The 63,320-nt window shown below is 41.2% G+C and overlaps 3 protein-coding genes across 3 annotated transcripts in view; all 3 read right to left on the bottom strand.

The window, feature by feature from the left end:
* Positions 1 to 3,508: 3,508 nt before the first annotated feature.
* LOC133257504 (olfactory receptor 1J4-like) lies at positions 3,509 to 4,475 on the bottom strand. Its single transcript, XM_061433441.1, has one exon. The coding sequence runs from the start codon at positions 4,448 to 4,450 to the stop codon at positions 3,509 to 3,511; it is 942 nt and encodes a 313-aa protein (XP_061289425.1). The 5' UTR covers positions 4,451 to 4,475.
* A 10,664-nt stretch (positions 4,476 to 15,139) lies between these two features.
* On the bottom strand, positions 15,140 to 42,768 carry LOC133256565 (olfactory receptor 1J4-like). The gene is made up of 2 exons (XM_061431355.1): positions 42,245 to 42,768; positions 15,140 to 16,082 (listed from the first exon to the last, which is right to left on the bottom strand). Exons 1-2 carry the CDS (start codon positions 42,739 to 42,741, stop codon positions 15,140 to 15,142), a joined length of 1,440 nt encoding a protein of 479 aa, XP_061287339.1. The 5' UTR covers positions 42,742 to 42,768.
* Positions 42,769 to 51,810: 9,042 nt separating this feature from the next.
* Positions 51,811 to 63,320, bottom strand: part of LOC133256564 (olfactory receptor 1J4-like) — a 24,514-nt gene continuing 13,004 nt past the window's right edge. Inside the window, exon 2 of the mRNA XM_061431354.1 lies at positions 51,811 to 52,750. Coding sequence (XP_061287338.1) covers positions 51,811 to 52,750 — 940 coding nt within the window. The remainder of the gene's footprint in view (positions 52,751 to 63,320) is intronic.

Raw genomic sequence — 63,320 nt, 5'->3', positions numbered from 1 at the left:
ATTATATGGTAGCTTCATTTTTAATTTTTTGAGGAACCTCCATACTTATTTCCACAGCAGTTGCACCAATTTATATTCCCACCAACAGTACACAATCATTTCCTTTTCTCCACATTCTTGCCAACACTTATTACTGTTGTCTTTTTTATAATAGCCATTCTAATAGGAGTGAGGTGATCTGTCATTATGGTTTGATTTGCATTTTCCCAATGTCCACCTGCGATGCAGGAGACCCAGTTTCTATCCCTGGGTCAGGAAGATCCCCTGGAGAAGGAAATGGCAACCCACTCCAGTATTCTTGCCTGGAGAATCCCATGGACAGAGGATCCTGGTGGGCTATAGTCCATGGGGTCACAAGAGTTGGACACAACTTAGCAACAAAACCAAGGATTAGTGATGTTGAGCATCATTTCATGTGCCTATTGGCCACCTATATGTCTTCTTTGGAAAAATATCCATTTCATATCCTCTGCTCATTTTTTTTTATTGGATTGCCTGATTGTCATCGAGTTGTAGAAATTGTTTATAATTTGGGGAGATTTTAACCCCTTATCAGATATATTATTTGCAAATATTTTCTCCCATTGTTAGGTTGCCTTTTCATTTTGTGGAGGTTTCCTTTGCTGGGCAGAAGCTTTATAAACTTATGCAGTACCACTTGTTTACTTTTGCTTTGGTTGCCTTTGCTTTTGGTGTCAACATTTTAAAAAATCACACCAAAAACAGTGTCTAGGAGATTGTTGCTTATGTCTTTTTCTAGGATTTTTATGGTTTCAAGGCTTTAATCCATTTTGAGCTAATTTTTGTACTTGTTTTAGGAGTATAAGATAGTAGTCCAGTTTCACTTTTTTATGTGGGTGTCCAGTTTTCCTAACACTATTTATTGAAGAGACTGTCCTTTCCCCATTGTATATTATTGGTACTTTTTTGGTAAATTTAATTGACCATATGCGTGTAGGTTTATAAATACTTCCAGTCTCTCTATTCTGTTCCACTAATCTATTCACCTGTTTTAAGCTAACGTCATACTGTTTTGATTACTATAACTTTGTAATATAGTTAGAAATCATGATATGTGCTGCTTCAAGTGCTTTTTTTTTCCCCTCAAGATTGCTTTGGCTATTCAGGGTCTTTTATGAATCCAAAACCCAAAGTAGGCAAAACAAAGAAAATGATAATAAAAAAGCAGGAATATGTGAAATAGAAAACAGAAAAGGCAATATACAATAACAATAAAAGCAAAAATTGGTTCTTTGAAGAAAATAATCAAATTTGTCAACGAAGCTGATTAAGAAAAAAGACACAAATTAAAATATTAGGTATAAATGAAGTGAGGGCAGGCTTACAAAAGCATATGAGGAAACTGTTCAAGGTGACCTTTGAGGATTATAGATATGATCGTTATGTTGATTATGATAATTGTTCCACATGTGGATGTCAAGATACCTTCAGTTGAACATTTAAAAACTATATGTCAATTACACCCTAATAACACTGTAAATGAAAATGAAGAAATAAGACATGCAGGAGTCTTATTTGGACAACAGAGAAATTTTCCATTGAGACCCCCTCCCCCATTATCTTAATTAACACAATTTTAATATCAGGGAAGACTTTCCACACAAATGTATTTCACAAAAAAATTAACACAGAAATATCTTTTTCTCCATATTCATTTTCCAAGACGATTCCTTTGGGAAAAATAAGCTTTTTTTCCATCCAGCTACTATCTAAAGGATGGGAGATCAGAGTTACATCTGCCATATTGTAACGTCTCATCAAGGGATGATTCTTTGTGTTTGGTTTTGGTCCACATTTCATTATCTACAAGGCTACCAAAGATAATTGCAAAACTTTGGCAAAATTTTACTCTCGTGTTCTACCATATACATTCTCTATAGCAATTCCCAGTATAGGTACAAAAGTGAAAGTGTTAGTTGCTGAGTCATGTCTGACTCTTTGTGACCCCATGAACTGTAGCCCACCAGGCTCCTCTCTCCATGGAATTCTCCAGGCAAGAATACTGGTTAGTCCAGGTTTGATGCATGATACAGAGTGCTCGGGGCTGGTGCACTGGGATAACCCAGAAGGATGGGATGGAGAGGGAGGTGGGAGGGGGGTTCAGGATGGGGAACACATGTACACCTGTGGCAGATTCATGTCAATGTATGGCAAAACCAATACAATATTGTAATTAGCCTCCAATTAAATAAATTTATATTAAAAAAAAAAAAAAGAATACTGGAGTGGGTTGCCATTTCCTTCCCAAGGAATCTTCCTGACACAGGGATCAAAACGAGATCTGTGGCATTGCAGGAAGATTCTTTACCATCTGAGCCACCAGAAAAGTCCAATGTAGATACAGGTGTATTTAAGACAAGAATCTTGACTCAGTTTTATGTGCTTCTCTTAATCATTTAGTCCAGTGTCCTCAACCTCGACTGTGCATTAGAATCAACTGCCAGAAGTTTGGTATTGTGTTTAGACTTTGGAAACCCATAAGAAGCATTTAATTGATCAGCTGATCCTTTAGCTAAACCAGCATTTTGAATGTTCTCAAACTTTGAAGTTAAGTTGAGACAGCTATAGGAAAAAATATGATAAAAATTGAAAGTGAAACTAAGGAGCTGGTTGTTAAAATATGGATTATTATTAATTTTATACAGCCATTTTAAGAGTGATCTAATTACTAACACTAAGTTTCACAAATATTGATACAAACACATATAAGAGGTTCACATAAACACTACAAAAGATAAACATTTCCAAACCACAGCACATTTGAGATTTTTAATATTCTCAACATAGGCATCAGAAAGTATTGGAGTGGGGTGCCATTGCCTTCTCCGAAAGAATGAGAAGACACAGCTATTTAAAATGCCTGCTGCTGCTAAGTTGCTTCGGTCGTGTCTGACTCTGTGCGACCCCATAGACAGCAGCCCACCAGGCTCCCCAATCCCTGGGATTCTCCAGGCAAGAACACTGGAGTGGGTTGCCATTTCCTTCTCCAATGCATGAAAGTGAAAAGTGAAAGTGAAGTCGCTCAGTCGTGTCCAACTCTTAGCGACCCCATGGACTGCAGCCTACCAGGCTCCTCCATCCATGGGATTTTCCAGTCAAGAGTAGTGGAGTGGGGTGCCATTGCCTTATCTGATGACATTTCCTACTCATGACTTAAAAGACATTTGGTGCTTTGAAGACAACTAAGATGATGGTGCTCTAGTGTTGCCAGATCCCAAGGCTTATGAAACAGAAAGAGACATAAAATAAAGCTAAAGCAAAAAGAAGTTGGTTCAAAGAACACAGATGGTTACAACAAATAGCACTTGGTGTGTCTATGCCTGGAATTCACTGCTTTCAGGAGGAGTAAACAGAAAAGCAAGTGGCTGGAAACAGGGAAATGGGGTGGGTACCAGCAACAGGGATGGTCTTCGGCATGGTTTTCCATGGAGGAATGTCTGACACTGGTGCCATTCGTTGAAGGAAGAACTGAAATGGTGAGGTATTACTACTTAGAAAAGAAGATCTCTCTCCTGGAAAGTCTCCGGAGAGCCCCCTTCATGTCTCTGTTCCTCAGGCTGTAGATGAAAGGGTTCAGCATGGGTGTGACCACTGTGTACATCACTGAAGCTATTATGTTTTTGTCATTAGAGGTGCTGGATGAGGGTAAAGTATACAGTCCGATAATTGTTCCATAAAATAGGAAAACCACAGAGAGGTGGGAGCCACATGTGGACAATGCTTTGCAGATCCCCTTGGTGGAGGGGACCTTCAGGATGGTGGCCCCAATGCGGCCATAAGAGATCAGGATGCATACTAGTGGGAGGACAATGACGGCCACTCCTACTGTGAAAATGGCCAGCTTGTTGAGGGATGTGTCTGAGCAGGAGAGCTTCAGCAGGGCATCAAGGTCACAGAAGAAATGGGGGATGCTGTGGTCAGCACAAAAAGACAGCCGGGTCAGGAGGAGGGTGTGACACAGGGCACTGGCACAGGAGAGAATCCAGGACGCAGTTACTAGTAAGGTGCACAGCCCCTGTCCCATGATGGTGGTGTAGTGGAGAGGGTGGCAGACGGCCACGTACCGATCATAGGCCATCGAGGTGAGCAGGAAATCATCCAGATCAGTAAAAAAGAGGAAGAAATACATCTGTGTTACACACCCTACATAGGAGATGGATTGATCCCGAGTCTGCATGTTTATCAGCATCTTAGGGACGGTGACAGATGAGAAGGAGACGTCAGTGAGGGCCAAGTGGCTGAGGAAGAAGTACATGGGAGTGTGGAGGCGAGGGTCCAGCCTGATGAGCAGGAGGATGAGCAGGTTGCCCAGCACCGTGGTCAGGTACACGCCCAGGAACAGGGCGAAGAACATGCCCTGCTGCTCTGGCCGGATGGGGAGCCCCAGGAGGAGGAACTCGGACACGCTGCTCTGGTTCTCCCTCCTCATGCTCCTTGTCTCTCTGCTTAGATTGGAAATGTCCCAGATGATAAATCATGATAGCGACAATCACTGTAGGGCTATCTACTTTCCACTGAGGAATTCCTCAGGATATTCCTCACATGCTATCACCTCAACCCCCACCCTCCCCCAGTGGAGCAGGAGGAAGTTATCAAAACTCCAATGAGCAAAAATTGTCCTTCAGTGTATACCAGGGGAAACTTATTTATTTGTTTAACAATATGAAAGACAAATAGTTCTATCAAGAGACTCTTTGCTGGAGAAAACAGACAGAGAAAGACCCTTCCTTCTGGGAACTCATATGCCCAGGAGTAGCCTCTTCAGAAACTTGCTCAGTTCATTGTATTTGTGATGAGACTTCTAGTGGGTTCTGACTCCAAGACTTTCTAGTTATTTGCATAAACTTACTCTCTCCCAGCTTCATTTTGAACCTCTACCAATACTCAAAGTAACACTTACACATAGGGATTGTAGAAGAATTAAATGATTCAGTGTGAGTAACGATATTAGAACAATGTTCACATAGTAAGGGCACAGATACATCATTTATTATCTTTACACCAGTGTAGGTATCCAGACGCATCCTGGATTAATCTTCAGAAACCCATTCATTACACCAGGAATGAGAGGAGACCAGGTAGCTTATCTCAAAGCTGTGTTACTCTACATGGGCTCCCAGTGCCCCACGGGAGATGCAGAGCCACACACACCCTAGACCCTGTGGTTAATTTCCTGATAGAACTTAACTTGATGCATTTTGTTTAATTTGGAGTGAAATAAATTGTATTTCACCATCTCCATTGTTGTTCAATTCTCTGCATCTACCTTTAGTGAATCAAATTGCCTCAATCTAGGTAGTCATATGCAGGGAGGCACTGGAACATTTGCCCTAGGATATGAGAGCTGGTAGGTGCTATATTATAAGTGATGCCTATTAGAATTAATATTTATCTGATTTCCATGGCTAGTCCCCACTATCAGTCTTAATGTAATTGACACTTACTGAGCATGGGGTCTACTATTCACCAGACAAAATAAATGGATTTTAGCATACACATCATTGTGTGTGTGATGCTCTAAAGCTAAGAGATGCTAAGAAACCAGCCCTTGATCACACAGCCAGTAACTGTGAGAGTCAGCACTCTTTACTCAAGTTTTTATTAAGTCTCTACTCTTATTTACATACTCTCCCTCCCCTTATTTAATTGATCAGAAGAGCCATGCCTTTGAGACATGTTATTTCAGTCTTTGAAAGAGGATTTTTATGCTCAATATGACCTCAACAACCAGCTCACCCATTTGCCATCATTCATACCTATATCCATTTAGATTCCCACAGCCTACACTGTACAAATGGCTTCCATATGCTTTCAATTATATGCAATCAGCATATATTTTGTGTTTGAGAAGGAGAGAAAACAGTGACTTATTTTCTTTCATTCTACTAATGTGAGAAGTGAGTCACTTACAAAATGTATTTGGTGGTAGAACTTGATCTCAGAGTCTGCTGATACTCTTTTAATTAAGGACAGACTTCCCATTTGGGGGTGGGAGGAGTGGGTAATGGAATTAAAATACCCATATTCCTAAAAGGGTCTTCCTAGGTGGTACTAGTGGTAAAGAACCCACCTGCCAATGCAGGAGACATAAGAGACATGGGTTCAATTTCTGTGTTAGAAGATCCCCCGGAGGAGGCAGGGCAACCCACTCCAGTATTCTGGCCTGGAGAATCCCAGGGACAGAGGAGCCTGGTGGGCTACAGTCCATGGGGTCTCAAAGAGATGGACACAACTGAAGCAACCTAGCACGCACGCATGCATGCATGCCTAGAAGAGGAAACTGACATTAACACACAGGACTGCATATCTGATAACCGTAGATTCTTATTCCAGATCAAGGTGATTCTCAGGAACACAAGGACACTAGGAGGAAGGAAGTGACCGCCCACCCTCTGGGGTCTGGATGCTTATTGACAATTCTTGGGTGAAACCTCAACCAAGAGCTCTGACTTCTCTGGAAGGGAGTGTGAGGGATGGGGTGACCAGGAAGCCTGAAGTAGGCACAGAGCTGAATCAAGAGGTGAACCAGAAGAAAGGAAGCATTCATCATGTGTTTAAATGGCAATGTGAGAGATACTCAGGACTGAAGATGTAACCTAATGTTTGGGAGAGAATCTGCATGAACTTTCTGTTCTAACTGCCATGACATATTCTCCCATGTTAGAGTTACCTGAAGAAGAGTCAGGGACATCAGCCTCCATTTGGGAAATAATATATAGCCTGGCTAGGTCTTACTACATGCCTGACATGCAGAGAATATCTCATAGCAGCTGTTATTACCTTATTTTACATTTAAGGCTGTGGACCTCAGAGAGATCAAATGTAAGCCCAGAAAGCTATTGCACGGCACCACCAGATTTCTAGGGCACCAGAACCTGGACATTGAACCAGGTTACCATGCTCCTAAAATGTCAATATGAACAATACCAAAGGCCAGAGTGGGACATGTTTAGGGCTCTGGGAAAAGTTGACTCACCAAGTCCAATGGCAGCAATAGGTCTTGAGGAGAATCCAATTTGAAAGTGCCTTGGTGGGTTCTGGTTTGAGTCAAGAGGAACACTGGAAAGACTGCCCTATACACAGGCGCACATATACACAAACATACCTACACACACACACACACACACACACACACACACACAGCTTTATTAGAACTTAAGCCCTCACATTTCCCCTATCACTTCTAGGTGAATTTAGTAGAGATGTGAGTTTGTTAAATATAGTACAGGCTGTAATTACTACACCTGTAATTTCTCTCTTTCTCCCACACATATACTTCACAACACACATACTGTTAAATGGTAATTTCCTATTCTCTCTCACATATGCATGCCATAGATAAAGATGATCAGGGTACAAATCTGTTTCACAGAAAGTTCATAAGCGTTCTCTCATAGAGGCACATAAATGTTTAAGCACACATAACATACAAAGAGTCCCACAAAGAACTGACAAAAAACATGTAATAGAAATGCATATGTACAGGCACTCCCAGACAATCACAAATATTCAAATCACAACAACACAGAGAGTCACACAAACACTACACAGGCAACATAGACTTAACCACTAAAGCACATATACGGCTCATAGATTTCTAGCCATGCCTGGTCAATGCACATGCCAGGTGGAGATTTTCCATTTATGAGTCAGCAACACACACATAGAAAACACAGAACATGCACACCCAGTCTCATAATCACATACACATATCAGTTTACACGAGCCCCTTCTGACCTATGTTTGTTATCAATATGCTAAAATACCTTCTGCTCTGGGATATTACCTTGGTCCTTGCTTTCTTTCCAACAGACCCAGGAGCCAAAGGACAAGATACAGTCTCTGTGGTTCAGGGGCTGTCACAGACTTGCATGTCTGTTTATCAGTAACAGAACAACTGGCAGGAGGCTTTTATTTTATAGCAGAAGGAAGAAACGAGGGAAAAACACCCAGGATCATCAATAAAGAAACAGTGAATGTGGGCTAATTGAACAACATTCCTGCTGGTCTCTAGGGGAGGAGCCTGTGCAGGGCCCAGAGGGGCTGAAACCCTGGAGTCCCTGGGGACAGTGTTTCTGACGCTAGTGATACCTTGATCTCTTTCTGTCTGATCTGCTTGTTTCAAATGGGTGGCAAAGGGACCAAAGTCAGTCTTGGGCCTCATAAGTATTCATGGAGATAAAGTAAGCCTGCTCCCATGTCAGAGCAAGGCTCCTGGACCTCTGGCACAAGCCATGCCTAGAGTTCACTGGTCTCTCCACTGCCTGGAGAGGCTCCTATAGAGCAGGGGCTGAGCCTAGATCAGAAGATTGAAGAACAGAAGAATGGACCCCATAGGTCATGACAAAGACACTTTTGGAATTGATTTTGGACTCTGCTACTACGCCCGAGGCCAGGGGAGGCGGCTGGGAGGACCAACCCCACATCCAAGGAGCAGTGGCTGCAAGGGCGCAGGAGGGCCTAGAGGAGCTATCCCACGGAGAAGGTCAGGAAGGACATCGGTGAGGAGATACCCCTCCTCCAAGGTAAGGAGCAGCGGCTGCGCTTTGCTGGAGCAGCCGTGAAGAGATACCCCATGCCCAAGGTAGGAGAAACTCAAGTAAGATGGTAGGTGTTGCAACAGGGCATCAGAGGGCAGACACACTGAAACCATATTCACAGAAAACTAGTCAATCTAATCACACTAGGACCACAGCCTTGTCTAACTCAATGAAGCTAAGCCATGCCCGTTGGGCAACCCAAGATGGGCGGGTCATGGTGGAGAGATCTGACAGAATGTGGTCCACTGGAGAAGGGACTGGCAAACCACTTCAGTATTCTTGCCTTGAGAACCCCACGAACAGTATGAAAACCCAAAATGATAGGATACTGAAAGACAAACTCCCCAGGTCAGTAGGGGCCCAATATGCTACTGGAGATCAGTGGAGAAATAACTCCACAAAGAATGAAGGGATGGAGCCAAAGCAAAAACAATACCCAGCTGTGGATGTGACTGGTGATAGAAGCAAGGTCCGATGCTGTAAAGAGCAATATTGCATAGGAACCTGGAATGTCAGGTCCATGAATCAAGGCAAATTGGAAGTTGTCAAACAAGAGATGGCAAGAGTGAATGTCGACATTCTAGGAATCAGCGAACTGAAATGGACTGGAATGGGTGAATTTAATTCAGATGACCATTATATCTACTACTGCGGACAGGAATCCCTCAGAAGAAATGGAGTAGCCATTATGGTCAATGAAAGAGTCCAAAATGCAGTACTTGGATGCAATCTCAAAAATGACAGAATGATCTCTGTTCGTTTCCAAGGCAAACCATTCAATATCACAGTAATCCAAGTCTATGCCCCAACCAGTAACGGTGAAGAAGCTGAAGTTGAAGGGTTCTATGAAGGCCTACAAGACCTTTTAGAACTAACACCCAAAAAAGATGTCCTTTTCATTATAGGGGACTAGAATGCAAAAGTAGGAAGTCAAGAAGTACCTGGGATAACAGGCAAATTTGGCCTTGGAATCCGGAGTGAAACAGGGAAAAGACTAATAGAGTTTTGCCAAGAAAATGCACTGGTCATAGCAAACACCCTCTTCCAACAACACAAGAGAAGATTCTATACATGGACATCACCAGATGGTCAACATCAAAATCAGATTGATTATATTCTTTGCAGCCAAAGATGGAGAAGCTGTATACAGTCAGCAAAAACAAGACCAGGAGCTGACTGTGGCTCAGATCATGAACCCCTTATCACCAAATGCAGACTCAAATTGAAGAAAGTAGGGAAAACCACGAGATCATTCAGGTATGACCTAAATCAAGTCCCTTATGATTATACAGTAGAAGTGAGAAATAGATTTAAGGGCCTAGATCTGATAGATAGAATGCCTGATGAACTATGGAATGAGGTTCGTGACATTGTACAGGAGACAGGGATCAAGACCATCCCCATGGAAAAGAAATGCAAAAAAGCAAAATGGCTGTCTGGGGAGGCCTTACAAATAGCTGTGAAAAGAAGAGAAGTGAAAAGCAAAGGAGAAAAGGAAAGATATAAGCATCTGAATGCCGAGTTCCAAAGAATAGCAAGAAGAGATAAGAAAGCCTTCCTCAGTGATCAGTGCAAAGAAATAGAGGACAACAACAGAATGGGAAAGACTAGAGATCTCTTCAAGAAAATTAGAGATACCAAGGGAACATTTCATGCAAAGATGGGCTCGATAAAGGACAGAAATGGAATGGACCTAACAGAAGCAGAAGATATTAAGAAGAGGTGGCAAGGATACACAGAAGAACTGTACAAAAAAGATCTTCACAACCAAGATAATCACGATGGTGTGATCACTCACATAAAGCCAGACATCCTGGAATGTGAAGTCAAGTGGGCCTTAGAAGCATCACTACGAACAAAGCTAGTGGAGGTGATGGAATTCCAGTTGAGCTCTTTCAAGTCCTGAAAGATGATGCTGTGAAAGTGCTGCACTCAATATGCCAGCAAATTTGGAAAACTCAGCAGTGGCCACAGGACTGGAAAAGGTCAGTTTTCATTCCAATCCCAAAGAAAGGCAATGCCAAAGAATGCTCAAACTACCACACAATTGCACTCATCTCACATGCTAGTAAAGTAATGCTCAAAATTCTCCAAGCCAGGCTTCAGCAATACGTGAACCGTGAACTTCCTGATGTTCAAGCTGGTTTTAGAAGAGGCAGAGGAACCATAGATCAAATTGCCAACATCCACTGGATCATGGAAAAAGCAAGAGAGTTCCAGAAAAGCATCTATTTCTGCTTTATTGACTATGCCAAAGCCTTTGACTGTGTGGATCACAAGAAACTGTGGAAAATTCTTCAAGAGATGGAAATACCAGACCACCTGACCTGCCACTTGAGAAACCTATATGCAGGTCAGGAAGCAACAGTTAGAACTGGACATGGAACAACAGACTGGTTCCAAATAGGAAAAGGAGTACGTCAAGGTTGTATATTATCACCCTGCTTATTTAACTTATATGCAGAGTACATCATGAGAAATGCTGGACTGGAAGAAACACAAGCTGGAATCAAGATTGCCAGGAGAAATATCAGTAACCTCAGATATGCAGGTGATGCCACCATTATGGTAGAAAGTGAGGAGTAACTAAAAAGCCTCTTGATAAAAGTGAAAGAGGAGAGTAAAAAAGTGGGCTTAAAGCTCAACATTCAGAAAACAAAGATCATGGCATCCAGTCCCATCACTTCATGGGAAATAGATAGGGAAACAGTGTCAGACTTTATTTTTTTGGGCTCCAAAATCACTGCAGATGGTGACTTCAGCCATGAAGTTAAAAGATGCTTACTCCTTGGAAGGAAAGTTATGACCAACCTAGATAGCATATTCAAAAGCAGAGACATTATTTTGCCATCAAAGGTCTGTCTAGTCAAGGCTATGATTTTTCCTGTGGTCATGTATGGGTGTGAGATTTGGACTGTGAAGAAGGCTGAGCACTGAAGAATTGATGCTTTTGAACTGTGGTGTTGGAGAAGACTCTCGAGAGTCCCTTGGACTGCAAGGAGATCCAACCAGGCCATTCTGAAGATCAGCCCTGGGATTTCTTTGGAGGGAATGATGCTGAAGCTGAAACTCCAGTTGACTCATTGGAAAGGACTCTGATGCTGGGAGGGATTGGGGGCAAGAGGAGCAGGGGACGATAGAGGATGAGATGGCTGGATGGCATCACTGACTCGATGGACATGAGTCTGAGTGAACTCTGGGAGTTGGTGATGGACAGGGACAGGGAGGCCTGGCGTGCTGGGATTCATGGGGTCGCAGAGTCGGACACAACTGAGCGACTGAACTGAACTTACTTGAGCTCCTAAACAAGAGCTCCTAAACGATATAATTCAGTTCTACAGTATTCAGTCTGAAATATAACTTGGGGTTATGAATCGTACCTTCCTCAAGAGGTTGTTGTGAACATAAATGAGATAATACACATTAGCATTCTTATCGCAGTGCCTGGTACATGAAAAAGTGCAGTAATTGTTAGGGGATATCAGCAATAATTTTTAAATCTTAGGACATTTAATTAACTTCCTGTATTCCTTTGTTCTTTCTGATATATATTGACTAAAGACTTTATAAAGGTGACAAGCTAGGCTGTGGAACACAGAGTGAATAAAATACAAACATACTGGAGTGGGTAGCCTTTCCCTTCTCCAGGGGATCTTACCAATCTAGGGACTGAACACAGGTCTCCTGCATTGCAGGCAGATTCTTTTTTTTTTTTTTTTTTAAATTTCAGGTATATACACATTGCAGGCAGATTCTTTACCAACTGAGCCACCAGGGAAGTCCGTGTTATCTGGTATAGCTTACAGTTTAAGGGGAGGAAACAAACAAAAGCCAGAAACAAAACAAGTCTACACAGTAAAACAAGAACACAAAAAAATCAAAATAATACACTTTATGAATTGGCAGTTGGTAAAAAGCATCATGGTGTTAACAGATCAGGATAGGGATATGAGAAGTGATTATAAATACACTTAAGCAAAGTGGTCAGAGTAGGCATCCTGAGAAAGTTAGATATGCATAAAAAATAGTTGATTCAAATGAGAATGTTTTCATAACCTTTAAGGAAAGGAAGAGGAAACTTCTTTCTGAGGAGGAAACTTCACACTACAACAAATAATTTATTAAATCTGTAGAGAATAGACTAATATACTAAATCTACATTTTGCCTTGCCATTCTCAATCAACCTACAGTCACAGTTGCCACCAACATAATCATTGGGATGGCTACCTCCAGTGTTCTCCATCTCTCAAAAATGCATGATTTTCTAGGTCCTGCTCAAGGCCGTGTATCAATTTAAAAAGCTTCCCAAATCATCAGCCTTGAGGCACACATATTTGCCTCCAAATACGATGAGGTTCATTTATTCTGACCATAAAAAGTTGTATTTATGCCAAAGACCCTTTGGTTGATGTTTTCCTTTGTCCAACTGCCTAACACAGGCCTGCCCACATAGAAGGGGCTCAGTAATTGTTATAATCAGTAGATCAGCTCCCTTTCTTCAGACAAAGGAGTAACAAAGCTAAGTCAAAATCCAAAACACTGACAATGCTAAACGCTGGTGAGGATGTGAAGCAACAAGAACCCTGGTTCAGTGCTAGTAAGAACACAAATTGGTACAGCCACTTTGGTAGACCCTCTTTGTCAGAGGTCTAGAGGCTAGGAAGTAAAAGATCAGGGTGCCATCTGTTCATGTGTATGTAAAAATATCTTCAATTGAACTTTTAAAAACTGTATGTCAATTACACCCCAATAAAACTGTAAATGAAAATGAAGAAATAAGAAATAAGCCAGAGTCCCCAAACAACAGAAATATTTTCCATTGAAACCTCCCCCTGCCATTATCTTAATTAACATAATTTTCACACTAGGGAATACTTTCCACACAAAGACATTTCACAAAAATATTAAACATGGAAATATATTTTTATCCATCTTCATTTTTCAAAGCAGATTCCTTTGGAAGCCTGTCTTTTGCACTCAGCCGTCTAGTCAAAGCTATGGTTTTCCCAGTAGTCGTGTATGGATGTGAGAGTTGGACCATAAAGAAAGTTGAGCGCTGAAGAATTGATGCTGTGGTGTTGGAGAAGACTCTTAAGAGTCCCTTGGACTGCAAGGAGATCCAACCAGTCCATCCTAAAGGAAATCAGTCCTGAATATTCATTGAAAGGACTGATGCTAAAGCTGAAACTCCAGTACTTTGGCCACCTGATGCAAAGAACTAACTCACTGGAAAAGACCCTGATGCTGGGAAAGATTGAAGGTGGGAAGAGAAGGGAACGACAGAGGATGAGATGGTTGGATGGCAACACTGACTCAATGGACATGAGTTTGAGTAAACTCTGGGAGTTGGTAATGGACAGGGAAGCCTGGTGTGCTGCAGTCCATGGGGTGGCAAAGAGTTGAACATGACTGAGTGACTGAACTGAACTGAACTATCTAAAGAGTTCAGAGTTATATCTGCTGTATTGTAATGCCTCATCAAGCAATGATTCTTTGTGTTTGGTTTTGGTCGACATTTCATTATCTACAAGGCTCCCAAGGACAAGATGTTCTTTCAGCTGTGGCAAAACTTTGGCAAAAATTTTCTCCTGGATTCTACCATATAAATTCTCTATAGAATTCCCAGTGTAATTATAGACATTTATTTTTAGAATATGCATCTTGATTCAGTTCCCTGTGCTTTTCTTAATCACTTTAGTCCAAGTGTCATCTTGGCTGTGCATTAGAATAAGCTGCCAAAAGTGTGTTATTGTTAAGATTTTGAAAAACCATAAGAAGCATTTCTCTGTCATCTTATCCATTAGATTGGCCAGCATTTCGAATATCCTTACCTTAAACTTTGAAGTTGAAATTTATAGCTCTAGAAAAAAATTATTATAAACATTGAGAGTGAAACTAAGGAGTGATGGCTAAAATATATATTATTACTAACTATAAAACCATTCTAGTACTTCTGTCTAGTTCTGACAATTCTAGTATTCTTGATATATGCATCAGAAACTTTGAGAAGATACAGCTTTAAAAAATGTTGTTTTAAAAAATAATATGAAAATTTAAAAATTGTTATTTGCTCTAACACATTCAAAGAACAAATAAATTTGCAGTCAAATTTTCCTTTTCTTTAAAGAATAAACATATGTATCAAAGTAAGGGATCTTTTTGCCTATTCATAACTGTAACTCAATAGTATAATTGTAAAAGATGACACTTCCTACTCATGACTTAAAAGACCTTTGGTGCTTTGAAGACAACTAAGATGATGGTGCTCTAGTGTATTGCCAAATTCCAAGGCTTATGAAACAGAAAGAGACATAAAATAAAGCTAAAGCAAAAAGAAGTTCGTTCAAAAAACACAGATGGTTACAACAAATAGCACTTGCTGTGTCCATGTCTGGAACTCACTGGTTTCAGGAAAAGCAAACAGAAAAAAAAACAAGCAAAGCAAGTGGCTGGAAACAGGGAAGTGTGGTGGGTACCAGCAACAGGCAAGGTCTTTGGCACAGATTTCCACAGGGGAATCTCTGACACTGGTGCCATTTGGTTCTTCGGAGTGAGAAACTGAGAAGGTGAGGTATTGTTACTTAGAGAAGAAGATCTCCCTCCTGGAAAATCTCCCAAGAGCCCCCTTCATGTCTCTGTTCCTCAGACTATAGATGAAAGGGTTCAGCATGGGCGTGACCACTGTGTACATCACTGAAGCAATTATGTCTTTGTCATTGGAGTTGTTTGATGATGGGAAAATGTACAGAACCATAATTGTCCCATAGAATAGGAAAACCACAGAGAGGTGGGAGCCACAGGTGGACAAGGCTTTGTAAATCCCTTTGGTGGAAGGGACTTTTAGGATGGAGACCCCGATGCGGACATAAGAGACTAGGATGCCAGTTAGTGGTATGATGATTCCCAGTGCCCCCACAGTGAAGATGACCAACTCATTGAGGGAGGTGTCTGAGCAGGAGAGCTTAAGCAGGGCAGCAAGATCACAAAAGAAATGAGGGATTGTGTTATCAGCACAGAAGGACAGCCGGGCCAGGCTGAGAGTGTGGGACATTGCACTGCTACAGGAGAAGATCCAGGACACAGCCACTAGTGAAATACACAGGTTTCCTCGCATGATAGTGGTGTAGTGGAGAGGGTGACAGATGGCCACATACCTATCATAGGCCATCACTGCAAGAAGAAGATTGTCAACACAACCAAAAAATATGAAAAAGTACATCTGTGTTACACACCCTGCATAGGGGATCGATTGATCCCGAGTCTGCATGTTTATCAGCATCTTAGGGACAGTGACAGATGAGAAGGAGACGTCAGTGAGGGCCAAGTGGCTGAGGAAGAAGTACATGGAGGTGTGGAGGCGAGGGTCCAGCCTGATGAGCAGGATGATGAGCAGGTTGCCCAGCACCGTGGTCAGGTACATGCCCAGGAACAGGGCGAAGAACATGCCCTGCTGCTCTGGCCGGATGGGGAGCCCCAGGAGGAGGAACTCGGACGCACTGCTCTGGTTCTCCCTCCTCATGCTCCTCTCCTGTCTGCTGCGGATGAAGGAGAGGAGGAAAATGTCAGAAGCTTTGACCACACTAGGGTCTCTAATTTATTCTTGGAGAAAAAGAATTTTCTCCTAAATTCCTTTTATCACCTAACGTTGCCAGAGCAAGCGACACATCCTCAATGATCAATATGATTCCTTTTGATGAAAACCAGAGCAAATTCATTCTTAAGTTTTCTTTTTAATTAACCGTGTTTCTGGCTTTAAGCTTTTGACTGGAGATATAGGAGTAAACAGGTCACACAGGACCTCTTCTCTTTGGATACTAACCCTCTAGGGAACACCTGCCAAAGGATTGACTAACATTATGGACCTGAAGCCAGATTCCTCATGTTGTGATCCTAGCTGCACCTCTTTTTAGCTATATGACTTGGGATACTAAATCTCTCTTGGCCTCACATGTGCCTCTATAATGCAAAGACACCAACATCACATATTCATAGAGTTAATAAGAGCATTCTGCTGTTGCTGCTGCTAAGTCGCTTCAGTCGTGTCCAACTCTGTGCAACCCCATAGACGGCAGCCCACCAAGCTACCCTGTCCCTGGGATTCTCCAGGCAAGAACACTGGAGTGGGTTGCCATTTCCTTCTCCAGTGCATGAAAATGGAAAGTGAAAGTGAAGTCGCTCAGTCGTGTCCGACTCTTTGTGACCCCATGGACTGCAGCCCACCAGGCTCCTCCATCCATGGGATTTTCCAGACAAGAGTACTGGAGTGGGGTGCCATTGCCTAAAAGAGCATTCTAATTCAAGGCATATTAATATCTAAGAACAATGTCCTACATAAAATACATACAAAATTTCCTCAATTATTTTTTATGACAGGACAAGTATCCAAAAAACTCAATATTAAATTCAAGGATTTAATAAAACAGTATTATGAGATGGTCGGCACAAAGGTCCAAGAAACTGGCCTAAAATTTGCATCTATCTGAGTGCTCACACAATAAGGTGAACTGAGTTCAGATATCACTGAGGTCAATTCTCTGGTAGAACTTGTCTTAATGCATGTTTATCTTCTGGCCAAGAAACAAACCTTCTTTCTATACATGTATTTCCATCCATTTCTGGTTTTTCATGTTGTCTCAGATCTGGATGTTCATAGGTAGGAAGACACCTGAGATCTGAGATCTGGGGTCTGAAAGCTGAGAGATACTGAAGGATGGAGGGTCTATTAGAATTCAGTTACCTGACTGACCGTTCACTATTTCCCAATATTGATCCTCACACTGGATAATTACTGACATTTAATGAACAATATGTCAGACTAATACATTTTTGGAAAATAGCCTCACTAAATTTTGTCAACAGTCCTAAGAAGTAGGTGTTATTAAACTTCATTGTAAACATACTGAGAAGCAGTAGGAAACTAGCATGATCATATAGTAACTTCTATAGTCACAATTCTCTCTTGTGTTTTTTAAAATTTATTGGAATCTCTGCTCTTGTGACTCTACTATGTCTCTTTCTCTCTAGTTAGAATAGGCAGGATCTTAAGAAATGTTATTTCAAGATTTGAAGGATTCTCTCTGCTTAGATAACTGTCAACACTCATATTCCTGCAGCCCTTTAGTTTGTAAATGGCTTTTATTTGCCTTCAATTTTGTTCAGTCCATCAATGTTTATTTGTATCTGGAAAATAGAGAAGACAGTAATTTTTTCCATCATTTTACTAACAAGAGTAGTGAAATAAATTAAATAATCTCACATAGATACTGTATAGTGGAGCCTGGTCTCAAAGGTTGATTTTCTGATAATCTTTTCACTAGAGCGAGAACCCACTCATTTATTTTTATGGGTGGTAGAGAGGCAACATTTAAATGTGAAATGTGAAAAGTTAAAGTAAAAAGGTAACATATGCTTGGGAGAGAAAGATAAACATTAACATCGTGTAAGAATCTCTCACTAGATGCTTGCTCCAGACCAGGAAGTTACTTGAGGTCATTAATTGATTCAGTTCATAGGGCAGAAGAAGGGTCCAGGCTCTGGACCATTCTGCCAAGGACTGCCTTTTCCCTGAAAGTTGCTAGGTCGGACTTAACCCAGGATCACAAAGATCTCCTGGAGGAGAACCAGAGCACATAATGAAAACAAGGAGCTGGGAACAATACAGAGGTGGTGCTATGATTCCATCAACACCACGTGGAAAGAGGTGGCCAGGGAATTGCTCAGTAATAAAGAGAGAAGTGGCAATCTGGGGGATTGCGGTCTGGAGAGGATTGGGAGAGAGCCTATGGATGGGTCTAATTTTCCTGTCTTCATACCAAATTTTTTTCCTGAGAAGTAGAGAAATGGAGGGTCAGCTGTCTCAGCCTCCATGAGTCTACAACTTACTATTGAAAAAGAGCTTGCAATGTGTCTAGAATGTCTGAAGCACCTTACACACAAGATGTTTCAGCAATCATCAAGATTCCATTGACAGTAGAGGATGCTGAGCATCACCAAGGCCAAATCCAAAGCTATTAAGTGGGGAAAAGACAAAGATTTGAGTGTATACATATGTGACACCAGAAATGAGCATTTTGTTTCTAAAATGTATTACCAAAATTGAAGAAGTGTGTCCAAAGTATTTGATTTCCAGTACTGTTGGAATATTTACATCACTGACAAATGGATGCCAGAAGTTCTTCAAAGTGGGCTTCCTTTGGAGCTGCTTGTGTGATTCTGGTCTCATCCAAATGGAGAGCTAAAATATGAGACCATTATGCACACACACACACACACATGCACACACCTGTATCTTCTGTGTGAAGTAAGTCAAGATGTGGGTGTTGTTGCTTTTTTTTTTTTTTTTGCACAAAGGCACTCACACAGTATCACAGACAAATACCTGCCAAATGGATTTTATTTTTCTCTAACTTGGGCTTCCCAGGTATCACAATGGTAAAGTATCTGCCTGCCAATTCAGGAGACCCGGGAGACCCAGGTTCAATCCCTGGGTTGGGAAAATCCCCTAAAGTAGGAAATGGCAACCCACTTCAGTATTCTTGCCTGGAAAATTCCATGGGCAGAAGAGCCTGGTGGGCTATAGTTCATAGGGTCACAAAACAGTAAAAAATGACTTTGCATACACATGCACACACACACGCTCAAACTGTTAATAGGTGAATACAGTCAGGATGTGAGTCAGCTTCAAATCTATGCAAAACTCACAAACTAAATGCACATGTACAGTACAGCTACACACAGAAAACTCTCAACCATCCTATACCACAGTCATTGTAGACCAAGAAGTCATACGTATTCAAATCATGAGTTATGCACAAGGCCTTACATTCAGCACACAAGCAACGAATGGAAGTAAAAGGAGCACACACTGATAGGAAATTTCCAGCTTCTCTGGAATTCCAATTACACATACACACATAGTCATACAACACAAAACACACACAGATACATGCAATGTCTCTCGTGGTCACATGTGCACACATTTACACACAGACACACATGCATGAATTGGAGATTTCTGAGCTTCTTCTGAGCTACAACGATGCTATAAGTTCAGATACCTTCTGCTTCTTTCTGTCACCTGAATCTTCACTTTCTGCTCAAAAGACCCAGCATCCAAAGAAAAAGAGCAAACCGTGGTGGCCCGAGGACCTTTACAGACTCTCATGTCTGTTCAGCAGCCTCAAAACAACAGGCAAGAAAGTCTCCTTTGACTCATCAGAAAGAAACCCCAGAGGGAAACAGCCACCAATACCTGACTAGAGAAGCAGTCAACTGGGGCTAATTGCCCAGCTTCCTCCTGGCTCCTTGATGGGGAGTATGTTTAGGATCCAGAGGGACTGAGCTATACCTGGGGCCACAGGAGATATTGTCCCTAAAGTCAGTGGTACTGGGCTTCTGGTCAAATCTATGGGTGGGAAGTGGAAGTTCCCTTATTGCCCACAGCTTCTGCGTCATGAGTTCAGGTTCTCTGTACAGCAGTGTATGGTACAGACAGTGTAAGGAACTCAGCAAGCTTCTGCAGGCTTCCCAACACCTACACAGGCTTCAATTAAAACACAAAGCCCCTTAAAATGTACAGGGCTTTTTGATAGCAGCCATTCTGACTGGAGTGAGATGGTACCTCATTGTGGTTTTAATTTGCATTTCTCTGATAACGAGTGATACTGAGCATAAATGCTGGAAAGGGTGCAGAGAAAAGGGAACCCTCTTACACTGCTGGTGGGAATGCAAACTAGTACAGTCACTATGGAGAACAGCATGGAGATTCCTTAAAAAACTGGAAATAGAACTGTCATATGACCCAGCAATCCCACTGCTAGGCATACACACTGAGGAAACCAGAATTGAAAGAAACACATGTACCTCAATGTTCATCACAGCACTGTTTACAATAGCTAGGACATGGAGGCAACCTAGATATCCATCAGCAGATGAATGGATAAGAAAGCCATGGTACATATACAGAGTGAAATATTACTCAGCTATTAAAAAGAATGCATTTGAATCAGTTTTAATGAGGTAGATGAAACTCGAGCCTATTATACAGTGCAAAGTAAGTCAGAAAGAAAAACACCAGTGCAGTATGTTAATGCATATATATGGAATTTAGAAAGATGGTAACAATGACCCTATATGAGAGACAGCAAAAGAGATGCAGATGTAAAGAACAGACTTTTGGACTCTGTGGGAGAAGGTGAGGGTGGGATGATTTGAGAGAATAGCATTGAAACATGTATATTACTGAAAGGTTGTTGCTGAACCATGAAAAGACACTGGGATTCTTGGCCTCCAGAGGAGAAGAATTCAATCCGGGGCCAGAGACGAGGCTTGATCACTCAGAGCTTTTGTATAATAAAGTTTTATTAAAGTATAAAGGAGATAGAGATAGCTTCTGACATAGGCATCAGAAGGGGGCAGAAAGAATACCCCCATGCTAGTGTTAGCAATGGAGTTATATACTCTCCAATGTATACCCCTCATCCAAGGTAAAGAGCAGCAGCTGTGCTTTGCTGGAGCAGCTGTGAAGAGATACCCCAAGCCCAAGGTAAGAGAAACCCAAGTAAGATGGTATGTGTTGCAACATGGCATCAGAGGGCAGACACAATGAAACCATACTCACAGAAAACTAGTCAATCTAATCACACTAGGACCACAGCCTTGTCTAACTCAATGAAACTAAGCCATGCCTGTGGGGCAACCCAAGATGGGTGGGTCATGGTGGAGAGATCTGACAGAATGTGGTCCACTGGAGAAGGGACTGGCAAACCACTTCAGTATTCTTGCCTTGAGAACCCCATGAACAGTATGAAAAGGCAAAATGACAGGATACTGAAAGAGAAACTCCCCAGGTCAGTAGGGGCCCAATATGCTACTGGAGATCAGTGGAAAAATAACTCCACAAAGAATGAAGGGATGGAGCCAAAGCAAAAACAATACCCAGCTGTGAATGTGACTGGTGATAGAAGCAAGGTCCGATGCTGTAAAGAGCAATATTGCATAGGAACCTGGAATGTCAGGTCCATGAATCAAGGCAAATTGGAAGTCGTCAAACAAGAGATGGCAAGAGTGAATGTTGACATTCTAGGAATCAGCGATCTGAAATGGACTGGAATGGGTGAATTTCACTCAGATGACCATTATATCTACTACTGCGGGCAGGAATCCCTCAGAAGAAATGGAGTGGCCATCGTGGTCAACAAAAGAGTCCGAAATGCAGTACTTGGATGCAATCTCAAAAATGACAGAATGATCTCTGTTCATTTCCAAGGCAAACCACTCAATATTACAGTAATCCAAGTCTATGACCCAACCAGTAACGCTGAAGAAGCTGAAGTTGAATGGTTCTATGAAGACCTACAAGACCTTTTAGAACTAACACCCAAAAAAGATGTCCTTTTCATTATAGGGGACTGGAATGCAAAAGTAGGAAGTCAAGAAACACCTGGAGTAACAGGCAAATTTGGCCTGGGAATACACAGTGAAGCAGGGCAAAGACTAATAGAGTTTTGCCAAGAAAACGCACTGGTCATAGCAAACACCCTCTTCCAACAACACAAGAGAAGACTCTATACATGGACATCACCAGATGGTTAACATCGAAATCAAATTGATTATGTTCTTTGCAGCCGAAGATGGAGAAGCTCTATACAGTCAGCAAAAGCAAGACCAGGAGCTGACTGTGGCTCAGATCATGAACTCCTTATTGCCAAATTCAGACTGAAATTGAAGAAAGTAGGGAAAACCACTAGATATTCAGATATGACCTAAATCAAATCCCTTATGATTATACAGTGGAAGTGAGAAATAGATTTAAGGGCCTAGATCTGATAGAGTGCCTGATGAACTATGGAATGAGGTTTGTGACATTGTACAGGAGACAGGGATCAAGACCATCCCCATGGAAAAGAAATGCAAAAAAGCAAAATGGCTGTCTGAGGAGGCCTTACAAGTAGCTGTGAAAAGAGAAGTGAAAAGCAAAGGAGAAAAGGAAAGATATAAGCATCTGAATGCCGAGTTCCAAAGAATAGCAAGAAGAGATAAGAAAGCCTTCTTCAGCGAGCAATGCAAAGAAATAGAGGAAAACAACAAAATGGGGAAAACTAGAGATCTCTTCAAGAAAATGAGAGATACCAAGGGAACATTTCATGCAAAGATGGGCTCGATAAAGGACCGAAATGATACGGACCTACCAGAAGCAGAAGATATTAAGAAGAGGTGGCAAGAATACACAGAAGAACTGTACAAAAAGATCTTCACGATCCAGATAATCACAATGGTGTGACCACTCACCTAGAGCCAGACATCCTGGACTGTGAAGTCAAGTGGGCCTTAGAAAGCATCACTATGGACAAAGCTAGTGGAGGTGATGGAATTCCAGTTGAGCTCTTCAAATCCTAAAAGATGATGCTGTGAAAGTGCTGCACTCAATATGCCAGCAAATTTGGAAAACTCAGCAGTGGCCACAAGACTGGAAAAGGTCAGTTTTCAGTCCAATCCCAAAGAAAGGCAATGCCAAAGAATGCTCAAACTACCTCACAATTGCACTCATCTCACACGCTAGTAAAGTAATGCTCAAAATTCTCCAAGCCAGGCTTCAGTAATACGTGAACCGTGAACTTCCTGATGTTCAAGCTGGTTTTAGAAAAGGCAGAGGAACCAGAAATCAAATTGCCAACATCCGCTGGATCATTGAAAAAGCAAGAGAGTTCCAGAAAAACATCTATTTCTGCTTTACTGACTATGCCAAAGCCTTTGACTATGTGGATCACAATAAACTGTGGACAATTCTGAAAGAGATCCTGCCTCTTGAGAAACCTATATACACGTCAGGAAGCAACAGTTAGAACTGGACATGGAACAACAGACTGGTTCCAAATAGGAAAAGGAGTACGTCAAGGCTGTATATTGTCACCCTGCTTATTTAACTTCTCTGCAGAGTACATCATGAGAAACTCTGGACTGGAAGAAACACAAGCTGTAATCAAGACTACCGGGAGAAATATCAATCATCTCAGATATGCAGATGACACCACCCTTATGGCAAAAAGTGCAGAGGAACTAAAAAGCCTCTTGATGAAAGTGAAAGAGGAGAGTGAAAAAGTTGGCTTAAAGCTCAACATTCAGAAAACGAAGATAATGGCATCCGGTCCCATCACTTCATGGGAAATAGATGGGGAAACAGTGGAAATAGATGGGGAAACAGTGGAAACAGTGTCAGACTTTATTTTTTTGGGGCTCCCAAATCACTGCAGATTGTGACTGCAGCCATGAAATTAAAAGACGCTTACTCCTTGGAAGGAAAGTTATGACAAACCTAGATAGCATATTCAAAAGCAGAGACATTACTTTGCCAATAAAGGTCCATTTAGTCAAGGCTATGGTTTTTCCTGTGGTCGTGTATGGATGTGAGAGTTGGACTGTGAAGAAGGCTGAGCACCGAAGAATTGATGCTTTTGAACTGTGGTGTTGGAGAAGACTCTTGAGAGTCCCTTGGACTGCAAGGAGATCCAACCAGTCCATTCTGAAGGAGATCAGCCCTGGGATTTCTTTGGAGGGAATGATGCTAAAGCTGAAACTCCAGTACTTTGGCCACCTCATGCGAAGAGTTGACTCATTGGAAAAGACTCTGATGCTGGGAGAGATTGCGGGCAGGAGGAGAAGGGGACCAAAGAGGATGAGATGGCTGGATGGCATCACTGACTCAATGGACGTGCGCCTCAGTGAACTCTGGGAGTTGGTGATGGACAGGGAGGCCTGGCGTGCTGCGATTCATGGGATCACAGAGTCGGACAGGATGAGGAACTGAACTGAACTGAACTGAATTAGTTATTACAGTGAATCAAAAGAATGTCTGGAGGTTGTAAAGACCTCACGAGACCTACTCCCATAATTTACATTTTAAGATAACAGGATTAGCCAGAATGTTTTTCCTAGAGACTGTCCTCAAGCAGAATACATTATTGTTATATAATCCTAAGGAATGTAGAGGGGAAAAAAAGTTTGTCCTTTCTTCCTCCTTGAGAATTCCACATCCTTCTCTCCTTAGGGACCCTTGGACTTCTTATCAACCTGCCTAGCAAATGACTCTCTCATTATCATATGTGAAATAGATTGTCAGTCCAGGTTTGATGCATGAGACAGTGCGCTCAGGGCTGGTGCACTGGGATGACCCTGAGGGATGGGATGGGGAGGGAGGTGGGAGTGGGGTTCAGGATGGGGAACACATGAGCACCTGTGGCTGATTCATGTCAATGTATGGCAAAAACCACTACAATATTGTAAAATAATTAGCCTGCAATTAAAGTTAATGAATTAATTTAAAAAATGTACAGGGCTCTGTACATACTTCAGTTGAAGTCGGGCTTCTCCTGTGGCTCAGCTGGTAAAGAATTAACCTGCAATGTGGGAGAGTGGGGCTTGATACCTGTGTTGGGAAGATTCCCTGGAGAAGGGAGAGGCTACAATCCTGTATTCTGGCCTGGAGAATTTCAAGGACTGTATGGTCCCTGGGGTTGCAAAGAGTCGGATACAACTGAGTGACTTTCACATTCACTTTCATTGAATCTATAACTTTGGGAAAAAAGACTCAGGGCTCTCCATCTAGTAAGAGAGCACACCTGAGCAAGTTATCAAAGAGCTCAGATTCAGTTTCTTCAACTTTGAAACAATGATCATATTCTTCATTTGAGTTTGAAGGATGCTTGCGTGAGCATATAATGAAAGCTTAACAAACGGTAGGGTTTGTTGTCAATGTCTTTGTATCACTAAGGATCAGCTATGGCTCACAATAGACAATTCTGATTTGTAATTGTTGAATGAATTCATCTGTCCATTTATTCATTCATTCCTTCACTTAAATAATCATTAAGACTCTCTTTGAAGAAAACACTGATTTATGCTCTGGAGACAAAACAGCAAATAATATCAGCAGAAATAAATCCCTTTTGTAGAACACATACTCAAGTGGGAGGAGGCATAGAAAAAAAATGTTAATGCAAAATGAATGGCAGGTAAATGGTGAAAAGTTCCGGGGTCTGATAAAAAATCAGGCACGGAGGTAGGGAGAATCAAGAAGCTCAGAAAATAGCCAGTGTTACAAGATTACTTTTTCTCAGAAACCCAGACATTTGTCCAATCAAGTGGCTCCAGGTCTGTAAACTGGTTTTACACCCATTAGAATGGCTAAAACGGAAAGGACTGCTGATATAAAGTGTTGTTGAAGCTATGACAAACTGGAACTCATATAAACTGCTTGCAGGACAATAAAACAGTTTGGAAATTTATTTATATATACCAAAATATATACCAACTTAAATATATACTAAAAAAGATAACTAATAAGGACCTACTGCATAGTACAGGGAACTCTACTCAACACTCTGTGCTGACCTATATGGGTAAAGAATCTTAAAAAGTGGATATGTGTATATGTATAACTGATTCACTTTGCTGAACAGCAGAAATTAACACAACATTGAACATAAACTATACTCCAATAAATATTTAAAAAATAGAAGTAGTGAAAAGAGGGGAAAGTTCAACATATACTACATAGCATGATTAGGTATCTGTCTAGAGAAAATGAATGTATATACCTATATATAGACTTACACAAGAATTTTCATAACAGCTTTATTTAATAGCCAGAAACTGGGAACAGCCCACATACCCATCAAAAAAATCTGTGGTATGTCCATACAATGGAATACTATTCACCAATTTTTAAAAATGAAGTACTGATGCACAGTACAACACGAATGAATCTCAAAGTGCTTATGCTGAGTGAAAGAAGGCAGCAAGAAGAGAACACACACTGTAATAAATGAAAATAAACTTCTTAAATTAACTTATAGAAGATGCAAACTAAACCATGCGACAGAAACAGATTAGTGTTTTCCCTGGGGACAGATGGAAGGAGCAAAGGGAGAGCAGTAGGGTAGGCATTATGAAAATTCATAATCGTTATGAGCTATACAAATGTCAAAACTAGGCAAGTAGTGTACTTTAGATATGCAAAGTTTATTGTATGCCATTTATAACCCTCCAAATCCAGGTGCTTTTAAAGAAACAATAACAAAATCAAGTATGACCATGTTTTTCCTCTATTGAATCCCTTTCGATGGGTTCCCAAATCCTCAGAATGAAAACCAAAAGGTCTACTAGAATGCTTAATTTTATGTGTCAACTTGGCTAGGCTGCAGGACTCAGCTATTTGGTCAAACACAACTCTAAATGTTTCCATGAAGGTATTTTTGTGTGTGTGTGTGTTTTTTTTGTTGTTGTTGTTGTTTAAATTTTATTTTATTTAACTTTACAATATTGTATTGGTTTTGCCATATATCAAAATGAATCTGCCACAGGTATACATGTGTTCCCCATCCTGAACCCTCTTCCCTCCTCCCTCCCCATATCATCCCACTGGGTCATCCCAGTGCACCAGCCCCAAGCATCCAGTATCGTGCAACGAACCTGGACTGGCGACTTGTTTCTTATATGATATTATACATACTTCAATGCCATTCTCCCAAATCATCCCACCCTCTCCCTCTCCCACAGAGTCCAAAAGACTGTTCTATACATCAGTGTCTATCTTGCTGTCTCATATACAGGGTTACTGTTACCATTTTTCTAAATTCCATATATATGCATTAGTGCACTGTATTGGTGTTTTTCTTTCTGGCTTACTTCACTCTGTATAATAGGTTCCAGTTTCATCCACCTCATTAGAACTGATTCAAATGTATTCTTTTTAATGGCTGAGTAATACTCCGTTGTGTGTATATACCACAGCTTTCTTATCCATCATCTGCTGATGGAAATCTAGGTTGCTTCCATGTCCTGGCTATTATAAACAGGGCTGTGATGAACATTGGGGTACACGTGTCTCTTTCAATTCTGGTTTCCTCAGTGTGTATGCCCAGCAGTGGGATTGCTGGATCATAAGGCAGTTCTATTTCCAGTTTTTTAAGGAATCTCCACACTGTTCTCCATAGTGGCTGTACTAGTTTGCATTCCCACCAACAGTGTAAGAGGGTTCCCTTTTCTCCACACCCTCTCCAGCATTTATTGCTTGTAGACTTTTGGATCGCTGTCATTCTGACTGGTGTGAAATAGTACCTCATAGTAGTTTTGATTTGCATTTCTCTGATAATGAGTGATGTTGAGCATCTTTTCATGTGTTTGTTAGCCATCTGTATGTCTTCTTTGGAGAAATGTCTATTTAGTTCTTTGGCCCATTTTAGTTGTAGGAGTTGTTTGTATATTTTTGAGATTAGTTGTTTGTCTGTTGCTTCATTTGCTATTATTTTCTCCCATTCTGAAGGCTGTCTTTTCACCTTGCTTACAGTTTCCTTTGTTGTGCAGAAGCTTTTAAGTTTAATTAGGTCCCATTTGTTTATTTTTGCTTTTATTTCCAATATTCTGGGAGGTGGGTCCTAGGGGATCCTGCTGTGATGTATGTCGGAGAGTTTTTGCCTATGTTCTCCTCTAGGAGTTTTATAGTTTCTGGTCTTACGTTTAGATCTTTAATCCATTTTGAGTTTATTTTTGTGTATGGTGTTAGAAAGTGCTCTAGTTTCATTCTTTTACAAGTGGTTGACCAGTTTTCCCAGTACCACTTGTTAAAGAGATTGTCTTTGATCCATTGTATATTCTTGCCTCCTTTGTCAAAGATAAGGTGTCCATATGTGCATGGATTTATCTCTGGGCTTTCTATTTTGTTCCATTGTTTTACTTCTTCTTTTCCAATTTGGATTCCTTTTATTTCTTTTTCTGCTCTGATTGCTGTGGCCAAAACTTTCAAAACTATGTTGAATAGTAATAGTGAAAGTGGGCACCCTTGTCTTGTTCCTGACTTTAGAGGAAGTGCTTTCAATTTTTCACCACTGAGGATGTTTGCTGTGGGTTTGTCATATATAGCTTATATTATGTTGAGGTATGTTCCTTCTATTCCTGCTTTCTGGAGAGTTTTTATCATAAATGGATGTTGAATTTTGTCAAAGGCTTTCTCTGCATCTATTTAGATAATCATATGGCTTTTATTTTTCAATTTGTTAATGTGGTGTATTACATTGATTGATTTGTGGATATTGAAGAATCCTTGCATCCCTGGGATAAAGCCCACTTGGTTATGGTGTTTGATCTTTTTAATGTGTTGTTGGATTCTGATTGCTAGAATTTTGCTAAGGATTTTTGCATCTATGTTCATCAGTGATATTGGCCTGTAGTTTTCTTTTTTTGTGGCATCCTTGTCAGGTTTTGGTATGAGGGTGATGGTGGCCTCATAGAATGAGTTTGGAAGTTTACCTTCCTCTGCAATTTTCTGGAAGAGTTTGAGCAGGATAGGTGTTAGCTCTTCTCTAAATTTTTGGTAGAATTCAGCTATGAAGCCGTCTGGACCTGGGCTTTTGTTTGCTGGAAGATTTCTGATTACAGTTTCAATTTCTGTGCTTGTGATGGGTCTGTTAAGATTTTGTATTTCTTCCTGGTCCAGTTTTGGAAAGTTGTACTTTTCTAAGAATTTGTCCATTTCTTCCACGTTGTCCATTTTATTGGCATATAATTGCTGATAGTAGTCTCTTATGATCCTTTGTATTTCTGTGTTGTGATCTGTCCATTTTCATTTCTAATTTTATTGATTTGATTTTTCTCACTTTGTTTCTTGATGAGTCTGGCTAATGGTTTGTCAATTTTGTTTATCCTTTCAAAGAACCAGCTTTTGGCTTTGTTGATTTATGCTATGGTCTCTTTTGTTTCTTTTGCATTTATTTCTGCCCTAATTTTTAAGATTTCTTTCCTTCTACTAACCCTGGAGTTCTTCATTTCTTCCTTTTCTAGTTGCTTTAGGTGTAGAGTTAGATTATTTATTTGACTTTTTTCTTGTTTCTTGAGGTATGCCTGTATTGCTACGAACTTTCCCCTTAGGACTGCTTTTACAGTGTCCCACAGGTTTTTGGGTTGTTGTGTTTTCATTTTCATTCATTTCTATGCAAATTTTGATTTCTTTTTTGATTTCTTCTGTGATTTGTTGGTTATTCTGCAGCGTGTTGTTCAGCCTCCATATGCTGGAATTTTTAATAGTTTTTCTCCTGTAATTGAGATCTAATCTTACTGCCTTGTGGTCAGAAAAGATGCTTGGAATGATTTTTATTTTTTTGAATTTATGAAGGCTAGATTTATGGCCCAGGATGTGATCTATCCTGGAGAAGGTTCCAAGTGCACTTGAGAAAAAGGTGAAATTCATTGTTTTGGGATGAAACGTCCTATAGATATCAATTAGGTCTAACTGGTCTATTGTATCATTTAAAGTTTGTGTTTCCTTGTTAATTTTCTGTTTAGTTGATCTATTCATAGGTGTGAGTGGGGTATTAAAGTCTCCCACTTTAATTGTGTTATTGTTAATTTCTCCTTTCATACTTGTTAGCATTTGTCTTACATATTGTGGTGCTCCTATGTTGGGTGCATATATATTTATAATGTTATATCTTCTTCTTGGATTGATCCTTTGATCATTATGTCGTGTCCTTCTTTGTCTCTTTTCACAGCCTTTGTTTTAAAGTCTATTTTATCTGATATGAGTATTGCTACTCCTGCTTTCTTTTGGTCCCTCTTTGCATGGAAAATCTTTTTCCAGCCCTTCACTTTCAGTCTGTATGTGTCCCCTGTTTTGAGGTGGGTCTCTTGTAGACAACATATGTAGGGGTCTTGTTTTTGTATCCATTCAGCCAGTCTTTGTCTTTTGGTTGGGGCATTCAACCCATTTACATTTAAGGTAATTACTGATAAGTATGATCCCGTTGCCATTTACTTTATTGTTTTGGGTTCGAATTTATACATCCTTTTTGTGTTTCCTGTCTAGAGAATATCCTTTAGTATTTGTTGGAGAGCTGGTTTGGTGGTGCTGAATTCTCTCAGCTTTTGCTTGTCTGTAAAGCTTTTGATTTCTCCTTCATATTTGAATGAGATCCTTGCTGGGTACAATAATCTGGGCTGTAGGTTATTTTCTCTCATCACTTTAAGTATGTCTTGCCATTCCCTCCTGGCTTGGAGAGTTTTTATTGAAAGATCAGCTGTTATCCTTATGGAAATTCTCTTGTGTGTTATTTGTTGTTTTTCCCTTGCTGTTTTAATATTTGTTCTTTGTGTTTGATCTTTGTTAATTTGATTAATATGTGTCTTGGGGTGTTTTGCCTTGGGTTTATCCTGTTTGGGACTCTCTGGGTTTCTTGGACTTGAGTGATTATTTCCTTCCCCATTTTAGGGAAGTTTTCAACTATTATTTCCTCAAGTATTTTCTCATGGTCTTTCTTTTTGTCTTCTTCTTCTGGGACCCCTATGATTCGAATGTTGTAGCATTTAATATTGTCCTGGAGGTCTCTGAGATTGTCCTCATTTCTTTTAATTTGTTTATCTTTTTTCCTCTGCCTCTGTTATTCTACTATTTGTTGCCTCCAGAGTGTTTTTCATCTCATTTATTGCATTATTCATTATATATTGACTCTTTTTTATTTCTTCTAGGTCCTTGTTAAACCTTTCTTGCATTTTCTCAATCCTTGTCTCCAGGCTATTTATCTGTGATTCCATTTTGATTTCAAGATTTTGGATCAATTTCACTATCATTATTTGGAATTCTTTATCAGGTAGATTCCCTGTCTCTTCCTCTTTTGTTTGGTTTGGTGGGCATTTATCCTGTTCCTTTATCTGCTGTGTATTCTTCTGTCTCTTCATCTTGTTTATATTGCTGAGTTTGGGGTGTCCTTTCTATATTCTGGCAGTTTGTGGAGTTCTCTTTATTGTGGTGTTTCCTCACTGTGTGTGGGTTTGTACAGGTGGCTTCTCAAGGTTTCTTGGTTAGGGAAGCTCGTGTTGGTGTTCTGGTGGGTGGAGCTGGATTTCTTCTCTCTGGAGTGCAATGAAGTGTCCAGTAATGAGTTATGAGATGTCTATGGTTTTGGGGTGACTTTGGGCAGCCTGTATATTGGAGCTCAGGGCTGTGTTCCTGTGTTGCTGGAGAATTTGCTTGGTATGTCTTGCCCTGGAACTTGTTGGCCCTTGTGTGGTGCTTGGTTTCAGTGTAGGTATGGAGGCATTTGATGAGCTCCTGTCAATTAATGTTCCCTGGAGTCAGGGTTTGGACTTAAGCCTCCTGTTTCCAGTTACCAGTCTTATTTTTACAGTAGTCTCAAAACTTCTCCTTCTATACAACACCATTGATAAAACATCTAGATTAAAGATGAAAAGTTTCTCCACCGTGAGGGTCACCCAGAGAGGTTCACAGCGTTACATGGAGAAGAGAAGAGGGAGGAGGGAGTTAGAGGTGACCCGAATGAGATGAGGTGGAATCAATAGAGAAGAGAGCGGGCTAACCAGTAATCACTTCCTTATGTGCACTCCACAACTGAACTGCTCAGAGATGTTCATGGAGTTATACAGAGAAGAGAAGAGGGAGGAAGGAGACAGAGGCGACCAGGAGGATAAAAGGAGGGAATGAAAAAGAGAGAGACAGATCCAGCCAATAATCAGGTCCCCAAGTGTTCTCCACCGTCTGGAACACACAGAAATTCACAGAGTTAGGGAGAGTAGAGAAGGGTTAGGGATGAGACACAGGCGACCTGGTGGAAAAAAAGGAGAGTCTGAATGGGGAGAGAGCAGTCAAGCCAGTAATCTCGCTGCCTAGTAAAAAATGGGTACTGAAGATTGGGTTCTTAAAGGTACAAAATTGATAACAAATACCTAAAAGCAAAAATTAAAAATCTAGAGTAGAGTTTGGAATTTCAAAAATACAATGTTAAAGAAAAGAAGAAGGAAAAGAAAGAGAGAAAAACAAAAACAAAGTCACAAAATTATAAAGAAGATATAGGTACAAAATAGATAACAACTATCAAAAAGCATAAATTAACAATCTAGAGTAGAGTTTGGAATTTCAGGAATACAATGTTAAATAAAAGATGAAGAGAAAGAAAAAGGAAAAAAAAGTCACAAAAGTTATAAAAAAAAATATAGGTACAACATTGATAACAAATACCAAAAAGCTAAAATAAAAATCTAGAGCAGAGTTTGTAATTTCAAAAATACAACGTTAAAGAAAAGAAGATGAAAAAAAAAAAAAACAAAGTCACAAAAGTTATAAAAAATATATATATGAAGCTTGCTTTTTTTTTTTTTTAAAAACGGTCTTTTTTTTTTTTTGCAAAGTAATAGTAGGTTATAAAAGTGAAAATTAAAGGAGTAATTGAGGACTTAAAATTTTTTTTTTAATTTAAAAAAAAAAGAAAGAAAGAATGATCATAAAAATATATATAGGACTTTCTCTGATATTGTTGTGGGCATTGTGGGTTCAGTTCATTTTTGGCTAGTTCCTTGTTCCGGCTTATATTTCTCAAGATCTATAGGCCACTTCCTATGTAGTCGGTACTAACCACGGGGTTTTAATCTATTGCCTGTTGCTTCCAAGGCGGTTCCCTCTGTTACAGCTTCTTCTGTTTGCTGGTCTCTTCAGTGTCTGATTTCCGCCCTGATACAAAGGGGGTGGTGGTGGACACCTTTTTTTTTTTTAAGGCTCACTTGTTCAGTCGTGCTGTGGGGAGGGAGGGACGCTGCAAATAAATAAGACTGGCGTGTGCTCGCAGTGCCTCAGCCACACTGGGCCTGCCCCCGCTCACGGTGCGTGTAGCCTCCCTGCCCACACTGCTCAGGCTCTAGATTGCTCCACCGGGAACCATCCGTGGCCAGCCCTGGGCTGCTTGCACCTCCCAGGTCTAAGCCGCTCAGGTTCAGACACTCAGGTAGTCCTCAGAGGCACAGACTCGATTGGGCCTGCATTTTGTGCCCTTCCCAGGTCCGAGCAGCTCAGACAAGAAAGACAAGACATATACTTGTCTTTCAGTGATGAGGTGTTTGGCGAGCGCGGTTGCTGCGACTTATCGCCTCCCTGCCACTCAGTTATCTGGGTGTACAACCGGCGCACCTTCTCAGGCGGATGTTGACTGTCCAGACCCCCAAGAAGTTTTAGTTAGCAAAGAAGCCTGCTTACAGTTTTGTAGATAATGTCTCTCTGGGGCTGTGATTGCCCCCTTCCAGCTCTGGCTGCCTGTCACCGGAGGGGGACGGTCTGCAGCCGGCTATCTCTGTACAGTCCTTTGTTCCGTGCGCAGGCCTGGCCGTGTCTTAGGTTAGGGCTGGCTTTTCACGTGGTAGATATCCCACAGTCTGGTTTGCTAGCCCAAATTATTTCACTCGGGTAGTGCTCGGGGTATTCAGGCCAGATCGTTACTCTAAGCGATGCAGCCCGCGCTGCCCAGCCCCCGCTTGCTAATGGTGGATGCAGGCGTCTGCGCTGCTTCTCCGCTGGGGGAATTACCATAGGGCTCGTAATCTGTGGGTTTTAATTGTTTATTTATCTTTCCCCCCTGTTATGTTGCCCTCTGTGCTTCCAAGGCTTGGCACAGACTCAGCAGTGAGAATATTTCCTGGTGTTTGGAAACTTCTCTATTTTTAAGACTCCCTTCCCGGAATGGAGCTCTGTCCCTCCCTCTTTTGTCTCTTTTTTGTTTGTTTGTTTTTTATATTTTTTCCTACCTCCTTTCGAAGACAATGGGTTGCTTTTCTGGGTTCCTGATGTCCTCTGCTGGCATTCAGAAGTTGTTTTGTGGAATTTACTTGGCGTTTAAATGTTCTTTTGATGAATTTGTGAGGGAGAAAGTGTTCTCCCCGTCCTATTCCTCTGCCATCTTAGCTCCTCCCTCCCATGAAGGTATTTTTGGATGAGATTAACATTGCAATCCGGAGAAGGCAATGGCACCCCACTCCAGTACTCTTGCCTGGAAAATCCCATGGATGGAGGAGCCTGGTGGGCTGCCATCTATGGGGTCGCACAGAGTTGGACACGACTGAAGCGACTTAGCAACAGCAGCAGCAGCAGCAACATTGCAATCTGGACTCTGATTAAAGCAGATTGTCCCCCATAATGTAGGTGGGCCTTATTCAATCAGTTGAAGGAAGTGTTAGTCACTCAGTCGTGTCCGATTCTGTGTGACCCTATGGACTGTAGCCCATCAAGCTCCTCTGCCCATGGAATTCTCTAGGCAAGAATGCTTGAGTGGGTTGCCATTCCCTTCTCCAGGGGATCTTCCCGATCGAGGAATTGAACCCAAATCTCCCACATTGCAGGCAGACTCTTTACTGACTGAGCCACCAGAAGAAGAATGATTCCCCTAAAGAAGGGGCACTTTTGTCCCCATACTACTTTCAGACTCAAACTGCAAATTGTCCATGGGTTCCAGGCTGCCAACCCACGCTGCCAAATTTGGATTTGCTAGTATCTACAATTACACAAGCCAATTCCAGTGAATCTCTCTCTCTCTCTTTCACACACACACACACACACACACACACACACTATTCGTTCTATTTCTCTAGAGAACCTTGACTAATACACCTGCTATGACCTTAAGTACCCTACAGATCTGGTTCTCTGATATCTCTAAACTTACCACCTGCCATCCCTTCCCTACTCGTCCCTGTCCAGCTATAGAGGACCCTCAGTGTCCCTGGAACAGGCCAGGCACCATCTCACCTCAGAGAAGTTCTAGGTACTAATTTCCATGCTTCAAATACTTTTGCCCAAATACCTCCATGGTTCACTTACCTGTCCTCACTAACAACTTTGGATGTTATCTTTTCAATAAACTCTACCTGGACCACATGGAATCAAATTATGCATCTCACCCCTAGCACTCTTGAATCCCCTTTTTGTGAAAGTTGGGCTTCCCTGGTGGCTTAGACCGTAAAACATCTGCCTGCAATGTGGGAGACCTGGGTTTGATTCCTGGGCTGGGGAGATTGTCTGGAGAAGAGATCAGCTACCCACTCTAGTATTCTGGCCTGGAGAATTCCATAGGCAGAGGATCCTGGAAGGCTATGGTCCATGGGGCTGCAAAGAGTCAGACCTCACCCCTGGCACTCTTGATCCCCCTTTTTCAGTTCAGTTCAGTTCAGTCACTCAATCGTGTCCGACTCTTTGTGACCCCATGAATCGCAGCACGCCAGGCCTCCCTGTCCATCACCAACTCCCGGAGTTTACTGAGAATCACGTCCATTGAGTCACTGATGCCATCCAGCCATCTCATCCTCTGTCGTCCCTTTCTCCTCCTGCCCCCAATCCCTCCCAGCATCAGAGTCTTTTTTCTGAGTCAACTCTTCGCATGAGGTGGCCAAAGTACTGGGGTTTCAGCTTTAGCATCATTCCTTCCAAAGAAATCCCAGGGCTGATCTCCTTCAGAATGGACTGGTTGGATCTCCTTGCAGTCCAAGGGACTCTCAAGAGTCTTCTCCAACACCACAGTTGAAAAGCATCAATTCATCTGTGCTCAGCCTTCTTCACAGTCCAACTCTCACATCCATACATGACTACAGGAAAAACCATAGCCTTGACTAGACGAACCTTTGTTGGCAAAGTAATGTCTCTGCTTTTGAATATGCTATCTAGGTTTGTCGTAACTTTCCTTCCAAGGAGTAAGCGTCTTTTAATTTCATGGCTGCAGTCACCATCTGCAGTGATTTTGGAGCCCCCCAAAATAAAGTCTGACACTGTTTCCACTGTTTCCCCATCTATTTCCCATGAAGTGATGGGACCGGATGCCATTATCTTCATTTTCTGAATGTTGAGCTTTAAGCCAACTTTTTCACTCTCCTCTTTAACTTTCATTAAGAGGCTTCTGAGTTCTTCACTTTCTGCCATAAGGGTGGTGTCATCTGCATATCTGAGGTTATTGATATTTCTCCTGGCAATCTTGATTCCAGCTTGTGCTTCTTCCAGCCCAGCGTTTCTCATGATGTACTCTGCATATAAGTTAAATAAACAGGGTAACAATATACAGCCTTGACGTATTCCTTTTCCTATTTGGAACCAGTCTGTTGTTCCATGTCCAGTTCTAACTGTTGCTTCCTGACCCACATATGGGTTTCTCAAAAGGCAGGTCAGGTGGTCTGGTATTCCCATCTCTTTCAGAATTTTCCACGGTTTATTGTGATCCACACAGCCAAAGGCTTTGGCATAGTCATTCATATAAGTTTTTACCTACCAACAAATCTAGAATTTATCTATATCAGACAAAAACCCATCTTCTGTAGAGCTTACTTTCCAGTAAAGTAACAATGACAAAAAATAAGTAAAAAGCTTATGGTGTGTTGGAAGGTTCAAAACTACTATCGAAAAAAAAGGAGCATAATGAGCAGGATCAGGCATGCTGGAATGTAAACTCTACAAGGGGATCAAAAATTTTTTTTAACTTGTGTTCCTAGAATGTAGAAAATTGCCTGACACATAGTAGTCATGCAGTAAATACTTTTGTGTGCATTAACTGTAAGTTCATACATTTAGTTTCTTCCTATTAAAAGTGTGATATCTGGGTAAAAGACAACCCTTATTTTCCCATACTAAAATTAATCAGACAGCAGAAGGCTGTTCTCAACACAAAAATCCAATTTATATGGAAAAATTTTAGTTTTCCTAGAATGGAGAAATTTGGTAATCAGATTGACTACTCTGTGGTCCGCTACTGTCACAGGTACAATCAAATTAGAGTCTATTTCAGTTTTAGCAAACCATCAAAAGTACTTTATTAGCTAGATTCTGCAGTGAGAAGCTAGCATTCTGGACTTCATTAAAAGTAAAAATTAGAAACTTAACTGAATATTTGTGTCTGGAAAACACTAGACAAGAAAGAAGAAATAAAAGACTTATTTCTAAAGGTTTATATCTAATTTATTTCAGCAGATAGAAACTCTAAGTTATAATGAAAAGTTATATCACCTATTACTAAGGAGGGTTCTTTAACTTAACAAAAGAATATTCCATAAAACTTAATTTGACTCTACTTGAGATTCCAAAATGCTCATTTCATTATAGAAAGTGAAGTGCTGAAACACATTGGAGAATTCTGACCATCTACCACCTGAGTGGTAGATGGTCAGAAACACCTGGAGTAACAGGCAAATTTGGCCTTGGAATACACAGTGAAGCAGGGCAAAGACTAATAGAGTTTTGCCAAGAAAATGCACTGGTCATAAAAAACACCCTCTTCCAACAACACAAGAGAAGACTCTATACATGGACATCACCAGATGGTCAACACCAAAATCAGATTGATTACGTTCTTTGCAGCCAAAGGTGGAGAAGCTCTATACAGTCAGCAAAAAGAAGACCAGGAGCTGACTGTGGCTCAGATCATGAACTCCTTATTGCCAAATTCAGACTTAAATTGAAGAAAGTAGGGAAAACCACTAGACCATTCAGGTATGACCTAAATCAAATCCCTTATGATTATACAGTGGAAGTGAGAAATAGATTTAAGGGAGTAGATCTGATAGAGTGCCTGATAAACTATGGACTGAGGTTTGTGACATTGTACAGGAGACAGGGATCAAGACCATCCCCATGGAAAAGAAATGCAAAAAAGCAAAATGGCTGTCTGGGGAGGCCTTACAAATAGCTGTGAAAAGAAGAGAAGTGAAAAGCAAGGAGAAAAGGAAAGATATAAGCATCTGAATGCAGAGTTCCAAAGAACAGCAAGAAGAGATAAGAAAGTCTTCTTCAGCAATCAATGCAAAGAAATAGAGGAAAACAACAGAATGGGAAAGACTAGAGATCTCTTCAAGAAAATTAGAGATACCAAGGGAGCATTTCATGCAAAGATGGGCTCGATAAAGGACAGAAATGGTTTGGACCTAACAGAAGCAGAAGATATTAAGAAGAGGTGGCAAGAATACACAGAAGAACTGTACAAAAAAGATCTTCACGACCCAGATAATCATGATGGTGTGATCACTGACCTAGAGCCAGACATCCTGGAATGTGAAAGTCAAGTGGGCCTTAGAAAGCGTCACTACAAACAAAGCTAGTGGAGGTGATAGAATTCCAGTTGAGCTATTCCAAATCCGGAAAGATGATGCTGTGAAAGTGCTGCACTCAATATGCCAGCAAATTTGGAAAACTCAGCAGTGGCCACAGGACTGGAAAAAGGGCAGTTTTCATTCCAATCCCAAAGAAAAGCAATGCCAAAGAATGCTCAAACTACTGCACAATTGCACTGATCTCACACACTAGTAAAGTAATGCTCAAAATTCTCCAAGCCAGGCTGCAGCAATATGTGAACTGTGAACTTCCTGATGTTCAAGCTGGTTTTAGAAAAGGCAGAGGAACCAGAGATCAAATTGCCAACATCCACTGGATCGTGGAAAAAGCAAGAGAGTTCCAGAAAAACATCTATTTCTGCTTTATTGACTATGCCTTTGATTGTGTGGATCACAAGAAACTGTGGAAAATTCTGAAAGAGATGGGAATACCAGACCACCTGATCTGCCTCTTGAGAAATTTGTATGCAGGTCAGCAAGCAACAGTTAGAACTGGACATGGAACAACAGACTGGTTCCAAATAGGAAAAGGAGTACGTCAAGGCTGTATATTGTCACCCTGTTTATTTAACTTGTATGCAGAGTACATCATGAGAAACTCTGGACTGGAAGAAACACAAGCTGAATCAAGATTGCTGGGAGAAATATCAATAACCTCAGATATGCAGATGACACCACCCTTATGGCAGAAATTGAAGAGGAACTCAAAAGCCTCTTGATGAAAGTAAAAGTGGAGAGTGAAAAAGTTGGCTTAAAGCTCAACATTCAGAAAACGAAGATCATGGCATCCGGTCCCATCACTTCATGGGAAATAGATGGGGAAACAGTGGAAACAGTGTCAGACTTTATTTTGGGGGGCTCCAAAATCACTGCAGATGGTGACTGCAGCCATGAAATTAAAAGATGCTAACTGCTTGGAAGGAAAGTTATGACCAACCTAGATAGCATATTCAAAAGCAGAGACATTACTTTGCCAACAAAGCTTCGTCTAGTCAAGGCTACGCGTTTTCCTGTGGTCATGTATGGATGTGAAAGTTGGACTGTGAAGAAGGATGAGCACCGAAGAATTGATGCTTTTGAACTGTGGTGTTGGAGAAGACTCTTGAGAGTCCCTTGGACTGCAAGGAGATCCAACCAGTCCATTCTGAAGGAGATCAACCCTGGGATTTCTTTGGAAGGAATGATGCTAAAGCTGAAACTCCAGTTCTTTGGCCACCTCATGCGAAGAGTTGATTCACTGGAAAAGACTCTGATGCTGGGAGGGACTGGGGGAAGGAGGAGCAGGGGACGACAGAGGATGAGATGGCTGGATGGCATCAGTGACTCAATGGACGTGATTCTCAGTAAACTCCGGGAGTTGGTGATGGACAGGGAGGCCTGGCGTGCTGTGACACATGGGGTTGCAAAGAGTCGTACACAACTGAGTGACTGATCTTATCTGACCACCTGAGTATCAGAAACCCAGGATATGAGAAGGTACATGCATGCATGCTGCTAAGTGGTTTCAGTCCGACTGTTTGTGACCCCATGGACTGTAGCCTGCCAGGCTCCTCTGTCCATGGAATTCTCCAGGCAAGAATACTGGAGTGGGTTGCCATGTTCTACTCCAGAGTATTTTCCTGACCCAGGGATCTAACCCTTATCTCCTGCATTGGCAGGCAGTTTCTTTACCACCAGGGAAGCCCATGAAGGTACAGCTTGTTCCAATATACAACCATATTTCACACCTCTAATCTTAGCCTAAATTTAAAACAAGCCTGGCTTCATCATTAAAAGGGAAGCACAAATGCCACTGTCATGTTTTCCTTTTAAGAGAGGTGGTTGATGTGTGGTGTTGTTTTAGCAAGTCTTTCTCTCTTCAGGAAGTTAAAACAATAGGGCAACATATTCATGAAACCTTCCTGGTGGTCCAGGGGTTAAGAATTTTCCTTGCAAGCAGGGGCCACAGGTTTGACCTCCAGTTGGGAAACTAAGATCCTACATGCCACGGAGCAGCTAAGCCTGCGTGCGGCAATTTCTGAGCCCCTGGTCCACAACCAGAGAGCCCATGTGCTGCAAGTAAAGATCCCACATGATGCGACAAAGATCCTGTGTACTGCAGCTAAAACACACTCAAATAAATAAATACTAAAAAAAAAAATAGCACAATGTATTTAGAATGATGAATCACATATCTCACTAAAATGGAGTTTGGTGCTTGGAAGACCACAAGTTGCATGTGTGTTGTGGGGCAATGGAAGAATGAATGGAAAACAGATATGACTAAAATGAAAGGAATTGGCCCAGTAACATAGTGACCATTTAAGTCTACAAGCAATAAATGCTGGAGAGGGTGTGGAGAAAAGGGAACCCTCTTACACTGTTAGTGGGAATGCAAACTAGTACAGCTACTATGGAGTACAGTGTGGAGATTCCTTAAAAAACTGGAAATAGAACTGCCTTATGACCCAGCAATCCCACTGCTGGGCATACACACCGAGGAAACCAGACTTGAAAGAGACACATGTACCCCAGTGTTCATCACAGCACTGTTTATAACAGTCAGGACATGGAAGCAACCTAGATGTCCATCAGCAGATGAATGGATAAAGAAAGCTGTGGTACATATACACAATGGAGTATTACTCAGCCATTAAAAAGAATACATTTGAATCAATTCTAATGAGGTGGATGAAACTGGAGCCTATTATACAGAGTGAAGTAAGCCAGAAAGAAAAACATCAATACAGTATACTAACACATATATATGGAATTTAGAAGGATGGTAATGATAACCCTGTATGGGAGACAGCAAAAGAGACACTGATGTATAGAACAGTCTTTTGGACTCTGTGGGAGAGGGAGAGGGTGGGATGAATTTGGGGGAATGGCATTGAAACATGTATAATATCATATAAGAAACGAATCACCAGACCAGGTTTGATACAGGATGCTTGGGGCTGGTGCACTGGGATGACCCAGAGGTATGGCACAGGGAGGGAGGTGGGAGGGGGGTTCAGGATGGGGAACACGTGTACACCCGTGGTGGATTCATGTTGATGTGTGGCAGAACCAATACAATATTGTACAGTAATTAGCCTCCAATTAAAATAAATAAATTTAAATAAACAGTTAAAAAATAGTAACCAATAATATATAATTCTCAGTAACAAAATTATTCATCTAATCAAGCTTCATAATGTTCTAAATAAATAAACAAATATAAAGTTAAAAAACTAAAGAATAACTGGGATGATGCTAGAGACATGGATGGTCAACATGCAACTTTTTAAGAGAGCGTTTCTGACAAAGTCAGTGGGTTTAAATAAGAGCATAGTTAGGTGATTCTCACTTGACGAGAAGATTATTGCTTTTGAAAAGAAATCCCAGAGCCAATTTCATGTCTCTGTTTCTTAGGCTGTAGATGAAGGGGTTCAGCATGGGGGTCACCAGTGTGTACATCAGTGAGGCAATCATGTCTTTGTCTTTGGACTTGCCTGATGAGGTGGAAAAGTACAGTGCCATAATGGTTCCATAGAATAAGGACACCACAGAGAGGTGGGAGCCACAGGTGGACAGGGCTTTGCGGATCCCCTTCGTAGAAGGGACCCTCAGGATGGAGGCCCCAATGAGACCATAAGAGACCAGGATGCCACTCAGTGAAAGAATGACAACTGCAGCTCCTGCAGTGAATATGACCAGCTCATTGACAGAGGTGTCTGAGCAGGAGAGCTTGAGCAGGGCAGCAAGGTCACAGAAGAAATGTGGGATGATGTTGTCTGCACAGAAGGACAGCTGAGCCAGGAGGATGGTGTGGGACAGGGCAATGACACAAGAGAGGAACCAGGATCCAGCCAGCAGAAACATACACAGCTCCTCCCTCATGATGGTGGTGTAGTGGAGAGGGTGACAGATGGCCATGTACCTGTCATAAGCCATCACTACAAGAAGAAGGTTATCAATGCAGCCAAAAAGTAGGAAAAAATACATCTGTGCTATGCACTCTGCATAGGGGATGGATTGATCCTGGGTTTGCATGTTTATCAGCATCTTAGGGACAGTGACAGATGAGAAGGAGACGTCAGTGAGGGCCAAGTGGCTGAGGAAGAAGTACATGGGGGTGTGGAGGCGAGGGTCCAGCCTGATGAGCAGGAGGATGAGCAGGTTGCCCAGCACTGTGGTCAGGTACACGCCCAGGAACAGGGCGAAAAACATGCTCTGCTGCCCTGGCTGGATGGGGAGTCCTAGGAGGAGGAACTCAGACATGTGGCTCTGATTCTCAGGCCTCATGCTCTTCTTATCTCTTCTGGGGATGAACGGAAATGGGAAATGTCAGGAACTTAGACATATTGAACATAGCAATTACCATACGGTTACATACTTTCTCCCAGTGGCTGTGTCATTGTACAGACAAATATCACTGAATTTCACTCACACATTGATGCCTCATCCAGTGTGGTGAGAACAATGAAAATGTGATCTGTCTGAACACTGACACAGTCACTTGGAGACACCAATAACACATTAATGAATGAACATCAGTCAAACTCTTCAATGGAAATCAGGAAGACCTCATTCTTTTTTAAACACAGTGGAGACACTACAATAGAAAAAATCACTGCAGATGGTGATTACAGCCATGAAATTAAAAGATGCTTACTCCTTGGAAGGAAAGTTATGACCAACCTAGATAGCATATTCAAAAGTAGAGACATTACTTTGCCAACAAAGGTCTGTCTAGTCAAGGCTATTGTTTTTCCAGTGGTCATGTATGGATGTGAAAGTTGGACTGTGAAGAAAGCTGAGCATCAAAGAATTGGTGCTTTTGAACTGTGGTGTTGGAGAAGACTCTTGAGAGTCCCTTGGACTGCAAGGAGATCCAACCAGTCCATTCTGAAGGAGATCAGCCCTGGCTGTTCATTGGAAGGACTTATGCTAAAGCTGAAACTCCAATACTTTGGCCACCTCATGCAAAGAGTTGACTCATTGGAAAAGACCCTGATGCTGGGAGGGATTGGGGGCAGGAGAAGGGGACGGCAGAGGATGAGATGGCTGGATGGCATCACCAACTCAACGGACATGAGTTTGAGTGAACTCCGAGAGTTGGTGATGGACAGGGAGGCCTGGCGTGCTGTGATTCATGGGGTCGCAAAGAGTCGGACATGACTGAGCAACTGAACTGAACTGAACTGAACTGAATAAATAAGATACGGTCCCTTTCATGGCTTTACAACCAGGCTGCTTATGTGCTTGTGTCTGTCTTGTGCGCGCACAGACACACACACAAACACACACACACACACACAGATACCACTTAAGGCATTATTGTAAAAGTAATACACCATGTACAAAATAAGCACTCAACCCATAAACTCACCTCTTATCATTAGAATGACTTAGAAAGGAAAGAATGGAGGGAGGGAGAGAGGAAGGGAGAAAGGAAGTAAGGAAACATTATGTCATTTCCTCAAAAAATTAAGCATAGAATTACCATATGATTCAGAAATTTCAGGACTTCCCTGGTGGCTCAGCGGTTAAGTATCTGCCTGCAATGCAGGACACTCAGGTTCAATCCCTGGGTTGGGAAGATTGCCTGGAGAAGGGAAAGGCAACCCACTCTAGTATTCCTGTCTGTAGAATTCCATGGACAGTGGAGCCTGGTGGGCTATAGTCCATGGGGTCACAAAAGAGTAGGACATAGCTAAGTGACTAACACCTCAGAATTTCACTTCTGATAATATATCCCAAAGAACTGAAAGCCAGGGCTTAAAAGATTTGCATAACCATGTTTGAAGTGAAGTGAAGTAAAAGTTGCTCAGTCGTGTCCAACTGTTTGCGACCCCATGGGCTATACAGTTCATGGAATTCTCTAGACCAGAATACTAGAGTGGGTAGCCTTTCCGTTCTCCAGGGGATCTTCCCAACCCAGGGATTGAACCCAGGTCTCCCACACTGCAGGTGGATTCTTTACACCAGCTGAGCCACAAGAGAATAGCCATGTTTAAAGCAGCATCGTTCGCGATAGCCAAAAGATGAAAAGAATCTGTATCCACAGACAAATGAATGGATAAACAAAATGTCTCTACATGCAATGGAATATTACTCATCCTTAAAAAGAAAAGAAATCCTGACACATGCTACAACATCAATAAACCTTGAGGACATTATGTTAAGTAAAATCAGCTAGTCACAAATATGTAAATACTGCATGATTCCACTTACATGAGATTCCTAGAATGGTCAAATTCATAGAGACAAAAAATAGAATGGTGGTTCCTGGGCCTTGCGTTGGGGAGGAAATTGAGAAGTTATTATTCAGTGGATGCAGCGTTTCAGTTTGGGAAGATAAAAATGTTCTGGAGTGGATGGTGGTGATGGCTGTACAACAATATGAATGTACTTAATGCCACAGAACTGTACACTTAAATATCATTGAAATGGTAACACTTATATGTATTTTAGCACAATAAAAATTTGTTAATTTAGAAATATGTCACAAGGGTTAATAAGCATTGACTAAAAAGAAGCAGTCAAAAGGAGAGTGACCCAAAAACTAAATAAATCAATTCATTATTTAGGCAGAGTGAGTGACCAAGATTCCAGATCATAAACTAAATATAACAAAGATATGAGGTGACCATCAAGCAAGATCAAGAAGCTTCCTGAAAATGTGTGTTGACTTATGGGGTCTCCCCTCACATCCAGGGCCCAGACTATGGTCCCTAAAGATGAGCACGCCATAGCCCTTGACTCACTGAACTTTTAATAAATTTGGAATAAATATTAGTAACTGCCTTCATAAATCTGCCTGACAATATAGGTGATGTAGGAGATGCCAGTTCCATTCCTGGCTCATGAAGATTCCCTGGAGGAGGAAAGGGCAACCCACTCCAGTGGGTTCTTGTCAGGAGAATCCCATGGACATAGGAGCCTGGCGGGCTACAGTCCATAGAGTCATAGAGCTCGGACATGACTGAGTGACTGACCATGACACATGTAATTGCCTTCTTGTATGCCACTGCCTCTCTCTTCCTTTCCATCTCTAGTGTTTTAAAATGGCTGAGTGAGTTCTGAGCATACTCGCAAAATGAGTGACATGAGAATTTACCCAATGATGTGTGTGGTCAGAGAGCCAGGACATTACAGATGCTGTAGGACCAAAAAGTTGTATCAGAATTAACAGTCATTGGATTAACTAGACAAGGTTTGCCAGAATTGACTCCACCATGTCCCCCAAAGTGTGGAAATAATTAAATGTTGATGAAAAAAATCCTAGAGAACTTCAGCAACCTTCAAGCCACCAGAACAAATTGCCACCAACTTGGCATATAGAGGACTTTGTTTAGAGCTTCCTTTTATGTCTAGAGCTGAGACAAGAGAAGAGTCAGGCTGCGAGGCTGTCTCCCAGGTCAAATGCATACACATGTTTCTAAGTCACTCACTTAGCCCACTCTGCTCTACACACACTCAAAGAGAGAATTAGATTGTGAGGGTGTTGTACACAAAAACAGACACAGAGAGTAACAAAGTGCTTCTTTTAGCTTTTTATGGATTCAGACCAACTTACGCACACCTTTAAAATGAAGTACTTTGTCATTACACAACTTAAAAATCATGCAAACAAAAACCCTTCTATACTGTTGATGTGGATGTAAATGGTGCAGCTGCTGTGAAAAGCAGTATGGAGTTTCCCCAAAACATTCGAAACAGAACTACCATCTGATCTGGCAATCCCATTTCTGGGTATATATCAGAAAGAATAGAAATCAGGATCTCAAAGATATATCTACTCTCAAGTGTATTGCAGTACTATTCACAATAGTTAAGTTATGGAAACAACCAAAATGTCCATTGTCAGATGAATGGATAAAAAAAATATGGCATAGATATACAGTGGAATATCATTTTGCCTTTAAAAAAAGGAAATTCTGACATATGTGACAGTGGGGATGAACCTGGAGGATATTATGCTAAGTGAAATAAACCAGTCCTTTAAGGAAAAATACTTTTTTTATTTCAGTTTTCAGTTTAAGAAATGGCTTCAGTTTAAGAAATTCATAAAAGCAGAGAATAAATGAAGATTATCAAGGGCTGGAGAGAAGAAGGGGGGAAAATATAGTGTTATTCAATCAATATAAAGTTTCAGTTATGCAAAATGAATTAATTCTAGAGTCCTGCTATACAGCATATTGCCTAGAGTCAAAAATTCTATATTGTGCATTTAAAATCTCCTTAAAAGAGTGAAGTCCTTGTTAAGTTTCCTACCACAATAAAGGGACACAAGGAAATTTTTAGAAGAGATAGACATGTCGATGAGTTGATTGTGGTGATGGCTTCACATGTGTGTGTCCAAACTCCTCAAACTGTATACATTAGATATGTAAAGTCTTTTATAATAATCACACTGCAAAAGCAAATTTAAAAAAATATGCCAAGACCACATCCATTCACCAAGACAGTTCACAAACAGTACACACACATAGAGAAACTCCACTACACACACTGAATCACACATAGTCAAACCCAACACATAAATAACTAACATACACTCACATAAGCACACATCCATGCAGCGCATGAGAATTCTGGCCCTCCATGGTCTGTATCACCCCATTATAGGACTGTCTACAAAGGTGGATATATTCTACATCTGCTTTGTCCAATACAGTAGCACTAACCTCATGTGACTACTAAAGATTTGAAATATAGCTAGTGCAAACAAGAAACCAAATTTTTAACTTTAGTTAATTTTAACTCATTTTAATTTTATGGCCACTTGTGTGGCTGGTAGCACCACTGAGTCAGTGTGTGCACCAGTGAACACATAGTTGTACAAGTAACATAAACACACTTTTTCTCTCTCTTTCTCCTAGTCAGTGCACACATCCAGGAAAAGAGAGGGTCTCCCACCTTGCTCAGATCATTGTTGATTCTTGCTGGTCCAGGCTGCTCCCTAAATACCCATCTCTTGGATCTCTATGACCTAAGAATCTTTAGCACCTTCCATGTCTGACTACAAGAACTAGAACAATGAGCAGAAAGATTCATTTTTACCAATAGGACTAAGGCCCCAGGGAACTCAGCCTCAAGCCTCTGATTAGAGAAGAAACCAACTGAGCTAATTGGCCAATTTCTTGCCTTCCTCTTGAGATGGATCCTTGCAGAGGCCAAAGGGCTGAACTACAGGAGTCCCGGGAAAAGGTGTCCCTAATGTCACTAACATGTTAGCCACCCCTCTGCCTGCTCATGAGGAGGAGGAGAGATGAATGCCTTTGACCTTTGAAGAATTCAGCAGTGAACTCAGCAATGCTTCCTCATGTATCACAGTAAGGTCCAGACAGAGCAGTATTAACCTTTGAGAGTCCCACACCACTGATCTCAAATTGTATTAGAGCACACATTCCACTGTTACCATTTATTCCATCCATATAAAACCACAAAGACCCACAAAATCCAGAACAACCTTGATAAAAGTGAACTAGGGTCTAATGAACTACAGGAATAGGAGATAGGTCAGGAGTGGGACAGAAAGAGTGTGGGATGGGAACCAATATTCTTATGGATTATAAAATTTCAGCATGTTTAGATATATTAAAACTCATGAGCTCAAGTTGATGTATATCCAGTTCTAGCTTGACACCAAAGAGTTCTTTCCAGCCTCTCCTTTTCCATGTACATGGCATCTTTCCCCAACTGATGAATTACTCCCTTTTCCAGAATAAGTTTATTTATTTGCTAAAGCTTTGAATATAAGTAATTTCAGAATCTTGAACTCAAACCACTGTTAATGACAAACTAACTTCCCCTCAAACACTTACTTAGTGTTTATATACAAAATTCTGTGTTTGATAATTACTTATTTTATTTTCCAATTTAGTCTGATTTTGGTATTAATTTGAAATATAGTTAAGCTCATTTTTTGGTTTATTCTACTTTGCTCTATTCTCCATTATCTTCTATTTAGTTTTTAGTAGGTAAAAGATAACATAGTCAAATTATACAAATGGATATACTCATCTCCCCATCTTTTTCTATCCCATTCCCACCCACATCCTGTAGGTAAACAGGCTCATTAGTTTCTGATTTATTCTTTGTGTGCTTCTTGCTCAGTGAGAAGTTACATGTATATATTGGGTTGGCCAAGAAATTCATTTGGTTTTTCCACACGATTTAATAGAAAAACACAAACAAATATTTTGGCCAACCCGATATTAGCTTCCCTTCATTTTCACATGAGAAGTAGCATTCTATAGATGCTCTTTTACATTTCTTTTTTCCATTTAATAATATAGCTTGGAAATCCCTCCACATTGATTCATAGGTATCTTTGTCATTACTTTTTCATAGCTGCGAAGTATTCAATTGCACTGATGTTCCACAGAGTTTTCTTTTGAAGCCCTAGAATGGGATAGCAGTGATAAATGTACCAAATGCTATCTAACTGTGTACTTCAAATGGTTAAAATGGTACATTTCATGTTGTGTTATTATACTACAATGGGATTTCCAGGTGGTTCAGTGGTAAAGAATCCACCTGCAAATAAATGCAGGACTCAGGGGCTGCAGGTTCAATCTGTGGCTCACAAAGATCCCCTGGAGAAGGAAACGGCACCCATTCCAATATTCTTGCCTAGGAAATCCCATGGACGGAGGAGTCTGGAAAGCTACAGTCCATGGGGTTGAAAAGAGTTGGATACAACTGAGTGACTGAGCACACACACACATATTATACTACAATGAAAAAAATTTAAGGGAAAAGTAAGACATAATTTCTACATAATGTAAAGCAGAGAAAAGGAATTGTAAAATAATAATAATATATGATTAATTGTTCAATAGAGGAGGGAATGAAATAAAATATATGTTTAATTAATCAAAAGGGAGTAAGAGAAGAGACAATAAATAGGAAATCAGATGTCTTAATTAGAAAGCTTGTAGAAATACAGAGACTTCCTTGGCAGTCCAGTGGTTAGGACTCTGCTCCCAATGTGGGGGACATGGGTTTGATCCCTGGTTGGGGAAATAGGATCCTACTTTGACACATGATGCAGCAAAAAAAAAAAAAAAAAAAAAAAAAAAAAGAAAAACATATAGAAATAACAGGCAATATAAATTCAAATACATTCTATCATTTATTATTAGATGTTAAGAGATAAATTTTTTCAGTAGTCATGTATGGATGTGAGAGTTGAACTGTAAAGAAAGCTGAGCACTGAAGAATTGATATTTTTGAACTGTGGTGTTAGAGAAGACTCTTGAGAGTCCCTTGGATTGCAAGGAGATCCAACCAGTCCATCCTAAAGGAGACCAGTCCTGGGTGTTCATTGGAGGGACTGATGGTGAAGCTGAAACTCCAATACTGTGGCCACCTGATGCAAAGAGCTGACTCATTTGAAAAGACCCTGATGATGGGAAAGATTGAAGGTGGGAGGAGAAGGGGATGACAGAAGATGAGATGGTTGGATGACATCACCTACTCAGATAGACATGAGTTTGGGTAGACTCTGGGAGTTGGCGATGGACAGGGAGGCCTGGTGTGCTGCAGTCCATGGGGTCACAAAGAGTCAGACACGACAGGCAACTGAACTGAAGAGATAAATTCTCCAGAAATACGATGATTGTCAATCCATGTAAAAAAAAGCAAAACTCAACTTTACACTACTAGCAACTAACACTTTACAGATAAAGACATAAAAAAAGAGGCAAAAGAACTAAACAGACATTTCTCCAAAGAAGACATACAGATGGCTAACAAACACATGGAAAAATGCTCAACATCACTCATTATCAGAGAAATGCAAATCAAAACCACTATGAGGTACCATCTCACATCAGTCAGAATGGCTGCTATCAAGAAGTCTACAAACAATAAATGCTGGAGAGGGTGCAGAGAAATGAGAACCCTCTTACACTGTTGGTGGGAATGCAAACTAGTACAGCCACTATGGAGAACAGTGTGGAGATTCCTTAAAAAACTGGAAATAGAACTGTCATATGACCCAGCAATCCCACTGCTGGGCATACACACCAAGGAAACCAGAATTGAAAGAGATAGGTGTACCCCAATGTTCATTGCAACACTGTTTACGATAGCTAGGACATGGAAGCAAACTAGACGTCCATCAGCAGATGAATGGATAAGAAAGCTGTGGTACATATACATGGTGGAATATTACTCAGCTATTAAAAAGAATGCATTTGATCCAGTTCTAATGAGGTGGAGGAAACTAGAGCCTATTATACAGAGTGAAGTAAGTCAGAAAGAAAAACACCAATATAGTACATTAATGCATATATATGGAATTTAGAAAGATGGTAATGATGACCCTATATGCGAGACAGTAAGAGACACAGATACAAAGAACAGACTTTTGGACTCTGGGAGAAGGTGAGGGTGGGATGATTTGAGAGAGTACCATTGAAACATGTATATTACCATATGCGAATTAGATTGCCAGTCCAGGTTTGATGCATGAGACAGGGCACTCAGGGCCGGTGCACTGGGATGACCCTGAGGAATGGGATGGGAAGGGAGGTGGAGGGGAGTTCAGGATGGGGTCACATGTACACCCATGGCTGATTCATGTGAATGTATGGCAAAAACCACTACAATATTGTAAAGTACTTAGCCTCCATTTAAAATAAATAAATTAATTTTTTTTAAAGTTTCAAGCAAAGTGATGGAAAAAAATACCATGTAAACACTAACCAAAAGAAAGCTGGGAGTGGTTTAGTCATTAAGTCGTATCTGACTCTTGCAACACCATGAACTATAGCCAGCCAGGGTCCTCTGTCCATGGGATTCTCTAGGCAAGAGTAGTGGAGTGGGGTAGTTTTTCCAGTAGTCACATATGGATGTGAGAGTTGGACTGTAAAGAATGAGTGCTGAAGAACTGATATTTTTGAACTGTGGTGTTAAAGAAGACTCTTGAGAGTCCCTTGGACAGCAAGGAGATCAAACCAGTCAATCCTAAAGGAAATCAACCCTAAATATTCACTGGAATGACTGATGCTGAAGCTCCAATAATTTGGCCACCTGATGCAAAGATCCAACTCATTGGAAAAGACTCCGATGCTAGGAAAGATTGAGGAGAAGGGACAACAGAGAATGAGATGGTAGGATGGCAGAACTGACTCAATGGACATGAGTTTGAGCAAACTCTGGGAGATAGTGAAGGACAGGGAAGCCTGGCATGCTGGTCTTCATGGGGTTGCAAAGACTGGACACAACTGAATGACTAAAAAACATGAAAGCAGAATGCATATTCATTTGAAGTTAAGCAGAGTTGCCAACCATAGAATAATTTTAGAAGATATGTATCACTGTGCTCAAGACTGCAAACAGAGGATTTAGTTATTCTCATCTGAAGAAGTTACCCCTAAAGACAAATATTTCTAGGGCTTGTTTTATATCTCTGTTTCTGAGGCTATAGATAAAGGGATTCAGCATGGGAGTAACCACTGTATACATGACTGAAGCAATTACATCTTTCTCATTGGAGTCCCATAATAAGGAGAAAAAGTAAGCACCAGCAAGTGTCCCATAGTACAAAGATACCACAAAGAGGTGGGAGCCACAGGTGGAGAAGGCTTTAAAGAGTCTCTTAATGGAGGGGACCCTCAGGATGATGGTCCCTATATGAACATATGAGCCCAAGATGATACTCAGAGGCAAGATGAACAGCATTCCTCCTTCAGTAAAGATGACCAGCTCATTGATGGAAATGTCTGAGCAGCTCATCTTCAGGAGTGAAGGGAGATCACAGAAGAAGTTGGGGATAGTATTTTCAGCACAGAAAGACAGTTGGACCAAGAGGAGGGTGTGCAACAGGGCATGGATACAACAAAAGAACCCGGACACAGCTACCAATGAGATACACAGCTCCTGTCTCATGACAGTGGTGTAGTGAAGTGGCTGACATATGGCCACGTACCTGTCATATGCCATCACTGCAAGAAGGAAGTTGTCAAAACAGCCAAAAAGTATGAAAAAATACATCTGGGAAATGCACTCCACATAGGGGATGGATTGTTGTCGAGTATGCATGTTCATCAGCATCTTTGGAACTGTGATAGTGGAAAGGGAAATGTCAGAGAAGGCCAAGTGGCTGAGGAAGAAGTACATGGCAGTGTGCAGGTGAGGGTCCAGCCTGATGAGCAGGATGATGAGCAGGTTTCCCAGCACCGTGGTCAGGTACATGCCCAGGAACAAGGCAAAGAACACACCCTGCTGCTCTGACCTGATGGGGAGCCCCAGAAGGAGGAACTCGGACATGCTGCTCTGGTTCTCCTTCCTCATGCTTCGCTCATGTCTCCTGGGGGTGAAGGAGAGGGGGAAATGTCAGAAGCTTTGATATTGTAATTAAGGCTGCCACACTAAGGTCTCTCTGGCTTCCCTGGTGGCTCAGACAATAAAGAGTCTGCCTGCAATGCAAGAGACCTGGGTTCAGTCTCCAGGTTGGAAAGATACCCTAGAAAAGGAAATGGCAATCCACTCCAGTATTCTTGCCTGGGAAATCCCATGGATGGAGGATCCTGGCAAGCTACAGTCCATGGCATTGCAAAGAGTCAGACACAACTGAGTGACTAACACACACACACACACACTAAGGTCTCTAACGTACTCATAGAGAAGAAGAATTTTCTCCTAAATTTCTTTTATCACCTAGTACTATTAGAGCAAGTGACAAATCCTCAATGCTCGATAGATTAATTTGGATAGAGACCACAGTACATTCATTCTTTGGTTTTCTTTTTAATTAACCATGTTTCTGGAACTAAGCTTTTGACTAGAAAGTGAAAATTTCTCAGTTGAGTCTGACTCTTTGTGGCCCCATGGACTATACAGTTCATGGAATGCTCCAGGCCAGAATACTGGAGTGGGTAGCTGTTCCCTTCTCCAAGTGATCTTTCCAACCCAGAGATCGAACCCAGGTCTCCCACTTGTCAGGTGGATTCTTTATCAGCTGACTCAAGATATAGGAATAAACAAGGTGCACAGGGCCTCTTCTGTCTGGATACTAACCTTCTAAGGAACACCTGCCAAAGGACTGACTAACGTTATGGATCTGAAGCCAGATTCCTCATGCTGCAATCCTGGCCCCACTGTTTTCTAGCTGTATGACTTGGGATGCTAAATCTCTCTTAGCCTCTTGTTGTGCCTCTGTAATGCTGAGATACCAATATCACACATCACACATTCATAGAGTTAATCAGAGGGTTCTAATTCAATGTTCATTAATTAGTTAATTAATTATCTAAGAGCAGAATCCTGCATAAAACACATACAAAATTTTATTGATTACTTTTATGATAGGATAAGTATCCAAAAACCCAGTATCAAATTCAGGGACTTAATAAAACAATATTATGAGATGATCAGCACAAGGACCAAGAAACTGGGCTAAAATTTGCATCTATCTGAGCTCTCACACTTTCAAGGTGAACTTCTGAGTTTGGATCCTATTAGTGGGATAAATTCCCTAGGGGAACATATCTTTGTTGTCGTTCAGTCACTCAGTCATGTCCGACTCTTTGTGACCCCATGGACTGCAGTACACAAGGCTTCCCTGTCCTTCACTATCTCCCAGAGTTTGCTCAAACTCATATCCACTGAGTTGGTGATGCCATCCAAATATCTCATCCTCTGTCACCCCCTTCACCTCCTGCCCTCAATCTTTTCCAGCATCAGAGTCTTTTCCAATGAGTTGGATCTTTGCATCAGGTGGCCAAAGTATTGGAGCTTCAACATCAGTCCTTCCAGTGAATATTCAGGGTTGATTTCTTTTAGGATTGACTGGTTTGATCTCCTTGCTGTCCAAGGGACTCTCAAGAGTCTTCTTAGGCACCACAGTTTGAAAGTTCAATTCTTTGGCACTCAGGCTTCTTTATGGGTCAACTCTTACATCCATACAAGACTACTGGAAAAATGATAGCTTTGACTATACATACCTTTGTCAGCAAAGTGATGCCTCTCCTTTTAATACATTGTCTAGGTTTGTCATAGCTTTTCTTCCAAGGAGCAAGTGTCTTATAATTTCATGGCTTCAGTCACTGTCCACAGTAATTTTGGAGCCCAAGAAAATAAAGTCATCACTGTTTCCATTGTTTCCCCATCTGTTTGCCATGAAGTGATGGGACCAGATGCCATGATCTTTGTTTTTTGAATGTTGAGTTTTAAGCCAGCTTTTTGTCACTCTCCTCTTTCACTTTCATCAAGAGGCTTTTTAGTTCCTTTTTGCTTTCTGCCATTAGGGTGGTGTCATCTGCCTATCTGTGGTTATTGATATTTCTTCTGCCAATCTTGATTCCAGCTTGTGCTTCATCCAGCCTGGCATTTCACATGATGTACTCTGCATAAAAGTTAAATAAGAAGAGTGACAATATACAGCCTTGACATACTCCTTTCCCAATTTGGAACCAGTCTGTTGTTCCATGTCTAGTTCTAACTGTTGCTTCTTGACCTGCATATAGGTTTCTCAGGAGGCAGGTAATATGGTCTGGTATTCCCACCTCTCTTAGAATTTTCCATAGCTTGTTGTGATCCACACAGTCAAAGGCTTAAGTGTAAACAATGAAGGAGCAGTAGATATTTTTGTGGAATTCTCTTGCTTTTTCTATGATCCAACGGATGTTGGCAATTTGATCTCTGGTTCCTCTGCCTTTTCTAAATCCAAATGAACATGTACTTGGTTCATGTACTGTTGAAACCTAGTTTGGAGGATTTTGAGCATGACTTTGCAAGCATATGAAATGAGTGCAATTGTGCAGTAGTTTGAATATTACTTGGCATTATCCTTCTTTGGTATTGGAATGAAAACTGGCCTTTTCTAGTGCCTTGACCACTGCTGAGTTTTGCAAATTTGTTCACATATTGAGTGCAGCATTTTAACAGCATCATCTTTTGGGATTTGAAATGTTCCAGCCAGAATTCTATCATCTCTGCTAGCTTTGTTCAGAGTAATGCTTCCTAAACCCCACTTGACTTCAACTCCAGGATGTCTGGCTCTAGGTGAGTGATCACACCATCATGGTTATCTGGGTTATTAAGACATTTTTTGTACAGTTCTTCTGTGTATTCTTTCCATCTCTTCTTAGTATCTTCTGCTTCTGTTTGGTCGATACTGTTTCTGTTATTTTTTGAGCCCATCTTTGCCTGAAATGTTCCTTTTATATCATTAATTGTCTTGTTTATCTTCTTGTCAAGAAATAAACCATCCTTCTGTAAATGTATCTCCAAACATTTCTGGTGCTTCATGTTGACTCAGATCTGGATGGTCATAGGTAGGAAGACACCTGAGATCTGGGATCTGAGAGCTAGGAGATACTGAAGGATTGGAAGGGTTTATTAGAATTTAGTTGGCTGATTGATCATTCATGATTCCCCAATATTGATCTTCACACTGGATAATTATTGACATGTAATGAACACTATGTCAGACTAATAAATTTTTGGATAATAGCTTCACTAATTTTTTTTCAACAGTCCTAAGAGGTAGGTGTTATTATTCACTGTCAACATACTCAGAAAGAGTAGGAAGCTAGCATGTTCATACAGTAGCTTCTATAGTCACATTCATCTCTTGTGTTTTTTTTAATTTATTGAAATGTCTATTCCTATGACTCTACTCTTTCTCTGTCTCTCTTTAGTTAGAGAAAATAGTCAGGACCTTAAGATGTGTTATTTCAAGATCTGATGGAGTCTTCTACTCAGATAACTGTCAACACTCATATTCCTGAAGTCCTTTAGTCTGTAAATGGCTTTTATTTGCCTTCAATTTTGTTCAGTCCATCAGTGTTTGTTTATATCTGGAAAGCAGAGAAAACTTTCTTGCCTTGAAAATCCTATGAACAGAGGAGCCTGGTAGGCTACAGTCCATGGGGTTGCAAACAGTCGGACATGACTGAGCACAATTGTACACACACACACACACATACACACATACTCAAACTATTAATAGGTGAATACAGTCAGGATGTGTGTCAGCAAAACTCACAAACAAAATGCACGTGTACAATTCAACTACACACAGAGAACGCTCAAGCATCCTCTACACAGATACTGCAGTCCAAGAGGTTATTCATATTTGAATCATGAGCCATGCAGAAGGTATTACACACAGCACGCAAGCAAAGAATGCAAGTCAAGTGAGCACACGCTGATAGGAAATTTCCAGCTTCTCTGGAAATCCAGTTACAAAAACACATATAGTTGTACAACACAATGCACACACAAATACATTCAATGTCCCTCATGGTCAGAGATGCACACGTTTACACACGACACACGTGCATGATTTCTGGGCTCCTCCTGAGCTATAACAGTGATATGAGTTCAGATACCTTCCTCTTCTTTCTGTTACCTGAATCCTCACTTTCTGCCCAAAAGACCCAGCATCCAAAGAAAAAAAGCAAACCTTGGTGGCCTGAGGACCTTTACAGACTCTCATGTCTGTTCAGCAACCTCAAAACAACAGGCAAGAAGGTCTCCTTTGACTCATGAGAAAGAAACCCCAGAGAGAAACAGCCCCCAGTCCCTGACTACAGAAGCAGTCAACTGGGGCTAATTGCCCAGCTTCCTCCTGGCCCCTCAGGAAGGAGTATACTTGGAGTGCAGTGGGGCTGAGCTATACCTGCAGCCACAGGAGAAATTGTCCCTAAAGTCAGTAGTACCTTGGGCTTCTGGTCAAGACTCAGCTGGGAGGCAGAGGTTCCCCCATTCCCTGTGGCCTCTGCATTGTGCGTTCAGCTTCTCTCTACTGATGTATGGTACACACAGTCCTTATGATCTCAGCAAGCTTCTTTCTGCAGGCTTCCTAACATCTACACAGGCTTCTGTTAGAACACAAAGTCCCTTAAAATGTACAGGTCTTCTCACTTTTCTGTGAAGTTCTCTAGGGTAAGGTCTGTGCCTTGTTCAGGAGTAGGGGAACTGAATCTATAACTTTGAAAAAGACTCAGGGCTCTCCCCCTAGTAAGAGAGCATGACTGAGCAAGTTATCAGAGAGCTCGGATTCAGTTTCTTCAAAGTAGAAGTAATAATCATTTCCTTCATGTCAATTTGAAGGATGTGTAAATGAGTTTTATTGAAAGCTTGACAAATGTTAAGGTTTATTGTCAATGTCTTTATCACTGAGTTCGTGCATACTAGGTCGTTTTAGTCATGTCCAATTATTTGCAACTCTATGGACCATAGCCCACCAGTCTCCTCTGTCCATGGTATTCTCAAGGCAAGAATGTTGGAGCAGATTGCATGCCCTCCTGCAGGGGATCTTCCCCACCGAGGGATCCAACCTACATTTCTTAAGTCTTCTGCATTGGCCGGCAGGTTCTTTATCACTAGTGCTACCTGTGAAATCCCTTTTTGTCACTAGGGATCAGCTATGGCTCACAATAGACACCTGGTCATCACTGAATTGGAGATATGAATGGCAACCCAAACCAGTGTTCTTGCCTGGAGAATCCCATGGACAGAGGAGCCTGGCGGACCACAGTCCATGAGGTAGCAATGAGTCCAGGACAAGACTGAGCGCCTGATACACACACACTCACACACAATCACTGAATGAATTCATCTTTTCATTCATGTGCTTAAATGATCATTAAGGTTCTCATAAAAGTAAACACTAATGTATGCTCTGGAGACATAACAGTGAATAATATCAACAGATATCCCTTTTGTGAAATACACACCCAAGTAGGAGTGGTGCAGAAAAAAAATTAATGCAAAATGAATAGCAGATAAATGGTCAAAAGTGCTGGGGCATGATAAAAACCAGGCACAGAGTTAGGGAGAATGAAGAAGTTCAGAAAAGACCTAGTGTTACAGGTCTTTTCAGTGTTACAGGGTTATTTTTCACAGAAACCCAGATATCCCTTCAATCAAGTGACTCCAGATCTGTAAACTCATTTACACCATTGCACACCTACTAGAATGGCTACAATGGAAATGGCTAAATGGAAAGGACCACTGCTATCAAGTGTCACTGAAGGTATGACAGAATTGTAACTCTCATACACTGCTCATGGGAGTATGAAACAGTTTGAAATTTTCTTTAAAAGCTAAACATAGGAGGAGGAGCCAAGATGGCAGAGGAGTAGGATGGGGAGAACATTTTCCCCCCTACAAATTCATCAAAAGAACATTTAAACGCTGAGTAAATTCCACAAAACAACTTCTGAAGGCCGGCAGAGGACATCAGGCACCCAGAAAAGCAACCCAAGTCTTCGAAAGGAGGTAGGAAAAAATATAAAAGACAAAAAAAAAAGAGACAAAAGAGGGAGGGACGGAGTTCCATCCCGGGTAGGGAGTCTTAAAAAGAGAGAAGTTTCCAAACACCAGGAAACCATCTCACTGCCGAATCTGTGCCGAGCTTTGGAAGCACAAAGGGCAACATAACAGGGAGAAAAAATAAATAAACAATTAAAACCCGCAGATTGCGAGCCCTATGGTAACTCCCCAGGCGGAGAAAGAGCGCAGACACCTGCACACGCCATTAGCAAGCAGGGGCTGGGCAGGGAGGCGCGGCGCGGGCTGCATCGCTTAGAGTGAGGACCTGGCCTGAATACCCTGAGCGCTATCTGACCGAAATAATTTGGGCTAGCAAACCAGACTGTGGGATATCTACCATGCGAAAAGCCAGCCCTAACCTAAGACACCGCCAGGCCCGTGCACGGAACAAAGGACTGAACAGAGATAGCTGGCTGCAGACCATCCCCCTCCAGTGACAGGCAGCCAGGACCAGAAGGGGGCAATCGCAGCCCCAGAGCAACACTATCTATAAAACTGTAAGCAGGCTTCTTTGCTAACTAAAACTTCTTGGGGGTCTGGACGGTCAACATCTGCCTGAGAAGGTGCGCCGGTTGTACACCTAGATAACCGAACGGCGGGGAGGCGATAAGTTGCAGCAATCGTGCTCACCAAACACCTCATCACCTGAGCTGCTCAGACCTGGGAAGGGCACAAAGCTCAGGCCCAACCGAGTCTGTGCCTCTGAGGACTACCCAAGTGCCTGAACCTGAGCGGCTTGGACCTGGGAGGTGCAGGCAGCCCAGGGCCGGCCACAGATGGTTCCCTGCAGAACAACCTAGAGCCTGAGCAGTGTGGGCAGGGAGGCTACAGGCGCCGTGAGCGGGGGAAGACCCAGTGTGGCTGAGGCACTGTGAGCACACGCCAGTGTTATTTGTTTGCAGCATCCCTCCCTCCCTTCCCACAGCGCAACTGAACAAGTGAGCCCAAAAAGAAAAAAAAAAAAAAGTGCCCTCCACCGTCCCCTTTGTGTCAGGGCGGAAATCAGACACTGAAGAGACCAGCAAAAAGAAGAAGCTATAACAGAGGGAACCGCCTTGGAAGCTACAGGCAATAGATTAAAACCCTACCTACTACCCTAGGTAGTAGGTAGTTACTACCGACTACCTAGGAAGGGGCCTATAGATCTTGAGAAATATAAGTCAGACCAAGGAACTAGCCAAAAATGAACTGAATCCACAATACTCACAAAAAAACCAGAGAAAGTCCTAGATATATTTTTACTATTTTTACGATCATTCTTTCTTTCTTTTTTTAAATTAAAAAAAAATCTAAGTCCTCTGTTATTCCTTTAATTTTCACTTTTATAACCTATTACTTTGCAAAAAAAAAAAAACAACTTTTTTTTACAGCAAACTTCATATATATATTTTTTTATAATTTTTTGACCTTGTTGTTTTTTTTTCTTTTTTTCTTCTTTTCTTTAACATTGTATTTTTGAATTCCAAACTCTACTCTAGATTTTTAATTTTAGCTTTTTGGTATTTGTTATCAATTTTGTACCTGTATTTTCTTTATAATTTTCACAACCTTGTTTGTTATTGTTTGTTCGTTTTTTCTCTCTTTCTTTTCCTTCTTCTTTTCTTTAACATCTTATTTTTGAAATTCCAAGTACTCTAGATTTTTAATTTTTGCTTTTATGTATTTGTTACCAATTTTGTATCTTTAAGAATCCAATCTTCAGTACCCATTTTTCACTACGGAGCGAGATTACTGGCTTGACTGCTCTCTCTCCCTTTAGACCCTCCTTTTTCTCCACCAGGTTGCCTGTGTCTCCTCCCTAACCCCTCTCTACTCTACCCAACTCTGTGAATTTCTGTGAGTTCCAGACGGTAGAGAAAACTTAGGGAACTGATTACTGGCTGGATCTGTCTCCCTCCTTTTCATTCCCCCTTTTATCCTCCTGGCCACCTCTGTCTCCTTCCTCCTTCTTCTCTTCTCTGTATAACTCCGTGAACATCTCTGAGCGGTCCAGTTGTGGTGTGCACATGAGGAAGTGATTACTGGCTAGCCCACTCTCTGCTCTATTGATTCCACCTCATCTCATTCGGGTCACCTCTAACTCCCTCCTCCCTCTTCTCTTCTCCATGTAATGCTGTGAACCTCTCTGGGTGACCCTCACAGTAAAGAAACTTTTCATCTTTAACGTAGATGTTTTATCAACAGTGCTGTATAGAAGGAGAAGTTTTGAAACTACTGTAAAAATAAGACCAATAACTGGAAGCAGGAGGCTTAAGACCAAACCCTGTCTCCAGGGAACTCCTGACTCCAAGGAACATTAATTGACAGGAGCTCATCAAATGCCTCCATACCTACACTGAAACCAAGCACCACACAAGGGCCAACAAGTTCCAGGGCAAGACATACCAAGCAAATTCTCCAGCAACAAAGGAACACAGCCCTGAGCTCCAATATACAGGCTGCCCAAAGTCACCCCAAAACCATAGACATCTCATAACTCATTACTGGACACTTCATTGCACTCCAGAGAGAAGAAATACAGCTCCACCCACCAGAACACCGACACAAGCTTCCCTAACCAGGAAATCTTGACAAGCCACCTGTACAAACCCACACACAACGAGGAAACGCCACAATAAAAAGAATTCCACAAACTGCCAGAATACAGAAAGGACACCCCGAACTCAGCAATTTAAACAAGATGAAGAGACAGAGGAATACCGAGCAGATAAAGGAACAGGATAAATGGCCCACCAAACCAAACAAAAGAGGAAGAATAGGGAATCTACCTGATAAAGAATTCTGAATAATGATAGTGAAATTGATCCAAAATCTTGAAATCAAAATGGAATCACAGATAAATAGCCTGGAGACAAGGATTGAGAAAATGCAAGAAAGGTTTAACAAGGACCTAGAAGAAATAAAAAAGAGTCAATATATAATGAATAATGCAATAAATGAGATGAAAAACACTCTGGAGGCAACAAATAGTAGAATAACAGAGGCAGAAGATAGGATTAGTGAATTAGAAGATAGAATGGTAGAAATAAATGAATCAGACAGAATAAAAGAAAAACAAATTAAAAGAAATGAGGACAATCTCAGAGACCTCCAGGACAATATTAAACACTACAACATTCGAATCATAGGGGTCCCAGAAGAAGAAGACAAAAAGAAAGACCATGAGAAAATACTTGAGGGGATAATAGTTGAAAACTTCCCTAAAATGGGGAAGGAAATAATCACCCAAGTCCAAGAAACCCAGAGAGTCCCAAACAGGATAAACCCAAGGCGAAACACCCCAAGACACATATTAATCAAATTAACAAAGATCAAACACAAAGAACAAATATTAAAAGCAGCAAGGGAAAAACAGCAAATAACACACAAGGGAATTCCCATAAGGATAACAGCTTCAATAGAAATGCCTCAAGCCAGGAGGGAATGGCAAAACATACTTAAAATGATGAAAGAAAATAACCTACAGCCCAGATTATTGTACCCAGAAAGGATCTCATTCAAATATGAAGGAGAAATCAAAAGCTTTACAGACAAGCAAAAGCTGAGAGAATTCTGCACCACCAAACCAGCTCTCCAACAAATACTAAAAGATATTCTCTAGACAGGAAACACAAAAACAGTGTATAAATTCGAACCCAAAACAATAAATTAAATGGCAACGGGATCATACTTATCAGTAATTACCTTAAATGTAAATGGGTTGATTGCCCCAACCAAAAGACAAAGACTGGCTGAATGGATACAAAAACAAGACCCCTACATATGTTGTCTACAAGAGACCCACCTCAAAACAGGGGACACATACAGACTGAAAGTGAAGGGCTGGAAAAAGATATTCCATGCAAATAGAGACCAAAAGAAAGCAGGAGTAGCAATACTCATATCAGATAAAATAGACTTTAAGACATGGGCTGTGAAAAGAGACAAAGAAGGACACGACATAATGATCAAAGGATCAATCCAAGAAGAAGATATAACAATTATAAATATATATGCACCCAACACGGGAGCACCACAGTATGTAAGACAAATGCTAACAAGTATGAAAGGAGAAATTAACAATAACACAATAATAGTGGGAGACTTTAATATCCCACTCACACCTATGGATAGATCAACTAAACAGAAAATTAACAAGGAAACACAAACTTTAAATGATACAATAGACCAGTTAGACCTAATTGATATCTATAGGACGTTTCATCCCAAAACAATGAATTTCACCTTTTTCTCAAGCGCACATGGAACCTTCTCCAGGATAGATCACATCCTGGGCCATAAATCTAGCCTTCATAAATTCAAAAAAATAGAAAGCATTCCAAGCATCTTTTCTGACCACAAGGCAGTAAGATTAGATCTCAATTACAGGAGAAAAACTATTAAAAATTCCAACATATGGAGGCTGAACAACACGCTGCTGGATAACCAACAAATCACAGAAGAAATCAAAAAAGAAATCAAAATTTGCATAGAAATGAATGAAAATGAAATCACAACAACCCAAAACCTGTGGGACATTGTAAAAGCAGTCCTAAGGGGAAAGTTCATAGCAATATAGGCATACCTCAAGAAACGAGAAA

The sequence above is a fragment of the Bos javanicus genome, chromosome 11 (assembly GCF_032452875.1).
Source record: "Bos javanicus breed banteng chromosome 11, ARS-OSU_banteng_1.0, whole genome shotgun sequence".
NCBI lineage: Eukaryota > Metazoa > Chordata > Mammalia > Artiodactyla > Bovidae > Bos > Bos javanicus.
Note: the sequence above shows the minus strand (reverse complement) of the source record. Positions and strands in the feature narration are given on the sequence as shown.

What these genes read in the sequence shown, in the direction of transcription:
- LOC133257504 (XM_061433441.1), bottom strand. Translation starts at nt 4,450, where the DNA reads ATGAGGAGGGAGAACCAGAGCAGCGTGTCCGAGTTCCTCCTCCTGGGG.
- LOC133256565 (XM_061431355.1), bottom strand. Translation starts at nt 42,741, where the DNA reads ATGAGGCCTGAGAATCAGAGCCACATGTCTGAGTTCCTCCTCCTAGGA. An exon ending in ACCATCCTCCTGGCTCAGCT is followed by an intron (nt 16,083 to 42,244) that starts GTCCTTCTGTGC and finishes ACAGGAGAGGAG; the next exon opens with CATGAGGAGGGAGAACCAGA.